Below are 61,168 nucleotides of genomic sequence, written 5' to 3'. Positions count from 1 at the left end.
TTATAATACTGAAAATGGGAACGTAGTAAGCTTTATCTTTAACAGTGACATTATTGATTGAGGCCCCATCCTGCAAATGCACTTCCTCTCTTTCACCCAGCACAATCTCTATGGGATTTATAAACAAATTATGTTGAGTTATTGAATTCTTTATTTTGTAATCGGTGTTAAGAGAAGAAATGCATTGCCTTGATTTATTGATTTCGTCTAGTACAATGGACAAAGTAGGGGTATGATAGGCATTTTCAATTTGCTCTAATTTGTTGTGTATGTTGGCAAGTGTAGATTGCAGGTAATTATCAAAAATTGCAAGCACTTCAGTCACGCAATTAAATGTCACCGAGCTTTTACTAACTAAACACAGTATTAATTTCATAGCCTCATTGCTATAACACTTATCTGATTCAATGTCACTCGGATGCGGCATTTCTTGCATTTCATGGTCTCCATTATCCCCTTCGGGGACGTAGCCGTCAAGGTTATCGCAGTCATTAGCTACGGGAGCAATATTGCTATATTGTCTGCTATGCTTTTTATCCATATGTTTCACAAACGCATCCAAGGAAGAGTAAATAGAATGACATCTCTGTTGGCAACACCGTATTGGGAAAGACACTGGATAATCAAGCGTACGAATATGCATTCGCATATGTCTCCCAACATCTAAACGCGAACCAACTTCCACATTTTTCTTACACACGGGGCAGTTAAACATGATGATAAACAATAACTCTATTATAACTTAACTTGTAAACGTTAGAATGACGTGGGTAGCCAAGTATAACTGACTTATTGCCCATGTAGCCTACCCTTAACAAACATGCGACCACGAATTTTTTTGCAATCCAAGGCCGTGGTCTGGTGGTACTTATTCTTTTATTTCTTTGTTATGGATGCCACCCCCCCACCCCCTTTCAAGGAAACTCATAAGCGTCTCTACCTCCAAACAAATCCCGAGATAACTTGTCGGATTTGACTCTTGGTTAAAGAAAACCACGACTGTGGTGGTTTTGGCGCTAAAAATTGCGGAAAATCCGAGAAATATGTCGGTAAAATTAGGAAAAAATATACCGAGATACAATCTCGAAATATTTTTCAGACATATTTCTTAGAGAGTAGTCTCGAATTTGCTAACTGGCTCATTGAACTTGGAAATTCAGCTCATTCAAGAACTGCAGGTCTGGGACCAGATGCGATAGAGATACCTTAGGACTTTCTTCTTAATGAACATTCAGAACAGTCATTGGTGTATCATGTTTTTGGTAACCCCGAAAATCTACTGCATTCAGAAACAGGAGAACAAATTAGCAATCGGGCTATTTTGTGTCCTAAAAACGACGACTGCTTAAAGATCAACAATTACATCATAAGACAGATGCCAGGACACCGACGAAGGTATGCCAGCATGAACTCAATTGATTCAGAAGACCCAGAGGAAATTGCAAACTTCCCAACCGAGTTTCTTGACACCTTAAAGGTATCAGGGATACCACCGCACATTTTGGAACTAAAAGTGGGTGCAATAATCATCCTTCTTAAAAACATCGATTCGCGCCAAGGGCTGTGCAATGGAACGCGTTTGATAATCAAAAGTCTAACGGACAACCTCATTCATGCAACCATAGCAGCAGGAAAAAATAAAGGCCACAATGTCTTCATCCCACGAATGAATATGACCCCCAGTGATTGCGATCTTCTGTTCAAGCTCATAAGAAACCAATTCCCTGTGCTTTTAGCTTTTGCTATTACCATCAATAAGTCACAAGGACAGACGTTCGACAAAGTTGGTATCCATCTTCCTGAACCAGTATTCAGCCACAGACAATTATATGTAGCATTTTCCCGTGCCACTTCTCGCGCAGGAGTAAAGGTCCAATGGATGGTAGGACCAAAGCAAGGGAAAATGCTAAAAGACGAAAGGGTTTTTACACAGAACATTGTGTTTAAAGAAGCTTTGTCTTAAAGTTATCATAACAACATTTTAACTTTATGACATAAAACGAGGAACTAACTTCCGCCTCAGTCTACGGACTAAAAAGGAGCACGGGCATGGCCTCGGGGGCAGTTCCCGACGGCGCTCAACCGTGAATACTCTTTTTTAAATTATAAACAAATTAAAAGATGGCAACTAAATTATTATCTATTCTAAGTTTTAGGACGAACGACATCGATAAACTGAGATCCACCTGTTACCGGATGTAACTGGCTCTAAGATCAGGAAAAATTATTTTTCGTATATCGCGCCAGTACGTTCTGTCTTACGAGTGGTACGAGAAGCAGTGGCTACGAAATACGCTAGCGCCACCTATCCCCCGGCCCTGGACGGGCCCAAAGTTACTAGTGTAAGAATAATACAAGGAGCTAAAACACTTCATCAAAAAAAAACGGAGCTCTTTAAAAACAAGTCTGCTCTCCACGAAGTCTAGCAGACGTACCAATAATATTCAACTGTGGTACGGGAGACCCGAGTTCAAATCCAGATATAGCCTAATGTTTTTTCAAGATTACAAGTCCAATACATGTCATATTTACAGCCAAATGAAAGCCCGTTCGGATATCCTTAGAATGTCCGACGGCGCTGTTGAGGACGGTCAGTCTTTTGATTTCTGGCTAACCTCATTTTTTAAACGTTTTGCTTCCATATGATATCGGATTTCTATATATTCAAACATTTAAAAAGGGACCATTTGGCCCCTTTTTGCGCTATCTATTTGGTGAATTTCATCAAAAAATATTGAAAAGGAAAAAAATTCTAAACGAATCAAATTTTTTTCATTTAATCGATCAAGCGCAGTATTGGACCCAAGCGACAAAACGCAAAAAAATTTGATTCATTTAGAATTTTTTTCCTTTTCAATATTTTTTGATGAAATTCACCAAATAGATAGCGTTTTTAAATACCTATCGATTGCCGTAAAACTTACGAAAATTCGCTGAAAACTTAGAACGTAATTAATTATTTTATTTTATGACATTTTAGGGGAGGGGGGGGGAGGGCCAAAAACAGACATTTTTGGGTACGTTGTTTGGTTACTAATATACACCAAAATAAACAGAAAATATATTATTAAGATTCTTTATTATCTCTAGCATGTTTTGATGTTATATTTTACTTCGATTTTTATAGTTTAAGAACCACAAATTCCAATAAAATGTACCCCCCTTGGCCCCTTCCCGGCATCCATTGCGGCGGCCATTTTGATGACGCGCGTAATTCAAATTTGAATTCTAACTTCTCATTATTATTATTCCAACGTTTTAAATTACCAAGAATGCATGTAAACACAAGTACATTTTAAATAAAAACTCAATGTGTTTTAAAGAGTAAGCAGCAAGTGTTTTATTCATAAACAACATAAAGCAAATTCAATGAGTGAAGAGTGACACGAACAAATTGTTTGATTATTTGATTATTTAATTACATTTTTACATTGAAAAATACCTAATTAGCTTTAATGGTTTATTCTTAGTTATTGATTCTAGGCTTAGAAGGTTGCTTTTTAATTGACTATTCAATTGTTGGTTGGTGCCCCGGTCAACCTAGTGGGATTCCGATACCTGGAAAAGGGAAAATAAAAGAGTGATGTCAGGGCTATAACATTAAAATTTTGTGAGATAAGTTACCTGTTTGATAATTGTGTTAATTTTTTTACAATGCCACAATAGATTACCTTCTTAATAAAAAAGTGTACTTCCCAACGTGGATGGAAAACGCAGCCAACACACTGAATGCAAATTTAAAGCTTTGGCTGAGTAACACTGTAAAAATTTTATGCATTTCACTAATCCTAAATAAAATTCGTTAAATGGTAAGAAATTCATTAATATTACCTATCAAATAATAATATATTCTTACTTCTGTTCTAATGTAAAATTTGTTTCGTGGTTCAAAAAAAAATGAAATACAGCAATTTTTTTCATTAAAAAAGTTTATTCTTTTTAAACATATATATAGATTTTAAAAATACAAACACAAATACAACTAACTTTAAAACCAAATCAAAAGAAAAAAACAAAAACAATAAACGTAAATAATGACAACATAGCTAAACAATCAAACAAAATTGGAACGCCCGCCACGGAGACTATGTTGAACGGAAACAAATCGGAATAAGCCGTACGCATAGTGATCGGAAACAATTCCGTTCCCCACCACTTGGAGGATCCGTTTTTGACCGACAATCTAAACGGATCTGTTTCCGTGGACAGATGAAGACTGTGTTGTTCAAGCAGACAAAAAAACTTCTAAAGAGATTTCGAAGTTCAGAATTAGGATATTTACGATATTTGCTTTTCGATTTTGTCTGTAGTATACCGACAATACCGGTTAATTGTACATAAATCTACACACGAATTTAGACGCTGCCAGGCTTGTATCTTAATTCAAAATGCTTGAGCCCATTGTAATCAGAATCTCAAGCTTTGAATTTTCCGAATCACTAAGCTCATTTATTTTGTCCTATAGGGAATCCTTGATAATTCATTCATCCATAATAAAGATATTGGATTTAGCTGGGGCTATGGTAACAACTTGGTTGTATTTCCTACTGAGTTTTCCAAATCCATCACAATGGGTATGACTGACACATCTTACACACTTTCTTTGTTGACTTCCCATGTTTTTTCAATAGCAGGTATGCCTGGTTCTAGGAAGAACTTGTTTATGATTTCGTGGGAGCGAACCTTGTACAATCCCTTTGTTCGTAAACTTGTTAATGAATCTTGTGGTGCATTTATTGCCATCCAAGCTAGAGTTGGAAAAGAAACTCAAATAAGTGTATCTGAGCTTATTCAGTCCAGCCATCAGTATCGCTGCATTATAAATGCTTGCATTGAAGATTTGAATCAAGCTGCTGATCTTGCGGAAACTAATGAAGCTACCCAAGCAATTCAAGAAATGAGTGAAATATTTTATAAAGCTGAATTGGTATGGAACTTGTGTGAAATTATGTATCTTGAAAATCCACTTGGAATTCTGCCACACCTTCTGGAATGGGTCCGCATTCATTTTCCAAATGCTCTTGAAGAAACTGGAACAGTTTTAGCATCTCCAACCCCAGAATTTCATGAAAGCTTTTGGAAAGCTCTTTATGGATTGGTGTTCCAGTTGCGTATAGACAGTGCTATTAAATTATTAAGAATTCATTCTGGTTTCCAAACTGATGCTTTCCAAAGTGCCTTTGAATTGCTGAAGAAGATGCCAGTTTTCAGTGTAAGAACACTGATTTTATTTAGAGTTACATTAAATTTAAATCTAAAATACAAATGGAGATTTTTTTTATTTTTTAAAGGTGAATTCGCCTGTTTCGGCTCCTGAATTTACTTTTAGATGGAATCATTGGAAGGAAGAGTGTGAAGCTCGAATTCAAGCGGGCGATTTCTTTGATTCGCAAGATTTACAGCTCCTTATGGAGGTATGTGGGTTGAAATGTTCATAGGATTCTGGACCACCGTGTCTTCTTCATAGGGCATTGTTTTACGTTGTTACTTCTAATTTCTAAACCATTACGGTGTTTTCTCTTCAAGATACTTTGTGGTAAAGAAGAAGCATTTGAAAAGGTTGCCGATTTTTTCGAAACCTGGTACCAGCGAATGATAACTCAGTTGACGTTCACACAGCCCACCATAAACGCTGCATCACTGGGCGATCAAGCAGATCCATTTTTGGCCGCTTTTACTGGATTTGATGATTTGTCGTCACTAGATGCAACCCTTTTAGCAGTTCTCCGACGCGACACGCGTAAAGTGAGTACCGCTACACAGCAACTTAATTTGTACTTAAACTTTACCCGTTACACTCCGTGCAGTTTCCCCAACATTGACAGTTTTTATTGTTACCAAACAAATGTTACTCCGCTATCCCCCCTCCCCTACCCAAAAAACAACACAAGCAAACAAAAAACAAAACAAACAAAAGAAAATAACAACAAAATAATAATAATAATAAATAACTAAATAATCTTATTTTATTTTATACGGGCAGGTAATAGGGGAAATGCAAGGTGTTTTGGACAACTCGTGGTTTACCGCCCATCTTGCCGATTTATTATACCATGCGGGGGCGCTTCAGTCGTTTGAAGACATTAATTCTCTACAACTGAGAGAAACTTTGCTTCGGGACTATGCAATTTGTCTTTTCAGCCACCAATCCTTGTGGTCCGTTGGCGTCCTCTATCTCGACCATTGTCCGACTGTCGGTTCAGCAACACTCGAACACTTGCTTACGCGTCTTCCATGTCAATCGGAATTAAAGGCCTCAAAACTGATAGCTCTTGCGGAACGACGAAAATTAACGTCAGTTGTAACCTCAGTTTGTCGCGTTGTGGGATGGCATGCCTTGAAAAACGGACGACTCGGTGCTGCCGTCGCTTGGGCTGTGCGGGCGCAAGATGCACCTCTAGCTACTTATGCGGCTGATGCCGTTCTAGAACGTTACCTCCAGGATTCCGACTTCACTTCAACGGACTTGCTAGACTCACTGGGGGCTGGACTTCTGGCAAGCGATCGCTTGGCGTTCTTGGGAAAATATAGAGAATTTCATCGACTTTACAGTGCAAATGATTTCCACTCAGCAGCCAACCTTTTGATCTCTTTGATTTCTTCACGTATCGCACCAAAATAGTAAGTCTTTCGCAACTATCACATATTGGTTTACCATGAAAACTTGCTTTATTTTCGAATTTTTGTTCAGCTTTTGGACAGTGTTGCTTATGGACGCGTTACCATTACTGGAAACCAATCCACCAGTTTTTACGTCAGATCAGACTTACGAATTAATGCAAAGTCTACAAGAGTTAACGTCTTCTTTCCAAGACGACGCCGAGCCCATCCCTCATCCTAATTGCCAACTCAATTCAGATAAAACTATGTTAATAACTCTGGCATTAAGTCGTAATTTGGCGAAATGTTTTGTACAACAAACAGGTTGTGATTAATGCAACCGATGTACGTATTTTGCCGCCATCCGTGTATAAGTTTGATTACACAAATTTCGTATCTTTATACCTTATGCTCACTTGCTATCTTGTTGTCATCGGTACACTCTTCTGTTAGGAACTCGAGAACCATCTTTCCTAAAATAATATGGTAGAAACAAATTGTTTTAGCGAAAGCTTCAGTAAACAATGGGGAGTCAACCTAGGCATTCTAAGTCGCATGATGAGTTCTAGAATGAAATGCGCCCGTTCGTTACGTAAGGTTACCCTATAAACTGAAAAGAATAAACAATGCCAATTAGATGAAGCTGAAAACCGGTCATTGGAAATGTGAAGCAGAATATAGAAGCTTTATTATATAAAACGAAATGCTGCGAGCGAAAATATACTGAAACGATTGTGATGGTTTCACCTTCTTACGTTTACTTCGTTTGTTGAAATAGAAATGTTTTGATAGAACATTCTCGCCCCTCAGATGTGTGTGTCACTCACATAGTTTCTGAGCTTCATAGCCTCTGAGCTTCTGAGTCATCGAAAAAGAAACAACAATTACTCACGAAATTTGAATCGCTGTCTTTGGCTTTTCATGGCCAGTCTGCTATGACTATGCCGCACCAAGCCTTCGCTTTATTCAGCCATTTTCTGTGAACCAGTATATTGCTTGCATGTTGTCCATTCACGCTGCATAACATTAAAACAGCAATTATGAGGAATGAAACCGAAATTATCGAAGATGAACCCAGGTGCTGAGAACTCCAATCCTCATCTCGATCAACTTCAATCAGATGTTGAGTCGAAGAAGTAACTAATTAAAATACTGCAGAAAAAATCTTTTGCCAAAAAAAAAATCATTAAAAAACCCGCACTGATTTAAGAGAAACACTCGGCGTTTTCGCGATCAAATTAATTATTTTGTATGTCCATAAACTGATATCTGCTGATATCTATACAGAGCTGTCATCGATTTTGTTTTCAGGCCACTCTTGCTTTTTTAACGCTTGCTGCCCCTTCGACACCCTATTGGACTAAAAATAAAACTAGTGCTACTGAAAATAACTGCAACAAACAACTAAATAAAATAGAAAATCCCATCGTAAAAATGAGAACCTTAACTGAGCGTTACATTTTTTCGACAACTATGAATAAATGTTATGCTAAGAAAAGGAAATGAAGTTACTTTTTAGGTTTTTACCTATCATTCTCTATTATGGAGCGAAGAACAGCTTGGGTACAGTTAAACTATTTACCTATAACAACGTACAATGTAAACAACATGCAAACTATAATAGTTTACATTTTAAGAAACAATTTGAATGACTGAAAAAATGAGTTGATCATACAGTGCAGCCTATAGTTGAACCATCCAGCCTAGGTAACATTTTTTTCTAAAAATATAGCTATTCGTGGCAACCTTACTCATTCACATTGTCGCAGTTCGCAGATGGGAATCAATTAACCTCTAAAATGTACAGTATACAGGCAATTTTATTTTTCCGGTTTATTATTTTAATAATAAACGAACACAACAAACATAGGACGAAGTTTTAAAACATACAGTGAATTTTAACCAATGTAGTCCACTACGCAAAATAAAGAATTCATCTAGGGACAATAGATTATTTCATCAAGCAAATTCCCTTGGGTTATGGAATGTGCAATCCACTCTGGTCGAACTAATTTAAACTTGACTTCTTGCTGACGATTTATCGATTTCCACATAGAGGCTCGATGAGGGTAAGCGACTGGATCACATACAACATGAGTGACCGAATGGTCCATGTGATTCAAAACCTGAGCGCCATAGATGCGGAGGTCAAGCGAAATGATCCGCAGTTCTCGGGAAATTATTAGGCTATTGAAATCTGATATCGTTTCCCAGACATCGACATAAACAATGCAGGTTCGGAAAATGCCGTACTTGTGTAACTTTCCAAATATTTCGTATTCAAGATCAGCTATCTCATATACACTTAAAGGCACCGGGTTTTCCTAACACACGAAAAATTAAAAACTACTTAAGTGAACGAAAAAAAATATATATACGTATATATATATAAATAATAATACAAAACTAGCCATACCAAATCTTTGACCTGCTGAAGAATCGGACCAACATCTTCAACTGAAGTGGCTTCTCTCAGGCTATTGCCAAATCGATCGAAGTTTTGGGCCAGTATTTCTTTTGTAGCTTGCGTGACGACCAGTAAATCTTGAGGACGGAAGGGAATCAGGCGATTCAAGTTTAAACAGCGCAGTAGCCATGCGGGACAGACAATATCCCATTTTGGTCGTGCTTTAAGGCTTTTAACTCGTATATCGTCTTTTGCAGCAATAATGCAAAATGTAGAATGTGCTAAGAAAAGTATTTGGTATAAAAAAAATCTACAGCAAAAAAAAAAAAGTACAAAAAGAAATCACTTGGATGCTGGACAACAACACCACCACCTGACACCACACTTCGTTCTAGTTCTTGTTTCGTAAAGGAACTAGAGCCGTTTAAAACGCAAATCTCTTTGTCGGAAAAACAGTTTGATGACCTTTTGACATCAGATATATCTGCTGCTTGGAAGGGAGTAGCAACTCCTGCAATCACGCTTGCTGTTTTAATGCGTTTGCCACTAGGTATATCGTCTGTAATCGGGTCAATAAACAAAATAATTGACAAGAAAACAAGTTTTAAAACAACCATACTCATCAACAACGCATAAACTAAACTTTACCTTGAAAACTGCAATGGCGCGTGACAAGCTTTCCCGAAGCCATTTTTCTCATTTCGTTTATTTCACTTAAAGTCATACAGGAATACCAAGCTCGGTCTTCACGTACGCGCTCCACTCTGGGAAATCGTAACGTAGATCCGGCTTTGTAAGAGTTGCTCGAAATAATTTCCGACGCTTTGATCTACGTATATGGTGCGCCCGAATAACTCGACAAAACATATTCTTAATAACATAAACACAAACTAACCTCTAATATTGCTGAAGACGAAGGATTGATCCAAACATCTGGTTTTTCTCTGCTACAGTGAATTTTTGGTGGAGGGGCATTTTTGTCCCACTTTTGCCAATGGGGGTTCAATTTTTCGAGTAAACTACGAAGTTGTTTATCTGAAAAACCCGAGCCAACACGAGCGAAAGAATAGAATTCCAGTTGTTCTTTCTCTTTTTCTAAGGATGGGACGGCCACACCTACTAAAAACATCGCGATCAAATTTCTTCGTCTTCCCTGTCCATGGTAGCCACCCAATATGATCAAATCTAATGTAGCATAAGATTGGAAAACTTTTTGAATTTGAAACTAATGCTATTAATTTTTCATTTCTTTCTTTTTTGTGACCGGTACCTAAATGATCCATCATTTCGTTAACGTACTCGGGTTTGACCTTTAAAGAAATAATACATTTTTATCACTAAACAGAAAGCTCAAATGATCAACAGTTTACCTTGAACCATCCTCCTTTGCGTTCATTAGGCTTGTAGATTGAGTCTGGATTTTTCAGGACGATTCCTTCTTCGCGTTGATCAATTGCGTCATTAAGCAAGTTAGTGACTTCCATCTTTGTCGTAACAAGCTTGCGATTCGGAAACTGAATAACACTTTCTTTAATTTTAACTGCAGATTCCAGTAGCTTTAGTCGTTCCTAAGAGAATTCATAGAATGAGTTTCTTCCGGAAGACTGTTCTTTGAAGAAAAAAAAACCTTGTATGGTAGATTAGATAGGACTTCGCCATTCAATAATAGAATATCAAAAGCGACGAAACATGGAATCAGTTCGCCAGTAGAAGATATGGACTTGACGTCTATGTTTTCGCCCTTAGACACTATAAAGGAACCTTTGACGTTCCAAGCTACCATTTCACCATCTATAATGCAACTGGTCACAGTTTCACGGAAGCATTCCTCTAGACGAGGGCTAAGATTTCCCGATGACGAGTTGGTTCCGAAGTTTGACGTGTAGTCAAAGCCACGCCGTGAATAATACCCATACCTGTTGAAGTGGATATGAGTTCTCAAATTTCTTTTAGAACATTGGTGTTAAAACCTCTTTCCGCTTTTATGAATTTGCATTCTTTCTCCGTCAATTTTCGTCTCTACGTAGAATGGCTTGTTCCCCATTTTCGCGAAAATTTTAGACATTTCAAGTCTATCTGCTAACATTGGGCGAAAAGGATTAAAGAGGGAAATTTCTATTTCGGAAGATCGACTTAATGGGTTAAGTAGTGTTATGCACACTTTCTCAAGATCATTTGAGACATCATATAATTCCTTTGCATCTGGATGATAAGCTGACAACACAATCTTGTCACTCAGCCCTGTAAGTTTAACATCTCTTAGGATTATTCTGATTAACCATTTTTGTTCCAATGCAGACAATTTCATCAAGAGAGGCTGCAGAAGCTTTTCTGTGTTTTCCAACTTCTTTGACATGTAGGTTTTTGATAAATTTTCTAGATATTGGTTGATTTCAGAAACACTCAATGAACTAACATCTGAGCTACAGCGAGTCCTTAAAATGTTGTAGCAGGTGTCTGCAAAATCTTTGGCCAGAGTTTGTGTAGTTTTTGGTACCCTAAACATAAAAGCATAAACATAAAATTATACACCATTTTGGTACAATGAATCTTTGTTTGTAATACTTATATGTCAGCAACCTAATTGCATCTGGTCCATCCTTAGGAAGGCAAAATATTTTTATGTATAATTTTGCTAATGAAGCCTCTTTAATTCCATAAGATGCTCTCGAGCGATCGAGGTGGGGGAGAAGAAGACGCATCACGGAATATGTAGTGAGGTTTGGGTCGTCTAGAATTCTTTGCCTACACTCCCTTAGGAGCTTCTTGAGACGATCTAACTTCTCACTTCTCTTGCTTAAACAAATTTCTTCACATGCGCTACAAAATTCCCGAAATAGCATGTTGTGGCTGTTTACAATCAATACTGGAAATTCATGACAAAGTAAACATTTTAAAGCTAGTTTATTTGTAGAAAGGGGTATGTTCTGATTTGAAAAAAAATTTACGGCAACTCCAGGTAGGTAGATAGGTAGGTAGGTATATCCGTATATGTTTTACGTGCGACTATAGCGGCTGCTTCGACAACTCCAGTGTTTGTTATTGTGCGCACGGGTGTTACTAAACTATGGACTTGGACAGTCCAAAATGGACTACTAAAATATGGACTTCGATCCAAACTATATCCATATATCTCTCATAACCACCATTCCAAAACCGATGCGAATTTGATTGTAATAGTGAAATGGAATGGTAAAATATTACTTAGTGGACACAAATCTTTTTCAAAGAGGTGATTTTTTTACACTTACTGGAATTCTTTAACTAAAAGTTACGGATTCTAAGATACTCTTAATTAAAAAATACAAGGAAACCCTGTTTTTTGCTTAAAAGTTTTCGAAGCAGTAGCAGTAGCGAGCGCCAGATGGTGTCGTCGTAACCCTTGTTTTTCCTCTGATTAGTTGTTGCCAGGTAACGCGTCACCGCCATAGGAGGTATTCGAGTTTACAGGCCTTAAGCATTAAGTAGGCCTTGATGTTTATAGAGCAGTAAAACATCCTACGTTGCACGTTCTCCACAAATGCGAAAATCTCATTTGTGTCCAAGTTGGTCTGCTGAGGCTGCAGCGTCTTATCAGAGTAATAGAATACTGGTGTAGCCACGCTTATGGCGGGCCCTCCCATTGCCTTTTTGGCCTGAAAGTCTTTCTGTCCCATAACGAAAGCGCCACAGCGGCTGTGTTGTGAACTTGTGATGTATTACGTTTTCGCTATGTTTTCGCTCATTTTCGTCGTCTGTACTTCAGAAAGTAAACAAAAAGTGGCTTAATTAATTAGTGTGAAAAAAGTAAGAGCATGAAGAGATTTCTTAACAACCCTTAAAACTCAATTCATAGGTGGCGTTACGGTTATGGGACACTTAAATCGATATCTTGCCTCATTTTCTCACAATCGATACGCGAAATTGGCAACAACTTTTGGGAAAAAATCCGAGAGAGGGAGTTAACATGGCCGTGGCTACACCAGTATTCTATTACTCTGGTCTTATGGAGATTGGAGAAACCAACTTCTTCAAAAATCGTGAAAAATCGTGAATCGGTTTACTACTCGAGTAACTGTTTTTAGGCGATAATTTTGTAAAATTGGACAGTTCTTATCAAGAGCTATCCATTTCTATATATTTCTATATATCATGTGTCCAGAGTTGGGAGTAGCTCACTGATTTGAGAGCGCGCTCAGAAAAAAAAAGTGAGCGCGCTCGCGCTCGTCGCTCACGTACAAAAAATGCCATATGAAATCTGTATATTTCCGTCTTCATTTTGGCATTACAACTGCATTACAACTTACTTAGAAGATGAATCCTACGGGTTCTTACTGTAATTCCCGGTTTTTTTCAAAAAAACTAATTTGTCAAGTAATTTCCAAAGTATGCATTTGGAAATATTCCGTCATCCAATTAGTTTTAAATATTGACCGCTAGATGGCGTTGCAGTCATTGAGCTTCCACTCAGGAGGTCTTCGTTCGCTCTCCCGCTCACGTTTTTCCAGTTTGAGCGACTTCGCTCGTCGCTCAGAGCGCGCTTTCGAAAAGAGCGCGCTCCCCCCAACTCTGCATGTGTCGTATCTCTTTTTCTCTGCGTCAGCCATGTTCCATAAAAAAAAGTCCTAGTTCTGAACCAACCCGCTTCAACGCCATCTCTGGAGCTTGCCACGCGTAGCTCTATGAAACAAAGAGTACTCCAGTCGTCCAGTGTCTTTACCACTTCTCTTTGTGTATACTTTCTAATGTAATGTGCCGTACCGGAGGAGTGGCTAGCAGACGAAAAATTGTAACTTATTGGCCGCCTCTTTAGTTCTTGTTTCTGACATTGACGGACAAGGTATTTATTAACGCGTAATGGCCGAAAATTTAATGAAAGTTCCGGTAAAAGGAATTCTAAAGAATTCCACAAGTTTTGAAGGCTCAACCTCCAGCAAAGGGTAAAACGTACCTCTTTCGCTATAACTTTGTAAAATTACCAGTGTGTTCTGTGTTTCGGATTTTCCTGCTACCATGATGCCAAAAATGTCTTAATTGAATTTTTACATGCAGGTCTACCAATCGAGGTGCAAAATGGGATGAAATGAATATTCTAGCTACACACCATCCACCTGATAAAGATTACGGTCACATGAAAATTGAAGAGCCTAAAACACCATTTAGTTATCATGGAGAAGATTCTGGTGATGAGGAAGATAACCACGAGCTAGATAGTAAACTTCTCACAGAAAGGCAAATTTACATTTCATCAAGTATGGCTAGAAACTTAATTTTTTCAACAAAAATGACAGGTTGATGGCTGGTAATGAGGAAATTCCAGCTCAGAAAAATGAAAGCTCTGTTAGTGAAGATGAAGAAGAGGAAACTCCAAATGATAAAGGTAGTCCAAAGAAGTTCAAAACAAACTTTTGTATTGCCTGTTAAAAAAATTCTTATTAGCTAAAAGGAGATCCTTTGAACATAAACGAAAATCACATTATAATGAGTTTATGGCTGTGAAATTGGCAAGACAGCTGATGCAGAAAGATGAAGAAGAAGTTGAAAACAATGAAGAAGAAAGATTAGCTGAAAAGGATATTCATGTTGAAGTAAAGGAACCAGTTGATGATGTAGAAGGTTCTTAAATAATTCTTAGTTTTCAAAAAGTTCACTGGTAGCCAATTTTTATCTTTGTAGGAATGGACATAATAGATCAGTCTCAGACTTCCAGTTGAATGCACTAAAACTCCTGACCAATTGATTTATTTGTAGCCATTTTTCCCATCATGCTAATTGAAAATTATTTCCTCTTGGTCAGACTGCTCATTTTTGTTAAATATTTAGGGGCTTCCCTAAAGGATTAAATTTAGGTAGGCAACTTTTGGTAAGAATCCCATCAGTTGAATTTTATTTAAATCTTTTTCTAGAATCTACAAGTTCATTACTTGAGCCACACTTTTTGCTCTAACTATTGGTTTGTCATAATTATGGTGGAATCTGTTTATTTGTTGATTTCTTAGTTAAAATACCTTTTCAATCATTTTCATGATTTCACAATGTCATTACAATAAATGATTTTGATTTGTATTGAAAATTCCACATTTATGGTTCGAAGACTTTTCGAGAAAGAACTTCAAGCTACGAATGAACATTGATGACAAGTACTTTTCAATAATTACATTGATTGCCGGAGAAATAGGACCCAGACAAATAGGACCCGGAGAAATAGGACCCAAAAATAGGCCATGGAGAAATAGGACCCGGTGAAATAGGACCTCTTTTTCTGTCTTTCATTTTAGGGTCTTATTTCTCCGCTAGATGGATCCTATTTCTCCCTCCTGTCATTAATGGCTAGAATGTTTCACAGCGTTATTTTCACAGCACTAATTTTTTTAAATATAATTAACTGAATTACCCTAACCTAACCTTCCCCGCGAAACCTTTATATTTTAAAAAATTAGTTTAGCAACGCTGTTGTAGAAACATAGGCAGCCATTAATGATAGGAGGGGGAAATAGGACCCATCTAGCGGAGAAATAGGACCCTAAAAAGAAAGTCAGAAAAAGGGGTCCTATTTCACCGGGTCCTATTTCTCCATGGCCTATTTTTGGGTCCTATTTCTCCGGGTCCTATTTGTCTGGGTCCTATTTCTCCGGCTACCCTTTTCAATAATTACATTACAATAATGCTTTTCGCGAAAGAAATTTTAAGCATCGAAACATTTTTTCATTATTAAACTAAAGAAATACAGAAATTACACACAATCAAACTGACTACAATCTCGTCCTTGAATAATACTTGATTTGGCAGCTTCATAGAACACCTTCCAGACTTCTGGTATTATTGGTTCTGCTGCACTATTAATAATGTTAACTTTTAAATTCAAATTTTCAATATTAAGGCAAATGAAACTGGCTTACATTACAGCTATATCCCTTCCCTGTAAAGGTGGTACTAATGACCCAACTAAGCATGCAGCTTTCAGGTCACATCCCTCACGACCTAATAAGGCTCCTAAAAAGACTACGCCGGTTGCAAGAAATGAGCTTACTTCGTCACCAATAAAACTTCTCAATCCAGATGTGAAATTGCTTCTCAGAGGCCCCGTCGTATTTGGTAACTTTAAATTTTCTCCTAATATGATAGTAAATTTCTTTAATTTAATATGTTTATCCCTAAAAACAAAGTTAGTCTTTACTCTGTTCAGAACCAGATAAATTAACAGGTATTGGAGGCATCAATTCATGTGTAAGTTTTTCTTTAACAGGAAATTGCAAACTCTGCTCAATGTCTACTTTAGGTTTATCTGTGTATACTGATGTGGTTTGGCTATCAGTAGTGAGATCCTCTTTGACTTCATCTGTTGACCATCTAAAAAACGAACTTTGAGGAGACTGGAAAGATGGGGTGAAAACGTGGCTCAACAAGAGTGAACAGAAAATCAAATAACCCCACATATTTTCTGAAACAAAAAAAAAAATGCATACACATTAAAGGGTGTTTATTTCTATTCCTAATTTCTACTACTAGAAATAATGTAACTTTTAGTAATGGGTAAATGAGTTCATCAAAATAGTAGTTAAATGAATAAGTAAAAACATGTATACTCACAACGTGCTAACGTTACAAGAGATTCGAGATGCTAACCAGACCTGGTGATAGTGATATTACTTATGAACGAACCAGTGACCTACTGAGTACTGACCTAACACGACTCGATTTAGTAAAACTGGAGATAGAAATGGCGGCACCTGGCAGTTCTTTTTTAAACGATCTAAACTATGAGACTAGTGAATTTTTTCTTAAATCTGCCATCTGGTGTTTAGGTTTTAGATATTTAATTATCTATACCTTTTGTCTTTTGTCCGAAAGCTTTACTTTTGGACCACCTCGTTTTCGCTCCTTTAACCATACTTCTTGGCCGGTCGTTGATTAAAATTTCCTGAGCATTACTTAGTGAATACGAAATAACGAGATATGTGACAAGTTTTTGGAGAAAATTTGTCACAAAAAGTTTATTTATTTACCGATTAAAATCCCTTGTTGGCTGAGCCATTTCTACTTCTTCGCTAGCAATGCGTCATGGGACTTACAGTAATACATTATATTCAATCAGCGTGCTCGTGTTCCCACATTAAATTCAAGTGCCGCTAATTTTACGTAACTTAGACAGATCCTTATTCCGTGAAATCGCATACAGCTATTACATTTAAAAACTGATGTTTATTAAACTTTCCTAACAGTAAAAATAAGGAAACGCTGAAATGTTTGAGACGGTAGATAATGGCTAATACATAAACGTCGATGTTGCATCTGTGATATTGAAGGACAACGTAATGTTATTTAGAGGTTAAAAATGCTGAAGAAAGATATAGGGCATGCCGATCCATAGCGATGTAAGCAATCTCCTTGTTTCCCATGATGATATGCCTTAACGTATTCGTCTTCGTAAGACTCATCAATTACTTCGCACGCAATGCATTCTTCTTGATCCATCTTATGGCTCCCTGTGGCGTCGCGGTTTCCTAAAATCCATTTGCCGAAATCAGCTACCTTAGGAGGCCTAGGAAAGAACGAGGTTAAAAAATCTACGTAGTTGCGGCATTGTCCGTAGTTTTTAAGAAAAAAGCTCACGTTAGCAAGAGACTCAACGTGTTTCCCAATAGATCGTTATGACCGATCGGTGCCTCAGATAATTCACAGATAGCCCGTTGAACGCAAGCCATGCCATCGATTCCAAAACTGGATGAAACAAATCTGTCTGTTACAGTATTTTCAATCATAATTTTCTAACAGTTTTTTACCTTGACAGAAGGGATTCCATACTCCTGTAGATAAACCGACGTTCATCGTTAGCGCGCTCTTGCTCCTGGCGATGAATCTGGTCAATTTGATTGCCGTCATCCTCGCGACTCTCGGTGTAAAAGGATGTTAGCTGATCGTAAGTTGGTATGAAGAAGCGAAAAGGTACTCTCATGTTATAAAACCCTGCCTGGGAGGCAAGTGCACGGACAGGCATTGAAAGATCGAAAGTAACCGTGATGCTCGTGTTGGCTGGAAGAAGAATCACCGATCGTTTTAGCCGACCGCCGGATTCTTTAATTCTACCTTCCTGATAACATTGATGAGGTGATGCTAAGAAAACAAACATACCTAACGATACCACTCGAAACAACATCATACTGCAATCCGAAATTAGAGGCCTTGGCTTGCAAACTGGACTAAAATAGAGTAGCAGATTCAATTTATACATTCGTGTATGAAAGGCGAAATGGTAGCCGTGGGAATTCTTTGGCCTAGGGTTTTAGTATATACGTAAGCATTTTTACCGCGGGCAGGTCAAACACCGGTTAGATTGTATAGAAACAGTATTGCGTTGTTGTCAGTCAATAGACTTGTAGTTCCTTTCGATTACTTGTAAACCACTTTAGCTGGCTGAGAAACGTATTATCGGGAACGGAAATGAACGGTTCTAGCTTATCTTATATCATGAATAGCTTCGGTTTTCATGGAATACTAGACAGGAACTACTGTAAAACTACAAGTCGAATAGTATTCCGTTTAGTAGCTCAATAATACCAGAACGTATAAACGGGGTCACGTAAGTTGTACTGTTCATTTCATAATCAAATTTAAAGGTGCAGTGTATTTCAAATTCCCGGACGTAAAAAGCACAGAGCAACAATCATAGTTTGTTTGGTTCATAGCTTACATCAGAAGGGGCAGCTCAAGAAAAAGGTAATAGCAAGAAAAACAAATAAAGGCAAACTGACTACCGCACCGTGACAGAACAACGGAAGACAAATAATTCACGGAGCACGCTCTTTTCTTTTCCAGATTCAGCAAGTATATTTTGGTTTCATGTTAATCCTTCACTGATAAGCTTTTCATTCCTATTTTCGATATCATCACTATCCACCTGCCATCACACACGAGCCTTGGAACTTTTGCGTTCTTCAGGTGGAGAAGGTGAACCAGATAGATCACAAGTCTCCAAGAGAGATGGAGCAAAACGGCCATGAAGAGAGGGTCCAACAGACAATGGGAAGTTCAAATGAATCCATCGCCGATAGTCAATCACGTCGTCTGTTACCCGGATTATTCTACCTAATATACTGAAAAACAAAATACGCTTGGAAATCTCATAATTTATGTTCATTTGCGTAAAGTTACCTTTGAATGTTTGGATTGTTGATATCATCTCGAAGTGGATGTACAGCCTGAGTGAGGGTGACATATGCATATTCGAAAGCTGTTTTAACGTGAAGTGCCCCATAAGAGCTTCTACCAATATCGTTGGAAGGATTTAAAGGATCTTCGATACATAAAAGTGATGGACGGTATCCATCTGACATGTGGATCTGAATCTAGACACGACATATGAACCATATCTAAATAGAAGCAAAAATCTTCAACATACCTCATCTTTGGGCACATAGGAACCACCATTTCGTATCCTGAGAGCCGTTTTAAGGTAGTTAAAATGCCGGCCGTACAATTCTAGAAATTCAATTAACAACACTCCAAGATTTGCGGTAGGTTGAGTTGCTTCAGGCCGGGGATGCAACTACACATAGAGGACTTATTTTTACTTTTATAAAATGATGTTTTATAACACACAGTACCTGAAGAAAACTAATTGTCATCAAAATGAGACTATATGAGCTTATTCCCCCAGTGAACACCTCATTGAGGTCACGTTGTAAAAGAAATTGCTTCAAGACGAACACGAGGCGCTGGAGTGTTGGATATGATCCTAAAAAATGGCTTTTTAAAATAATCTAAATTTAGTAAAATTATGTAAAGATGTCTCTACTTTTAAAGTGACGAATCAATTCGGCGCTTCGAACTCCATTACTCATATTAAAGCTAATATCAACTTTTACTTCCGTGGCGCGATCTGTTAATTTCACAATTGGCACCTGTAATCATGAATTTAGAGTGTTACCACGATGACAATCAAACGAAGAAGTTGCTAACAGCATGGTGAATACATTAACAGCACTATTTCGTAACAAGTATAATACGATATTATTTTAAAGTCACAGAACTTACAGAAGCTTTGTCTAGTACTTTCAAAGTATTCCGATCAGCGATCCCTTTTTCAAGTAGAACTTTTTCCAACGTACGAAGAGGAAGTACATCCCATTTCCCCAAGACAACAAGGTCTATATCACTAGAATCAAATTTCATTCAACTTTATGATACCAGGTATCTGTTTTTTGAACTGCCAGAATAAGAAAATAAATTATTTACCTTGTAGGAAGGTAAAGCCCAGTATGAAAGCTGCCAAAAATTTGAACACTTGCATGTGGCCAAATTTTCATAATCACATCTATGATTCTGTGAACTACCGCCAGTCTGACTTGATGCTCTTGAGGAGTTGGTGTCATATATTGGAAGAAATCTTCAATCTCTTCATGGAGTCTGTACACCACAGGTACCTTTACAAACACACTTAACACTAGCAGGATAACAAAGCTTTTACTCACCCCTGCACGCCTTTAGAGTAGTGTTTTCCGTGGAAAAGCCAAGGGCATCCATTATATTTTCCAATTAATCTACTTCTGTGCTTGCTAAGCCCGATTGCTGTGCTTGCTTTATTTGACCCATCTCTTTTTCTTTTTAAGCCTTTTGTGTAGTCATTGTCTTCTAGCAAAATATATGACTCACTACTGGTTGGAGGTCCTTCATTGGGTGAGTGATTCATTTGAGAGTTTAGATTTTCAAAGGAGTTTTGTTCTTTTTCCCACAATCTCTGCCAAAATTCATATGCTGGCCCGAACTGCTCCGGCTGCATTTTTATAATAATTAGCTAGACTACAAAACGATGCAAAACAAATTTCCCGAATTACCTGTATCCATCCAAAAGCTGGATCCATAAAAACGAGTATGTGTTTAGATAGTCTAAAAACTAATATTGGACGTATAAGTAGGAATGCACGTACTTTTTACAAAAATTTGTGATTAATCAAACAGTAAGTTATAGTGAGATAGCTTAAATTGAGCACACAACTCCTGAGTAAAAAAAACTGATTAATTTTCCTGTTAAAACTGTAGAGTTGACAGTGGAGCACTCTCGGGAAGCAAGGGCAGCACCGGGGCAGCAGACATAGAATTAATAAAATGCGGAATACGTGAATGGAGGAGGATAACGTATAGTGCTGCCGGGATGGAGTGATTCCAAGTTGCGCGGTTTAGTACAAACCAGACAACCACAGGCTGCAGCTCAGAGTACTAGACAAATTGCTTTGCAGAACCAGAGCTATAGAAACATGGTCACTACAGGCTGTTAGAATTCCCTACACCCGTTTTGGGGGTTATTTGTGGTTTTATTTTTCATCGTTTTATGGGCGGAGTTTTTATGGTGACTGGATTCAGAGTCATCTAGTAACAAAAAAATTTACAAATGCTAGGTACTCAATAATCAGATGTCGTGTGCTACTGTGCTCTCCTGTTTTTGATTTCCCGGCAAATTAGTGCTTATCGAAAGTTGCTGTGATTCGCCGTTGAAATTTTAAAACGTTTCCTCATTGGTGCTCTTCTTGTGGTACATATACACATTCACCAGAGGCTCTGATTCCTATTTCCAAAAAGGACATTACAAGAACTAACCCCAAAACTGGCGTATAGCGGGGAGCGACAACCCTTCTTTTGGGCATTATTTAAAAAAAAATTCTAGAGGAAACTAATAAGGGTTGAAACTTGGAACACTTTTTTTCTATTTCAGCTCCCATTGTCTTGTTTTCAAACTCTTTTAATCGATTCTAATCCACACAAAAAATGAAAAATTTAGCAAAAATTTAGCTATCTTGGAGAATTCATGTAAAACGCCCGTCTTCATTCGAATTTTAATTTGGAAAAAAACGAACAATTTGTGCTAATATGCCCCTACAACGGGGTAAGTAGCTCATCATTCGGGTGCGATGCAATAATGCCTCGTGTATTGTAAATGGAGTTTTATCTGTCGATATTCTGTCATTTCAAAGAACCGATAGCAAACAAAATCGTTTGCATTTAGTCAAATTTTTCCAAGTGTTCTCCTTGTTTAAGTAAAATATATTTGAAACGTTCTTCACAAAATATCTCACAGCAGGATGTGCGAAAATTTTTTTATTTTTTTAACCGTTGGTAAATTTTCGACGGAAATGTGAAACTTGCGACGAAAACAATAATGCACGCGTATGCGGAATCGGAAAATTTCTTGTTTTCAACTACTATCCACGAAATTTTAAAATGAGCTACTTGCCCCCAGGCCTTTGAGCCCCACTCTCCCCTAAACGTAGATGTCTCGCAACACCAGGAATGCTTTGCTGTAATTTTATATTGTTGGTATTATTATTTAGAATTGAACTCAAAGCATGTACGAAATACCGCAAACAGAATTATAGAAACCTGGTATAGTCAATGTCTTGTTAGCGCATGCTCTCGACTTTTAAACCAAAAAATGAAGCTAATATCGCGTATCAAACGGCCTACGCGTCGGACCGTTCAACAGAGTTCGACACGGGAATTCTCTTGGGCGCTCCAAGACTTTGCCCTTTTTTTTTCTATTAATTTTTCTATTGACTTTGTCCTCCTAACATGGAATGAACCACGGCTGTCGTTGTTGCGTTTATCAACTAGCCTATATTTAACTGTTTTTTCTTTAATTTTGAAAAATATGGCTATGATATTTCTTCTTGGGTGCTGGAGCGACAGTGGCATTAGAAATCTCTAAAAAAAAAATGTATATTGTTTAGTTTAAAAAACAAAATGTGAGGACGCAGCGCCGTAAGACGATATTTGAAGATGGGGAGAAAATCGTCGACGTGTAGATGCCGTCAGAAGGGTACTGTATAACATTACTGAATAATCAAATGCAAAGGGTAATTTGTGTTCAAAGTCATCCCAGCTAATAAACCGCCATCAGGCAGCACCGAACCGCTCACTACATCGTTTATGCTAGCAATCCAATTATATTACCTAAGGTCCTAAGCACTTGTTTATGTACTGTTTGGATATACAATTTCATCTGTGTCAACCGATGCGGTAGGTAGCCGATTGGTGGTGGATAATCTAATTTGTTGTTGGGTGGGGGAGGAAGAGGAAGGAAACAATTCTTGCAAAGAAAATACATATAGTAGGCTAAGTCTCTCGTTCCTCTTGGTTTGGTCGGCCTTTCTACGAGTCTTGCCTGATAGACCCCTGCACGCCCTTACTATCCTACGCCGTAGTTATCAAGCGTCTACAGGGCTCTACGTTTTGACCGACAAAGGACGGGAAGCCGTGTTTGGTTGTTCGGTTTGAAAAAGACTGTCTGCAAGCATATCGAAATATCGTTGAATGGCTATGGCTTGAATGGCGTTGAATGGCATATGGCCACAATGCATTCAATGTATAGCCTTTCCTTTTGTTCTGTTTGTTTGTTTGTTGTTCTTTGTTTTTTTATTTATTTATTTATTTTTTATTTTTTACTATACCCTGTTACTATTTATTTTTAATGAATTTAGCAAAGATTAGAAAGCAAACAATAGCTTAGGAAAAGTAAGTACCGGCGCTACGTCAAACCAAATTAGGTGTAACAGGACGAATTCCTTCAACGAAAATAAGTACCATTAGCAGAGAACATGGTCTTTACATGTTCGCCGCATGTTCGCCAATGCGGAAAAAAAGATTTAACTCTGCTTGACTATGTAGACTTCAGTATACTACTAGCGCGCATAAAATAATTTTTTTAACGAGAATTCTTAACTGAAGCTGGTACTTTACATAAACATGAACGAACGTGAAATAAAACCGCCACGCAAACATGAAGGTGGATGGCCTAATGATTGGCAAGATATAGTTGGGATGAATCGCTAACTACAAATTCCTAGTAGTAATCAAGGAAGTTCAAGAAATTACCATTAACCTTTCGCTGATCTATAAACTTGATCGATTAGAAACTGGGAAAGATATGATCGTCCTGCTTTATTTTTTTCTTGTCGAGAATTGTTGAGAAACAAGTTTTCGTTACCCACGAAAAATTCAGCTATATATCAGCTTCCCAATGGCGATTTCTGTTATGCACGTCTTATTGCATATTTAAAGGCCGCTCTTAGATGCTGCTGACTTCCAGAGTCTGTTTTGTCGATCGAGACGCAACTGAGTAGTCTTCATAATTTAGACTCACCTCCTTTGAGGATTATCGGTAAGACAGGCTGTTAGGACGCATTTCAGAATAATGCTCAATCAAAATTAACCACGACAATTCTTACATTTTGAACTCTGTTTCCCTACCAAATAAAGAAAACTGATACAATTTTTAGATTGTTGTAATGTTTTTTTGTAGTTTTCATTATCATTTAAAACATTGTTAGCATTAATGCTGGAAATAACGTTTCCTTCGTTTTGCGTGCCGGCAATAATAGCCTACCTGTTAAACTTGTTTTGCATTGGCACCTGAGATAGCACGAACTGGGGTTGTACGGAACGTTAACGTGTTGGACATGTTTTCACGTAAAACAAGTTGGTGATTAAATTTATCTAAACAAAACCATGGTAAATTACCACTGCAAATTGAGTCCCTCGTAATGAACATTTCCAATTGAACTGTGTCTAATCAAACGTATTACATGTAATCTAACATGATGAAAAGAGAAAAGCTAATTCTAAGTGCCTTGCTTGTAATTCAAGCATTTCTTTTAAAAGCGTCCGAAGTTAATGTTGCCTATGATTGTCTTTGCGATCGAACAAGTTGATTTTTTGTTTTGCTTTGCTAGGGCTTTTGTGGACGCGCATTCGACACTAAGCACGACATCGACCCTTTCACGGAAACGTGATCACATGACCGGTAGACCCGATCTGTTCAAGTGCCTAGCACTGGCCTAAATTGGCTCAGTGTAGTCGAAGCTCTTCAGTCGACTACATGTTGAGTAGATGCTCCTCGCGCGACGGACTACTACTCCCTGTGTTTTCGACAAGCTGAGAACAGTCTCGCTTTTATAGAACACAAAAACATTTAAAAAAGGATAAAAAAAAAAATCGGCCAGTGGCATTATTACTACGCTCTTATGTTTAACTGTTGATTCGACAACTTTTTGAGGAAAATCTAGAAAAGACACAAATTTGCTTCGAAGACAGTGCTTCAAGGATTGCGTCAGCGGTGCATTTTCAAGTGCATCGGATTTGGATTTCAAGATTAGTTGAATTGATCTTGACGGGAAAACGTTACAGCCGTCATGGTCTGTATTATTAGTTAAAATAAATGCAACGCAATGCTCGAAGAATCAAAAACTAACGCCATGGAAAACACAGTTAAACTGATGGCCACTGAATATGCGACGAAGAAAGAAAAATGCTATTTCAATGGACACGCATGGCTGTGGGCGTCGATAATCCTACTCGTACTTGGCCAAATAGCCTCTTTTATTTACCTTATGCACGCTCAACAGAACTCAATTGACTACTATTCAAGATTGAAATGTTTTTGTCAAGAAAGTGACGAAAGGTCCTTTGTTCCACCGGCGAACGTTTCGATCGGCGAGACAAATCAGGCAGCTCGTTATTTTGTTGCAACTGATGCCGAAGCTGAAGTCGTCTTTTCGAGGAAAAAACGAAGTTCTAGCAGTAAAGCAGGCAAGCCTCAAAAGCATGCAAACAAAGTAAGTTGGCATATACGTACAGTAGTTAACTAAGAAGTGATAAAAGATAACTAACAAAATAATAATAACAACACATTGAAATGCAGGGATTGTACCCAAAATCTGTGCATCGATGTACATTTATCTTTTAACGATCGGCGATGTTTAACGATTGTTTGCATTATTTCCTGTTTCATAGAAAAACGGTCGCAAGCCTCGCTCTGACAAACACCCCATGGCAACGACTTTACCTATGGGCCAGTCCTCAGCATACGGGCCTGTTACGATGTCACCTGGAGTTCAACATCAAGCCAATGTTGAATTTGTCAATCCCAAATTTCGCGATGAGTATCTTTCGAGAAGCGAGACGGGCAGCAGTCCAAACCACGCGGACAATCCATGGGTTTGGTTGAACGCGTACTCTCGCATTCCGGTTAGTTCAAAATTTTCCTTTTTCACCACTTTCTTTTTTGTTGTTGTGCTGGTATTCAACACCCAATAGCTGTAATAATATTACATATTAGGAAAGAAATCATTTAGATAGCTGTATGCCGAACGAGCGATTAGGATTTTAAAATATAAACGAGGAAACACGAAAAAGATACTGTGGAATCAGGATTCAGGCCGATTGTACCGATCGAAGGTTGCACGCTTCCATCTGTTAAAAAACGAATCTTTGTTTTTCCTATTAACTATTTGATTATAGACTACAGAATAGCAGTCAGATTAAAGGGCAAATAGTTCTACAAGTGGCCATTCTTAAGGAATCATGGCAGTCCTTAAAAAGATTGTTGGTTTCCATTTGATGGTAGTCTACATATAGTCGGCAAAATAAAAAGCGGATAAACAACAGGTTTCGCTACGACTGTACGGCAGGGAGTTGAAACGACGAAGAGAAAATTCCAATTAAGGCGAGGCTTATGCTTGGCAACCTTATTAGCTACTTACTATCCATTGATGGCCATCGGCCTACTTTCATAGTCAAAGTCAAATATAAGAAATGTGCATATTTAACTCGACTATTGACACACAATATATCCCCTTTTAGTTCGACAGCTTCTATCCACTCGAAAGCGATTTTGTAATCATTGATGTACACAACCAAATATTTTGAACAGCTTGCAAGCATCACATTATTCAGCTCATGAATGCCAAGTTGTCTATCAACGGTTTCGCTTCGAAGGGGCGAGTAACGCGGTGTTGTAAAGCCCCACCCATGTCAGGATTGAGAATTTATGCTTCCTCTTAGGAAAGTGATGGACATTCCAATTTTGTTTTGGTTTTATGAACTTAAGCGACGATGTAATGTTTACGAGTTGACTTGAAGAAGTTCGTGCCACCTCGTGATATTTGATGTCGAGCTTTTTCATAGAACAAATGTTTGAGTTTAGGGATGCTTGACGCTAACAAATACAAGCGTCAAGTGAACGAATGAATTTTTGGTATATCACTAGAAAGCAGCACTTCTTTCGGTCCACAGCCGAGAGGAGTAGACCCAAGTTGTTCCTCAATGTTTACAAAAGAATTTTTGGTTAACCGCCTGTTTTCTGGCATTTTCCATGGGACTTAGAAGATCATCAAATTTGTATAAGGCTGTGCAAATAAAGACGTGTACGAGCATTGATGGATGGAACCTCTTGACTATTACCTCCTCGTGTGGGACGTTGAGTCCTACTTTAACCGTAAGAAATTGGACAGACAGTAGCTGACAGTACAAGTACTTTGGCACGCATGCTTAGTTGATTATGCCGGAAAGGAGAAACAAAACAAATTAAACAAAAAATCAGGCAGAGAATGAATTCTGCTGAAATAGCTTGAGTTACCCGCCAACAGATTTGATGAATAGGGGTCTATGGACTTCCAAATCTAATCTTATGCTGTCTGTTTTTTTTCATCTCACAAAAAAAAAAAAAAAAAACAAAAACGTGTTCGTAAAGGTGACGTAACATTTCAAACGTATGTTGCTACCCGAATCTACATGTCATGGGAGATTGAGGAGGCTCGGAACCACGATACACAATCTTAATTGACTAATTTATATACGAAGGTATAAAAGTGACATACAACCTTCAGCGTTCTTATAGCTTTCTACTTTCCAGAGGTGTGTTGATAATCATCAGTTTTGCAGTAACGATATGTTCCGGATACGTATCTGAGAATAACTTTTTTTTTTTCGAGGCGCTTTTTAATATAATTTATAGACTAGCTGTACAATTGAAAATAGCATTGAATGCAACGTAGCTGAATCTTACGGCATTTTACTGAACCGATATTTATTACCTTGAGGTAGCAATATTCATAATTCAAATTGTTTTCAGCTATTCAGAAGCAAAAAGAAAGAGCTGGCGGTATTTTCGCCGCGTTGGTTATGATTATATGTTATATGTACTGTACGTATAAGAACGGGTTTGAAATAAATATCCCGCGTAGCTTAGCATCGATTACCACCCAAAGTTACCATGATCATTCATCATCGACGCCAGTAATGACTGATATCACCACTGAATTGTATAGGTAAAAATTAAACCCCTCTTGAAGATCAGATAAAAAGGTTCGGCTGGTGTGAAGGCAAGTCCACTTTCGATCTAATTAATTCAGTAACTGAAAATATCAAATTTTTTCGTCAGTTCGTCTGAGACTCTGGTTGTTATAAAAGAATTTTATGAATTTTTCTTCTTCGCCACATGACTGCCGCAAACGTTAAAAAAAAGAAAGAAAAAACATAAATAAAATAATAAAATAGATAAATAAAGAGAAAGGTAAAAGGCCTGGCGGCATGATGATTTCATTGATATGACGGCATTGAGCGATGTGCTGCTGGCGTGCGCGCAGCTGCTAAAAACCGTCTTGCGTGAGAATGGAAACAGATGGGCTGCAAAATTAAAGCTCAGTCACGTTAGAGATGCGGAAAAAGCCTCCATACCTCTGATAAAAAATTCTGGTCGTTTTCGTAGTCAATGGGGAAGTTCTCCAGCCATCGCTTGCCCATCCTTTGCTGGTCTGGGGATTGATTAAAACGAAGGGGTATGCTGCTGAAGTAAATTTGGGTGTGGTATGCTGACTGACTCGACAGAAAGGTTAACCAAAAAGGCAGGAGATTGTCCTCTCCTTTTTCGCCCCCCCCCCTTTTTTTATAGTAGAATGGACCACGGCGTTCAATCTTGTGCACCATACAAATGCTAATTTATATGGCTGGATATTTGATGTCAAGCTAAAGCGTTTACAAGCGTCCACAGGGAATGCACTTTGTATAGAATGCAGAAGAAATTCAATGGCAACTTAATCCGCAACATGTTCACGCCTTGTATGCAAATGTACTTCTTGGCGGTGCATTGGTTGAGGAATTTTTTATGGAGCTGTGGCTATCCTTTTTTCCTGTTCAACAGAACAAATTACCTATCACCAGGCAGAAATCAATAATCATTTGAATATAGAAACGAACATTTTTGAGAAACCGACGTGGCAGTCTTGTACATCATTAGTTAGCTGTAAGGAAACGAACTTGGGCTAAATCAACTGCATTTAGTATTTATTACCCTTAAGCATGCATTTTTTAAGTTGGTAAAAAAAACATCCGTTAAAGCTCTTTAGCAGTACAGTTATTCAAATTGATGTCCGCATCCTATTTTGGACATTGCCCAAGATTTCTGAAAGAACCCACATTTGCTTTTCTGATAAAGAGTCTGTTCCCTAGATTCTATTGAGACACGCTTGCTGATCATTTTCCTTTAGGTTAATGCAATTCAGGAGTTTTGTTCGGCCACAAAAGACTACTGCCCACCAGGTCTTGAAGGTCCCATCGGTCCTCAGGGATTGGTGGGAGAAAAAGGAGTTCGAGGTGAACGAGGCGATCGTGGACAACAAGGTGAGACTGGGCTGCGTGGCCCAGTAGGGCCCATTGGTCCCCAAGGTCCCAAAGGACCTAAAGGCGATATGGGGAAAACAGGACTTCCAGGCTTGAACGGTCGAGACGGAGTACCCGGCGAACCTGGATTGGATGGAGTTCCAGGGCGAAGTGGCACTCCCGGATTTGATGGAATTTCAGGCTTGGATGGTTTGCCTGGACAGCCTGGACTAAATGGCAAAGACGGAAATCCTGGAACAACGGGATTGCAAGGCGATCCTGGTCCAATCGGTCCCCAAGGTGCCACAGCTATATTTCCACGAAAAGCATGGAACACACTTACAAATTGGCACATTTAATTCAGGACTTACGGGACCACGAGGAAAACCCGGTCGATCTGGCATTCCGGGAGTGCCTGGCGTTCCAGGTGTCAACACATGGGTTGTCAACACGACTGACCCCAGACGAATTGTCTTGGTGCCGCCCAGTATTCTTGGGGTTGACATCATCGTAAGTCTTTTTGCAACGATATAAACGGCTATCCATTGGCTCGCTTCATGCATATCATAAGCAGCCAGTTCTGCGAGGGATGTGTTGTGAATAAGTCTGCGATTAGATGTTGACGTTCGTTATTCTTTAGGATGGACAAATTCAAGGCAATGCAACCAGGACGGTCGTAATTCAAGAGGGGAAAAATTTACGACTGAGGTGCGGTACTGCTGGTAATCCAAGGCCGGAGGTGTCCTGGATGAGAGCAGACGGATCTCTCACGCCGATGGGATCATGGCAAAGTATTGTAGCCTAAATCTGCAGTCTGATCAAGTTCATTGTAACTCGTTATTAATTTATTCAATACGGCGTGTCGTAAACGATGCAGCTAGTGACGTACTTGGACCAACATTTAACATAACTCAAGTTCATCGCGATCACATGGGAGTGTATGTTTGCGGTAAAGTCATTTCATGCTCATTATTTTACACGCCCACCAAAGATTTGCTATGATTTCTTGAACAGTGGCTGACAACGGGATCCCTCCGCCTTCTTACCGCACAATCAACGTGGAAGTTCATTGTACGTAAAACCAGGAAAAATGTTATAATCTATCAAGCATTCTCGATAGCGTTACTTATAACTAACTTTAGGCAATGACCCGAATCTAATTTCCAATTTATTTTCTCTATGCTGCACCTGCGTGCGCAGTTCCTCCGTTGATTCGAACTGAAAGTCCATCGGTCGGAGTTGCCAACGGAAGTTCGGTGGTTTTGGAATGTGTGGTGGAGGCATTCCCCGAGTCCCTTTGCTATTGGGAACGAGCCGACGGCAGATCGATCGACAGTGCACACAAGGCATTCCTGAGAGACCAAGGAAAATACAAAGTAATCCCTTCTTATTATTATTATTATTCCACGGAGCAAGTCGAATCCTCTTTGTCAATGTCGTTCAATATCTATGGGAATCGACTCGCTTCCGATTTAGTTTTAATTAAGAAAGAATTATTCCTAGTCAAGAAAATTGAACCAGGCCTTACTATTGTTTAATTTAAAAAAAAGAAAAATTAATTTGAATTATTGCCTTTTGTGAAAGTTGAAATTGAACTGCATTACATTTATTAAATTGCAAAGCACGAAAAGTGTGGGCATCATTGATGGCCAAATGCCAAACGAGTACAGCTTGAAATATTTTCTTTGATTTAGGCTCATCCCATTTGTTTTCTTGTTTCTTCCCGTTCAGGTTCAAATGACACTCAATCTTACTATCACAAATCCGAATACTGATTACGGTCGCTACCACTGCGTCAGCAAGAACGAAGTGGGCATAACTCGCGGTGAAATTGACGTATACGGTACGTATTATTTCCCGTCATTCTTTTCGCTTTTAACAATGACTATTGCCAGCTACCGTGAATGAACAAAGAAAAAGAAAGAACAGTCTATTTCCATCCAAAATATATTAAAAGCGTATGCTATACCACTGAGAGACGAAAATGATTATAATTTGTTTCTTTTATAGCAATGGATCCACGATATAGTCAGGCTGGTGGAACAAATGATCCGAAATTGTGGGGCACGCCGCCATCCGACATGGTGGATTTGGAGGTAGTAAATAAATCCACACACGGAATAATAGATCTTTCCTAATCACTACGAATGCTCAGGATGTGTGCCCTCCTCCACCGGATTGCCCGAAATGTTCTTCTGCTCCATCGGAAAAATGTCGGGAGAGCGGCTTAGGAATGTTTGACGTTCTAGGCCGTTTAGATATCAGACCTTTAGGCAATGAAACATATTCAGGATACGTTAATCGAACTCAGGGTATTTTCCTCTCTTCCCCATTCATTAAAGCGTGACACGGCAACGAAAAAGAGCATTACCAAAATGTTAAGTTAAACATATTATAATTAGATTGCGTCATGGTGGCAATTGGAAAGCCGGTGTACCATCGTTTTACGAACGCTACACACGGCAACTGGATGCGAGACTCGCTGCCACGTACGATGGCTGATGGCGATAAGTATTGGGCTACCAAATTCAACGAAACTTATGTTCTGTACGAATACATCAACAAAACAGCCTTCAAGAAAGATACCTCTGCTCGGAACTACACGTTGCCTTTTGCTCTAAAGGTAGAGCTATTTTTGAACAGATAATGTTTCGTTCCTCAAAATGCAGATATGACATCAATTGGGGCATTGAATGCAATATAACAACAACAAAAATGTGATATTTTCTTTTTCATTGTAAAGGGATACCTTCACGTTGTTTATAATGGGTCGCTTTACTACCACCAGCAAGAGGAATCGCGTGTCATTCGCTACGAACTAGCATCTGAACGTAACACGATGGTATACTTACCAAATGCGACTGTAACCGGCAACGTGTACCTCTATTCGCAAGTTCGTGCCCAAATCAGTTAGCGGTTTATCGCACCAATAGGTTCAATTATTCAAACATCGATTTGTTCTCTATTTTCCAGTCGCAAAGCTACTTGGATTTCTCCGTGGACGAAACAGGCTTATGGGTGATTTACGGTGCAAACTCCGGTGACGTGGCCACCAACAACACAGTTGTGGCTAAGCTCAATCCTTATTCTTTAGAGATTGAGTACATTTGGAATATTTCGCTAAATAATCAGGTACGCACGATAGCATTTTCATTAAACTAGTCTCACCAGTATCCGTTAACATGCGGCCACAGAGGGCTGGCGAAATGTTTATTGCGTGCGGTGTGCTTTACGCCTTGGATAGCGTCACTGAACGAACCACGAAAATTCGATTTGCTCTTGACTTGTACAGAAACAAACTGCTGGAAGTGGACGGTTTGACATTCACTAATCCCTTCCGCAAAACAAGTATGGTTGGCTACAATCACAGAAATAAGGTAATTTTCTATGAGAACTAATCATCTCCTCGTGTGAATTCTCGAGGGGGAAATATATATATTAAATTGTTTTTTTGTTTTTTTTTTAAACAGGAACTGTACACGTGGGACAATGGCAACCAGTTAACGTATCCGGTCAAGTTTACTGATATTGGTTATAACACCCCTGACAACGATCTTGCAAACGATCGAATTGAGGTCAGCGGGCCGGAGGCTCTCATTCAGGACGAGTGGGACAGTATCATTGAAATAACGTAGTGCACTGCGGTAACGGGGACCATCAAATAACTGTTTGCTTTTTGCTATACTATTCATAGAACATGTAGAAATAGAAGAGTAGGCAGTGGGGCGATACATGCGCTTTAAAAAAAAAGAAAACCGCACAAGAATGAATTTTGCTCCTTTACTTTCATACATCGTTATGCTAGGGCTTCATATGATTCATTGATATCTTCATACTGTCGTTAGATTCTTGTCTTTTCTTTTAAGTCGTCCTCCAATATCGCCATTTTTAATTTTTTTTTCCTGACTTTTGGTTATGGTGGTTAAACGAGCGCAACTGAGCAAAGAATTCCTTCGCTTAGCCCCAATCCCCCCCTAGACATAAATTTAGGTGCATCTTAATAATCATAATAGGCACATACAGCAGCTGTTGCTCAATTGAATAACAGGTCTGTCATATAGAACAATACAAAAAGCTTCGTTGCTCTAGATCGTTTTTTATGATTCTGCCCTTTTTTTCTCTCTCTCCTTTTCATTTGGGGTTCACGAGTGTTGTTCATTTTTTGTTTGTTCCCTTGCTGCGATGTAAATATCGAAATTTTTACCACTGCAGAAACCACATTGCGATCGACAGGGACTAGAACGTTATGCAATAGTAAATTGCAGCAACGTAGGGGTGGTACGAACGTATACAGCATCAGTATGAAAAGAAACTGATGACAATATGAAGCTAAAAGCAAAAGTGGTTAAATACAGTAGATTTTAAATGATTTGTTGCCTTTTCTCATACATTCTAATTTTGGAATTTGTTACCTTTTCTTGTCTCAGCATATTGAGAGTGACGCATCTAGACTTTCGAAAGCACGTTGTATTTTTTATTTTATTTTTTTTTGTTTTACTCATTTAAACAACAATCGATGAACCAATGCTAATAAAACAGGTGATCCAATCTACAGCAACTCGGAGCCAAGGTTCCGTCTACGTATTACCCACCTAATTACAACGCCTTTCGACAAGTACTAGGGTTGAACGAACACGGATTTATGGAATGTTATGTGAATAATAATGCTCAAAAACTTACGCCGAAATGTGAGATAATAGGAAGCGACTTTAGATAGGGATGAATGCGACTAGTTATGATGGGGGAAAAACATCCGCACTTTGCCGTCATAGACTAGGACACTAACGTACTGTATGACCGCACATTTTGCGAAAATCAGTAAATGGGTTTGCAATCACATCTAAAGACTGATCAATAAAACAGTTCCAAATGCCAAATACTCAACTACTGTAAGCTAGTAAAGCTCAGATGATGCGTGATACAATAATTAAATACTAGCTTTAATAGTAACGATAATAAGGATTAGAAAGTACGTAAAGGATCCAATAGAAAAACTGGGAGTAGACGTAGGGCGCCGAAGCGCGACCACGAATTCCGTCGATTACGGATTTAAGGACAACAATCGGGCATCAAAAGAAGGCTACAAACACAAAAATTTTAAACAACGTTTGACGATGTTTTGCTTCCACGAGACAACCGATGTACTATGCGATTTTGTTTCCCCTATTCGTCCAAAAAGCGTGAAACGTTTCAGTTGCCGTTACTTAGTTCCTTAAGGTCATTAAGGAAGCTCTCCGGAGTCAAAAGGTGAGTTGAACCTACGAGCAAATAAATCAAAGAAATTCCCAATTCAAAATACAATTAGTGATTTGCTTAAAAAAAATTATGGCAAAAGGTACTAACCGACAATGACCTCCCAGTTTTTGACGGCATTCGTAACTTCGTAAGCGGATCTCATTTCCGAATACGAGGCTCCACCCATTACAAAAACTATTATGCGAGGAACATTCCTCACATGCTGCTGGGATTTGTCTTTATGCCAGTACCGTGCACTGGTCAGAAAAAAAGAAACAAACAAGATACACATGATTTCTATGTGACAATTGAATACACGAAGTGGTTACCTTGGTGGGGCATTTCGAGAGACAGGGGCAGCAGGGCGTCCAGCCAGGAATGGGAAATGCCTTTGATCCAATTTGTCTTCTATAGCATCTTCTGCGATATCCTTTAGGATAGGAGTCCAGCGGGACATTTGATAAGTCTGTTCTGTAATGCGTTCCTTTCGAGTGATCTGATGGATTTTCTTTCGAGTGCCCTAGAAATCACAATTCGACAGTCAAAATTAAAATTGATACTTAAACTCAGTAGGAATTCTTATTTTACGTCGACTACAACGTTGAGACCCAACAAAGCCATGTTAATAATGATGCTACGCTCGTTAGGTGGAATCTGGGCGTGCTGAATCAGCTTGGTAAGATTTTCTTCCGAAATACCGTTCTTGGAAAGAATGTAAAGCAGAATGATTCGGATTTTATCAAAATTGCTGACTTTAGTGTCTAGAAGAATTGGCACAATGTTCCTCATGTGATCTTTGATTTTCTCTCCTTCGGCATCTGTACCCATGGCTAGATCCTAAAACGAAAACATAATTTAAGAAAGATTCAAACAGGGAATAATTGTTCTATATATATATATATCGAATCAATTAAATTGCAAGTACCTGCTCCACTTTGCATAACTTATCAACATTTCCTTGATAGCACTTCATACAATCTTCCGCAAGATGAAGATGGGTTCCATATTTGGACAACTCTTTCTGATATTGGGGCATCTTTTTAATCATTTGGGATAGATCTTTCATAGAAGACTTGTCGCCTGCTGGCATTCGCTTTGATTCCGTGAACTTTTTCATATTCTTCGTAACATTTCTATAAAAAAAGGTATTTTTTAAACCCTTACATTACCGACATCAACCAAACAGAAATATTTTACGTCGAGACGACCGCTATATGCTGATGACGCAATTCAACCCACAAATCGTCATTTTCATCAAGTAATACTTCCCTCTCCGGCCCACCAGCTGTACTTTCGTATCTGAGTCATAATAGAAAGTTAGTATGTTTTTTTTTTGTGTGCAAAAATTTATCGTGCTACGAACTTATAAACGTCGTTTTCAATTGGAAGCAAATCGTACGCCATAGCTTGCAAAGTCAACTCGTGAAGCAGCGGAGAAACACAATCGAATCCTCGATCAAGGATAATAAGCTGGGAACGTGCTTTTTCAGGACCTAAATAGATTCATGCGATTAAACTTGAATATCTCGTTTTGAAACACAGTGAGACCCACCTTCGCCCATGGTCGGCTCGTCAGCTTTATAGGCATCCAGTTTATGTTGGACCAGTTGCGCTAGCTCAGCGTTGCGATCATAGTCACTAGAAATAAAAAAAGATGTTGATAGCTAGAAAAAGAATTTATATCGAACAAAATGAATCTATCTAACACTCTGTAGCGAATAGTGGGATATTCGCCTAAAGTAGCACAAAGGGTTGCTATCTGTTCAGCAGTGCGTTCCATTTCCGCTGTACGACCTTGCGATTTCTGCGGATTAAAATAGTACTGAAACGCATCGCGGTTATCCAACGAAAAGACCTGCAACAAAAAGTAAGATTATGAAACGCCAATCACTTAGATGACGATAAAAAGAAATTACCTGCGACTCATAAGGGAGGAACGCAATGTTGATTTCCTTCAGAGTTTTTATAAACTTAGATACTGGATGTTTGCAAACTTCATTGAACAACTCCTCCGCACACGCTTGAAGAAAAAAAGGTTAGATTGCAACAAAGCCAATTCACAAAACGTATACCTTCAGTGAAGAAAACATGGGCACACTTGTATTTGGCACGGCTCGGCGAAAGGAAATCATTCATCAATCCTCTAACAGAACTATCACATGGAGTAATCAGATAGATAGCTTCCATGGCAGGCAAAGGCTCGCGTTTCTTGTTAAGATCTTCTACCACTAGAACGAAAATGTTGCTAAGACTCTTTAGTGTCTAACCAATACATAAATGTAAACAGGACACTTACATGTGATTCCTTCACTAGCTATTTCATGCATTTTGCAACATGCCGAAACCATTCTCATTGAAAGTTGATCCACCAAAAGAATACGCCAGTCTGTTCCTCCTCCAGTTCCTGAAGTCTTCCTATTGGACCGGATGACATCTTGCATAATCTCTGTATTGAATGGAAACAAAAGAATCTACTTTAGCCACATTAGCAAAAAACACAAAAAAAATCTTCGTCCAAACTCCAATTTCCAATAATCAGATTATGATAGCCTTTTGAAAACCTCTAAACCAATAAGAAAAACCCTAAATGGAAATGTAGAGAGGATTCAATATTCCTCAGACAAGGGTACGTGACGTCATCAGGTTCCCGATCGATAAGTCAGATTTTTGACAATTAACGCAAACGGAAGCAGTATTTTCAAGAGCACATTGAAAACCAAGACTTTATTGCACAGCTTACAGTTATCTATTTAGTTTATGATATTTTTAAAATGTTTTTCCTACACTTACTTTGTCCGACTGTTGTTTTCAGCATTTTCGTTAATGTTCTTCCCTTCAAGAGGACGACCTACTCGTTGTCCCTTCACGAAACACAAGGCAAAACACCACTCGGCCGATCTCTCACGAAAAATGATTAACGTTAAAACCCAGCAGCCAATAAACGCACTTCAGGATACTACTATTTGTGAATGTAAACTAAATTTGAGATGCGAGTATTCTTTGGGTTGATTTGGTAGGTCGACTCACCTTCAGTGGGTGCAGCGAATACCAAACGCTTGACTATTTAAGGCCGAACGCGTTCGCATAGTCTTTCACAAAAATAATAAGAATGGCGGGATAGATTTGGGCGTGGTGAATCGCGTCATGTACCCTAGCGTTCCCTAGCGACAAAAAACTCAACTTCGTTAAAAGACCGATGGTGCAATCCGAAGTAGAACTTCTTCCTTGTATCAGTATCTTTTTTTGTCGGGATGTACAAATTCCTATCAGGAGACTCCGCACATTAGCATAGCATCCCGAAGAATGGCTAAGAATTTGCTAAGTCATACTTCATGTAGCTATCAAGCTCTCGATCAAACCCACGTACAAAACCAATAACAAATGGTAGTCTAATCTTAAAAAAAAAAAATAGAAGTGCTTACATCATGTTGAGCAATAACGGCAAAGAAAATGAAACCACGAATTTTACTACTCTATGTCCTCTGAACAATAGGGGATCTAAATTGGTTTTGCAAGAAATTATGTTGAACGCCGAATCATAGCTGTCACACTACACCTGGAAAATCATTACATGTTAAGTCAATATTACCTGCCTCTATACTAAGCCTCAAAATAGCCTCGTTGTTGTTACGCTAGCGTAGTGAGAATATTTCGAAATTATACATGTCTACTTACGCAGGCAGCTTTAGCTCCTCCGCCATCAGCACCATGGACTATCATGATACGTACGTTTTTATCAATCTGAATCTTTTACTTTCAGACATAATAACTTGCATAAGCCATAATACTGGGAACAACGGAATGTATAGTCATAATCGGTTTGATGATGGCAATGGTGAAATTCTACGCAACGCATCCTTACAATAATGAATTGTTTATTTATTTTTGCAATTAATTTTTAAACGCCAAATATTAAACAAAATTCTTCATTTATTTCTCAATTTCATTTCAAATATATTTAAAAGAACAGCAAGTTTAGTCACAGAATCCACCAGAACGTTATCGACATGATTGGAACGTGAAATGGCATGTGTAGGGGTATACTTTATGAAGCTAGACTTGCCGTCCGATCAAAACATTTGATTTGATTTTCGATCAATCGGCCCAGGCCCGGGCCCGGCGATCAAAACATTGTCAAAAAATGGGAAGAGATCGATTTCTAAAGCTTCGATCTCAAAACTAATAATGAACACAACCATTTATTAACCATTAAGAATGATTTTTAAAACCATAATTTATTATATTTTTTTAATATTTTTATAAAACCCAATAAAAATAGACTCAAAACTTGCTCCAAAAATTAAGTCCCAAACTTACCACTCAAAAATTAAGTCCCAAAGTTTTAAATTGGGAGCGAGACTTTAGACCCCTTCGACATAAGACCACAGGGGGGTCTATTTTAGACCCCCACGTTGCGACGCAAGACCCCCAACATAAAAAAAATATTTGTATTTGTTAATTAATGGACAACGCAAAACCCCTAGCCCCCGACGCAAGGTCCCTGTGTCTTTTTTTTATTTAATGTAACCCTGACTTAAGACCCCGTGCCTTAAAATGTCTTCATATATTACCGACTTTAAGTCCCTGTCCCCCGACACAATGTCCCTGTATTTTTCGCCATTAAATATTATCCCGACTCAAGACCCCGTTTTCCAAAATGTGCCAACAATTCCTAACTTTATACCCCAGACACAAGTCCCCGTAATTTTTGCAAACGAAATATTTTCCCGACCAAAGTCCCCTTGCCTTATCATGTTATAGTAACATCTACTTGAAGCCCCGCTTTAAAACCCCAGAAATTTTAAATTTACCTAAAAAAATTTTCTTTTTCAAAACCATCTTTTCTGCCACACTTAAACAAAGCGGCATCATTTGTAGGGATTACCGACTCGAGAATAGATCGCACACTTCAGCTTTAAAATATCCTTTAAAAGGATCTTAAAACAATCATTAATACATCCAGGCATTTTTAGCAAAAGTTATTGAACAGAAAACGGATTACGGATAGCTAAATTTGTTTTTATTCGAATTTCATTTTATGGGTCAGATGAGGAAAGAAAACAGATCATACTGATGAATAAATAAAAGTAATTCAGGGAAATTAATTGAAAATTTGAGCGACTGGAGTACGGCAATAAAAGCAGGGATTGCGGGCAAATCTCTCAAGCTGCTCGGCACATTGGTGGCAGACCGTGTGCCCACAAGAAATAAAAATTTTATTCTTTGGATTGATGGTGCAAGTATCACAAATGTGCGCTGGCTGAGGATTGTGATGGTCAGCAGCAACAACAGGAGGGGCCACAATTACAGGCTCAACAACAGCAGGGGTAACAATTACGGGCTCAACAACCCCAAGAGCAGCGGCAGCCGCAACCGGAGTGCGACGTGGTCGACCTCGAGGTCTTGGAGCCGGAAGCTCTGCAGCAGCAAGCTCCGCAAAGGCTCCTCCCGGAATTTGCAACTGGCGTGGGCGGCCTCGGGGTCGACGTAGTGGCTCGTTACCCTCATTTAAATTTTCAATGAGGATTCGACCTGGGCGCCCACGGCGCCGAACCGTTCATCGACATTTTCAGCTGACAGCCGGCGTCTACGAACAGGTTGACGATGAACTGGAGCTGGCTCTTCAGCAACTATACCAGCCAGGCCCTCTAGATCGTCATTTTCTGGCGCTGGACGGGCCAGTACATCGGCCGTTCTATCAAGCTAGAAAAAAAAAGAACAAGGCTGTTATAACAGATTAGAACAAAGTAGTCTAGTTGAATTTAACCATTGCCAGAGAATAGAGTTACCTGATCGGGTTCGAAGAATTCTACCCGCCACATCGAAAAACTCATATATCTGAATTGCGCCGGATGTTAGCTGTTCCGTTAAGGTCTTGATGTTACGGTCGCGTCGCTTGTTTACCAAACGTTGTGGTCGACGAAATCTGCTGTGCTGCCCGAATTGCAATGAAGTCCTTCTCTGTATTTTCATTAAATTCTTGAATATGTTCTAGTGAATGAGGAAAAGAACGCATTTATAGTAAAATTAGAAAACAAATTGCAAACATGTGTAAAAATTTACGTATGAAAGACCAGAAATTTTGATGATGCGGACCGCAACGTGCGTTGAACAAGCGATTAAAGGATTAAACTTCATTGTTGGTTCGATGATCGTCGCCAGAGACGCAAAAACGTTCAGGGCCTTGGTTTGTGAACCAATATCCTCCCATATATTGGAAAATTCTCGGCAAGAAGAGCATTTTCGGTACGGTGTCTTATAGTCTGCAATGAGAAAAATGTTAAATTTTTCCATGGATTAAACCCAATTATATCACTATGTTTTGCCTGGAATCCTTCGTAGGCTCAATTCGACGGTAGCAATGCGAGGGCAATTAGCTTCTTCACGATACTCCTTATGACCCCGCCTGATCTATAGGCCCTTTGAAGTCCTTCTTTGCAGGCTCTACGATAAATATAGGTAAATTTAAAATTTCGGGGGTTTTAAAGCGGGGCTTCAAGTAGATGTTACTATAACATGATTAAGCATGGGGTCTTTGGTCGGGAAAATATTTCGTTTGCAAAAATTACGGGGACTTGTGTCTGGGGTATAAAGTTAGGAATTAATGGCACATTTTGGAAAACGGGGTCTTGAATCGGGATAATATTTAATGGCGAAAAATACAGGGACATTGTGTCGGGGGACAGGGACTTAAAGTCAGTAATATATGAAGACATTTTAAGGCACGGGGTCTTAAGAAGGGGTTACATTAAATAAAAAAAAGACACAGGGACCTTGCGTCGGGGGCTAGGGGTTTTGCGTTGTCCATTAATTAAAAAAATATAGATTTTTTTTATGTTGGGGGTCTTGCGTCTTAACGTAGGGGTTTACGGTCGACCCCCCTGGGGTCTTATGTCGAAGGGGTCTAAAGTCTACGTGCCTTTAAATTCAAAAAATGGGAAAAGATCGATTGAAAACACTTTATAAACAAATCGATCTTTTGCGTTCAACGATAATTTGGTAAATTTCATTGCGGCAAATGTTAACAATCGTATCGATCAAGACGATTGATGCTTTCCACTCACCGCCCATGAAACACGCCTCTTTTTCGCCTTATTTTCAAAACGCGCATTTTTCCGGGACAAAACAAAAAATATTTTGATAAATAATTTAGATAGAGATTTGATAAGCGGTCATCACCTGGAGATACTTTGAGTCATTACCAATGGATCCGTTTCCACTAACTGGTGTGAATCCAACTGAATGGGTGCCATCTTTCTCCTGTACACGTAAGTAAAATGGCGTATAATGGCTCGAAATAATTCAGATTTGAGTCCGTTTACCGATGTTTGAACTCGGTTTTGCAGTTTCAAACGTGAATTTCCCAGTGTTCTGTCGAATAAAACTTTCGAATAAATTTGCGAATAGAATAACGCAAAAATTCGATTTAATCGTTATTCGTCGAATAAAAATTTTCCTTATTCGTATTCGTTATTCTTACTCGTTGTAACTCCAAGTTGTATAATTTCGAATACAATTTCGAATTAGTAATTTTATTTTTGTTCGGAAAAAATCTCATTTTGATTGCTGTTTAGTGAAAATATTTTCTATTTTTAATGGCCTTAATTCCATTTTTATTCAAAAATTTATTCGTTATTCGAATAAAACGTCCTATTTTAATTTTTAAATATTTGTTTTTACAATTCTTAAAGGATTTGTTTCCATTCTCCTAAACTGATGAAGATTGCCTTTGATTATTTAAAACTTGATGTTAAAATGTTTTTGTATTACTATTTTGACAATGCCTGGTAATAAAACTGTGTTGTCCGTGTACAATGCAGTGTTGATTTCGTTAGCTATTTTTCTCCCCATGGCTTCCCCACATTTTATATCTGCTACAGAGAGGGAAATCCAATCTCTGGTTATCTCTGAGCTGAGTGCAATTATTGCAAGAAATTGTTTGTCGTATGTGGTACGGGCATGAAGATGGTTTTCGAATTGCTCGAATGAGTCTTAACCCACTAACTGTAAAAGCCCTCGTATTTTCGGTCTTGGTATAGAGTCTGTTTGCTCGACGATGTTGACTTGGTGTCCAAGAAGCTACTGATTGAATTTTTTATTGAAAACATTGGTAAAAAATGATTGAGAAAGTTTTTGCAGCGATTTCTAAAAAAATACAACTCGTATTAAATAGAATTTCCGACTTACTGTGTTGTACAAACCGTATAAAACCGCCGTATGAAACCGGAATTTTGGGTCGGGGTGATCGGGGCGAAAGATTGATTTTCCGCCCGGTGGGAGCGCCTCTTGCGGGTGTGTTGTTTCACTCTCCACGCAGAAACTCATTTTTCGACAGATGGCAGTCCCACCAGGCAGAAAATCACTCATACGCCCCGACCACCCTGACCCAAAACCCTCGCTTTTTTGTAAAGTATTCCCCGCAAGAAGATACCCCTTTTCTGAGAGGGAAAATAGCCATAGTGGAGGAACCAGGGCATAGTATACAGGATGGTAAACGAGCGCCTGCAACACAAACGGTAAGGCTTTGAGACCAAAAACCCCATGTAGACCGTAGTGCTCCCAGCGGCTTCTGCCTTAACTTTACTGTGGATCATGGTCCACCGATTTCATTTTGGAAACATTCACTGACATATTGAGTATTCGTCTGCTGTGGGAAAACAATAAAAAAAACACTGAGTATTTGTCTGCTGAAGGAAAACATTAAAAAAACTTGTAAATTTGTGATTATGCCTGAGATCTTTATTTCTTTCTGGATTGCAAATGATAGGACGGGATACTGAAATTAACGAGAATTATCAAATAAATCTAACGTGTTTTCCAAAAGCCTTACCCCTGGAATTTGTCTTTGACAATTCAGGATTACGGACTCGTTTACTTTCAAAGTGAAAACGGATTTGAATGTATTTGAAGACTAGATGAGGTAAAACATGTTGATGTTTTTCACAACTAATATTAATTAAATTTAACTTTGAAATCTTTGACAAAACACTTTTCATAGCTATTCCTAACGTAATAATGAATGTTAGATTGGAAATGGCCTGAGACAATTTTCTATACTTCTTTGAAAGTTTTGAACATGGCAATCGATGAATATTTCAGACCACCATAACTCCTCCTGGTGGTATGATCTGCTGTTAGGAATAAATTTTCTGGGATTAAATGTTGTTCGGTTTCAAGAAGAGACTTGCTGTCTTGGCATTTCAAGATATGCCGGCAGCAACTATACAACACGTATCCAACCATATCGTAGATTCCTTGGTTCTTTGTACCTCCAAACACCATAGCATCACGATTCAGATCAACATCCTTAATTTCTTCATCTTCTAATACGAACGCATCATTATGGATGTTTTCCAATGTTTCGTCTGACAGTATTTCGTTAACTTCTTCATTACAATTCTCTTCATTTATTCCTACTTCTGCAGGTTCGTCTTCGATATCTTCTACAAAACGTAGGCTCAGTTTTTCTAACAGTAAATCTCTAAGGGATTCTCTTGTGCTTCTGGAAGCTGCATTGTCTTCTTTAAATTTTTTCAACAGACAATCTTTATATTCAACTAACAAACAGTATTTTTCCTCTTTATCGGCATTCCCTCCATTTACGTCCATTGTAGACGAATTATACAACGAAAGTATGCGGAAGAGATGCAGTCAAGAAGTGCATGTTGGGTGGCCGTCAATTGCCAAGAAATGCCGAAGAACCGCTGTAATCAATACGGAAACATTTAAGAAACATTGTGATGTAATGAAATAACGGGAAAGCACCTCAACTGGATCTCGATTGAATTTCGCAGGGCATGTGGGGGGCTGGTGTGGTGTGGTAGCACGACACCAGCGGTAGTTCAGCGCTAGCCTGCAGGAGTTATTAGTTTACAACAAATTTTTTAAAAAAAGGAAAAAGCACAGTAATTCGCATACCTTAACAGGGCGGACTTTTTCTGGAAAAAAAATGGATCGCAAAAAAATAAATCCCGCAGGCTGCCGCCAAAATGAATGGAAATTACACTCTTGACTCAACTTTTCACGCTGAATCGAAATATGCAGTCAGAATCACCATAATATGTTCACACGCATGTGCAATCAACGACGAAAGAATTTCACTTTCACGCGCACTATTATCCGGCTGGCGAATGTTGTAATGAAAAAAAGCATAAATAACAATGGAAGAAATAAAGAATAATTAAGAAATAAACAATAATTGAAGCAAAAGCAAACATTGTTAGTATACTACACGTTTGTGTGAATCCGCAGAAATTTAGTCCAGAAATAATTTTTTAATTTGAGTGCGTTATTGCCATGGCATTGCAAAATAATTTTCAACAAGCTTAGAATTAGGGCTGTGGCCCGGGTCATGAAAACCCGGGTCAGATCCCGGGCCAAGGAAAAAAAAACCCGATAAAAGGAAACCCTTTAAGACATTTTTTTTTTCGGGACGGGTTTTGGTACGGTTCAAGGGGTTCTCGGGCTAACCCGAGATGTGGCGCCATCTAGTAGTAAGACAAAGAAGCTTTTAACTCTTACGCTAAGATACAGTCAACAAAGCAGAATAGCTTAAAAACATAGCAATCTACAGTAACGGTCAGGAATCGGGGTATCTCTATGCGTACTTGGGAATTTAGGTCCTCCCACCAAGTCACCAACCCACAGGCGCCTCGGGACGTTTGTCTCAATATAGTGCTGCGACTGGTGACCAATTTTCAAAACAATTTTTTCACTTTCCACAATTTCTACACCAGTTTTACACAATTCTATGCCAAACAAAATCACATATAGTTTTGAACTGCTGGAGACTATGCTAAAATGCTATGCTTTCCTACTTCAAGTTCTAGCTCATTGTAAAAAAATGTAAAGATATTGTGGATAGTGGAAAAAATCGTTTTGAAAATTGGCCACCATTCGCAGAAAACGTCCAAATGTACCTAAATCCTATCAATCAGGCGATGCTGCTTGCAAAAAAAGAAGTTTTCCAAATATAAACGTTGTAATGGTTGAGTCTGATGACGAAACTGAAAAGAAGAGAAGAAAAGTGCATTTGACCCGATAATTACGCGGGACATGACCCGACCCGGGTTGTTTTTTCTGACCCACGGGTCAAGCGGGACGGGACATTTTTTTTTGGATCGTCGACCCGGTTCAAAACCCTTTAAGGAAAAAAACCCGTTAATTTTAACCCTTTAAGAAAAAACCCGTCCCATTTGGTCCGGGCCACAGCCCTACTTAGAATGTGTATTATATTATGAAATTGCAAAAATGTTAATAAAATAAACTAACTAACTACAGCATAGCATTTACGTCTTATTACGTACTCCTGCAAAGAAAATTTGCAGCTCTGTAAGACTGGTCTGTCTACAAGACAATAAAAGGGGGTTTAAAGTTGTGACCGCTAGATGGACAAAGCATAAAAAAAAAGGGGGAACAAAACAAAAATTTTTTTGCGGATAAAACGGATTGCCATAGAAGGCAAACCGGTTGCCATGGCATGCGGACATTGGAGTTGGACCCCCCAACAGTGGCCCCGGAAGGTACCCCGACACGAGCCCCCCGACAGTAGCCCCCCGACACCATCCCCGACAGTAGCCCCCCCGACACCATCCCCCCGACAGTAGCCCCCCCGAAACCAGTCCCCCCCGACATTGGCCCCCACCGTTTTTGCAAGGGGGACTACAGTCGGCGAAGAGGGCGACACCAGCCCCCCCTGGAAATAGAAGCGGGGGGGCCTTTGTCGTGTAGGCATACGACACCAGGCCCCCCTCTCTTAAAATCATTCAAGTAAGGGGGGGCCAGTGTCGTAGTATCAACCGACACCAGCCCCCCCAGCTTCGATCTGTCGCAGTGGTAGTCGACACCAGTTCCCTTGTCAGTGCTTTAGTTGAACGTTGTATATTATCGAATGTTGCTGCTACTATTGTGTGTATTGTATTGTATTGTATTAGAAATGGGTGCTGTGCTGGTTGTGCAGCACTGGGCTTCTACGCAGAGAAGCCCTTTCGAACCGGCGTACGCAGGCGGCATTTGGGTTATTACATTTAAGTTGGGGGGTGGGGGGGAGGGAGGAGAGTAGTTTTAATTTGATACAGCGATGTTGTTTTGGTATTGCCTCTCGGTCATCTGGCGGACGTGGATTGTACTGGAGGCTGGAGTAGATGGGTGTTCGTTGGTACTGGGAGGTGCTCTGGCGGTAGCGTTGGGGTACTAGTACTAGTGCGACAGTCTCTTGGATTTGTTGAAGGCGTCACGACGGTGGTATTTGTGATACGGGAGATTCGCTTGGATTGAGTTAGGATAACGTCTATTTAGATGCATAATTACTTTTCCTCTTGCAGGCGATCTTGATTGAGTTGTTTGTTGCTGTGACGATGCTGTTTGGTGAGTGTTTTTGGTTCCAATTGTGAAAGTTTACTCCAGTCGTGTACCAACGTATCCGTGACGATCTTCCTTGGGCTTATTTCATCGTTGTGGCTCGTCGTTCTAGCTCGTTGTGGCTGTTTCTTGCTGTTGCTTACTGCCGGAATGGCCATGTGAGAGGCTGGTGGTATATATTTCTAATTTTTGTTTTGATGGAGTGCTAATTTCTTTCCTTTCTTAGGTTGGTCGATTGCTTTGACTTGAAGGGGGTGAAATATTGCTAGTGACTTGCTGTTCTGGCTCTGTGCGTTGCTACTCCTGTGAGTCCATTGAGGCTGGTGGTATATTGTTACAGGTTTTGGTTTGACAACATACTGATTTTATTTTTTTTCTTTATATAGTCCATTGCTTGCGTTGACAGTGGTAACGCCTTTCTGGGATGCATGGATCTGGTTCCCTTCCTGATGGCAGTAGTCGTGGTCACCTCAACTAGATGGTGAGTTTCCAGTGTTCAGCCGAATAAGGAAAAAATTTATTTGAATATGAATACGAATAAAATGAAAATTGAATCGAATAAAGAATAAGAATAAAGAATAAGAATAAAGAATAAAAATAAAAAATGAAGAATAAAGAATAAAGAATAAAAATATAAAATTTATTTTTATTCGTATTTCAAATAAATTTTCGAATAAATTTTCGAATAAAATAAATTCTAATGATTTTCTTAATTTAAGGATGATGTTTCGATTTTTGAATCATAAAATTAAAAACAATTAAAAGTAAATAATTAAGCAAGTGATTTCTTTATTTTGGTGACACAGCCAGTCCAATCAAATCAAACAAAAAAAACTTCAAAATCAACGGAATCCAGATTCATGGAACAGTAGAAAACGGAAACGGAAAAAATATTGAAACAAGTCCAAATCGAATTAAACACTTTTGTGGATTTTCAAGATTAACAGCGTTTCAAAGAATTCGTCAGATAGACGATTTAGTCTTGCAGTTAAAATAAGCGGACCTGCACTAAACAAGCGTTCAACAGGAGCGCTTGACGGAAGTGCTGTGTTGAATCGAAGACAAAGAGCTTTGATCCGTGGATATTTGTGAAGTGACTCCAAATTAATATCCGGGTCAACCATAAACAAATCTAATTCGTTCATATATGGGGTAGCTTTTGATGGGATATAAAGAAGATCATCTGTTTTAGTTTGGGCCCTGACATTTGTAGTTGAATCTAAAGGGCATAATTCTTCAAGTTTTTGCTCCAAAAGACGACGAACATCAGAGGCCAATTCCTCGTCTTCTTTAGGAATCCAATTGAGTTTGAAGCGTGGGTGGAGGGCAGTTGCAAGCATGAAAGACTCCTTTTTTAAAATGGGATCAAACCTATATTTTAGTCGTAAAAAAAAAGTTTAATGAAAGTTTTATCTTTATGGCAGCGGAAAAGTAAAGCTAGAACTTATGTCAGTAATGTGGCAAAGTGTTTACCTCCGGTTTATATGATTCATAAGTCCACGTCGAATGTTTGCACCATAGCCATTGGGAGCGATATCTGTCACGTTTGCTATAGCTGATTTAATCTTTGTTATGCAAGGGATCACGCATCCCAGATAGGTGTTCCTTTCTCCTTGCATCACATCAAGATAAATAGCTATGGGACCCATTACAGCTAGATACTCTTTCAAGAGTATGCGATCACCGACGTTCAGAGGTACGAGCTTCAGTTTCTTGAAAACTCCGTCAAGTTTTACTTGATCTTGCTCCATTATGAAGATAACGGAATCGTACTCCGAGTTCCAGCGAGTAACTACAGGAGTTTTTAGTTGGCAACCTGTAATTTGTGATACGTGAGAAAACAAACTATTAGTATAAGCAAATTGTTTTTAGAAATAGCTTTAATATTAGAGAATGCCTACCCAAGTCATTGTAAATAATTTCGGACGATTGAATGCTTCTATTACTCAAGTTCCATATTTTTCTAAGTTTTCCAAAAGCTTATTCATGACTACTTTTGAAAGTAACTGGTCGAATAGCGTCAAAAACTTATTCCACGGTTGCTACTAAGTCTAACGAATGCGAGGTGCATGGGATGTCCTCACATAGTTTAGCAGGAATATCATAGTCATATGTTGCTGCTACCACAACTTCTTTCAGAATTTCGGCTACTGATAGCTCTCGCATTTCATTTTCAATGAAGTCCTCATCCAATTCAATATCCAAATCTAAATAAACCATATCGTCATCGACCTCCGTTTCGGTGTCGTCAACTTCCATCATTGATTCGTTGGTTTTAGAAGGATTGTCTAGCATTTGAGATACAAAAATACAAATTAATTATTATGGCATATAGTATTTCGGTGCTTTAATGGAATATTCACTTTCACTTGTTGATTGCTTCACTTTCTTAGCCTTGATTTTCCCAGATTTATTCCCTGCCTTTTCTTGCCGTTTAGCTTTCGCAGCTTCCATGGAATCCAGTCGACGAGCATTCTCTCTTTGTTCTGCACAATCCTGCATCGATCTCACTGCCTTTCTTATATTGGCACCGTTATCTGTAACAATACAGACCACTTTTCCACCAATTTTGAATTTGTTGATCTGTTCTTCAATAAGTCCAGATATAAGATCATACGTGTGGCTTCCTATTTATTAAAATGTTAGTTTTGGGCATAGTTCAATTATAACATTTAGTTTCTGACCATTGATTCTCTTGCAACAAAGCGCCGCCGATTTCTTCTCCAGAGTTTTTTCATGTAACCAATGGGATGTCATCCCAATCCAGCTACGGTGAGTCGTTGACCACATATCCGCAGTAAGACAGACGTTGGCAACCGAGCTCATGGCCGCAGTTACTTCTTCTTCAAATACTTTTCGCTCATTTTCAATCATTCTTCTCAACTTTTTGGCCCCCATAACACTGGCTTTGGAATTTAGACCAATGATCATGGCCATAAAAGCTGTGTCGTCGACGGTACTCACCGGTCTGGCATTACTAATGACATAATTCATTATCAAGACATCTATTTTCTTTTGAAGAAATGCTGGCAAACGTGATGGTGTTTTGGCCGACTTAAATTCAAGCTTTGATTGTCTTGTTCTTTCTCGCTTTAGTCTTCCAGCTATCTTTTTAGCAGGAACAGGATTTGAGGGATCTAGATTTCGCTTCAGTTCTTTGTCTTTTATGTAACCAGTATGAAGTGTAGGGTGTGCCTGAATATAATCATAATTAGATCAGTAAATAAGATGCCATAATCTAGGAGGTATGTTACCTTTTTAAGATGATTAATCCAATTAGTCGTAGAAGAAATCCTACCAGAAACAGTTTTGTTGCACTTCTTGCATTGCCCTTTAATATTTTCATGTGGCATTGGACGTGTTTTCTTCAGTTGAGCTCCAAAAGTAAAGTATGACAAACTTAAACTGTTGTACCATTTGTTTCCATCTGATTCATCTTCGGATACAGCTGTAGCACTTGGCGCAGTAGAGTTTGGTAAAATTGCTTCTTCAGACTCGGGATAGTTATCTAGAGCTGAACTTTCATCTGAATCATCCTCTGGAGATATACCTTTGGCAACCTCTGAATCATACTCAGAACTATTTCCAGCTTGTCTTGGTGTTGAAACTGATGCCATGATGACAAGCAATCAGCCAATTACACTTCCAGTCAAATGACTCCACGTTCCTGAACAGCTCACACCTGTCTTACACTCACACGAGTCACACCTATTCAAAATTCAAGTAGCCCTATTGTATTAGCATTCAATTATAAAAATAAATGGCATTATTTGATAATTTTATTACCGAAATGCCTAATTCCAGTTGCAAGATTTGATACACTTTAATACGTAAACGTAACAGCTTAGTTTTATACTTTAAGTTCTTCCAGAAGTAGTATCACTAATTCAAGAGTGTGCTAGTAGCAGACAATTATTGGCCTCATGACATTTTCAATGGCTAAACGGAAAAAATAACTCCAAACAAAAGAGCAACGGCTAGCGGAAACAAAGATTTTTAAACTTAGAGGAACTTTATTTTTTATTCGATTTTTCCATTTAAATTTTGGATAATCGAATAAAAAATAAAAATAAAATACAGGTAAAAAATATTCGAGAATAAAGAATAAGAATAAATCGAATAAAAATTTATTCGAAATAAAGAATAAGATTTTATTCGTATTCTTATTCAGAATACGTTTTTTATTCGAAAGAACTTTATTCGGCAGAACACTGTGAGTTTCAGAATCCCTTTTTTTTTTTTTTTTTTCGTTGTTGTTGTTGTTGTTTGTATGCTTTAGGCTAGATTGGTTCGTGGACCTAGATTGAGTTGATGACTCCTGATTGCACCAGGAAATTAGCGAGTAGGTTGCGGATTTTGAATTGTGTTCTGGGGTCTATTGCGAGATTTAGACCAAGGATCGTGTCCTCCTCGAACGGGAGGTGGTTTCCCGATAGAAATAAGCGTAGTCTCGTTCTGTGGTTTTCGTGTTTTGGACACGTGAGCAGAAGGTGTTGACTGTTTTCTGTTGCTTCAAACCCGTGTCGGCAGCTGGGGTCGGATTCTTGATCGATTCTGTACCTGAACGAGTTCAGATAGTGGTGGCCAGCTCTAAGTCTATGCAGGCATGTTGATATTTTCCTGTTGTTGTGTTGGTGCCATTTGATGACGCCTAACCTTGTTCTTACTTGGATGCATTTTTTCTGGCACTGTCGTAGGGTGGAGAGAAGGTCGTCTCTCCAGTTAGCTTTGGTGAGGGATATTATTTCCTCGGCTGAAAGATTGTTTGCGATCTTGTTTCCATTTTGTTTGGTGCATTCTGTTGCGGCCAGTCTGTCTGCCTTTTCATTCCCCTCTATCCATGTATGGCTCGGAATCCATACTATGGAGGTCGCTGTTCCGCTCGATTTGAGGCTAGCTATCGTCTCACGTGCGTCGCTCACCGCCTCGTTGTTGGTCTGGGTTGCTGACATTATGGTTTTTATTGCTGAGCTGGAATCGCTGAAAATCATCACTTCGAGGGGGTGATCGTCTAGGTTGTAGATATGTTTTAGCGCTTGGGCGATTGCGATTAGCTCTGCCGAGAAGACACTGGTGCCTGCGGTTAGCGTCCAGGCGTTTTCAAAATTCAAAGTCGGGGAGTAGACAGCGCAGGCCGTTGTCGTCGGGTCCGTGTCCATCGATTTGGAGCCATCAGTGTAGACCCTTATTGTGGATTCCGGAATTCCCTGGTTGAGGGCGGCGAATGTAGTTACTGTTTTAGCTCTGCATGTTAATGCCGTCTTTTTGCTCAAGGGAAACCAAGCGGTTCTGCCAGGTGGAGGTCTACTGGGAGGTGGGTGTTTGTACTCGGATGGTACCTCGGATTGGGGTGGGAATAAGGTGATCCCTTTGCTTTCCAAGTGCCCTCTGATTATGGCCGGGGTGGGCTTCTGGGCTTCCACTTTTTTGTTTTTGTTTTTTTTTTTTTTGGGGTTTTTTTTTTTTTTTTTTTTTTTTTTTTTTTTTACCTTTTTTTTTTTTTTGGGGGCAAATTTTTTTTTTTTTGTGGGGTTTTTTTTTTTTCTCCCCATATAAAATCTCGATCGGCGTAGACTGTCTTGTCCCCAGGATGGTTCTTAGAATCGTTCTGCCAATGACGCACGATTTTTTTCTTATATTTCCGTAGTCCGTGACGCTGCGGACCAGGCTATTGCATACATAGGGTCTTGTTTTTTTACACGGTTAGCCACGTAGTTGATGTGCGGCTTAGCTTGGAGTCGCACCAGGTATTTCCGTCTCTTTTAGGCTCTTGTGAACACCATCATCGCGCATTTTTCGGGAGCGAATGTGAATTTCCACTTCTGACCCCACCGGTAAACGCGGTCGAGCACCGGTTGAAGTGTTAATTCTGCATCCTTTGGGCGTCTGGCTTGGGTGTATAGTGTGACATCATCCGCGTAGAGTAGGATTCTTGTCTCAGGCGTGGATGAAGGAAAGTCGATCAGCATGATGTTGAATAGGATTGGGTTGAGGGCAGCCCCTTGGGGTACTCCATTTTCCACAGACCTGGTTTGGGACGTATTGTTTCCTATTCTGACGCACATACTCCTCCCGGACAGGAATTCTTGGATCCAGCCTAGGAAGGGTCCTGAGACCCCAATCTTTGCCATCTTGTAGATCAGTCCCTGTATCCAAACTGTGTCATAGGCCTTTTTAATGTCCAGGAACGTTGCTACAGTGCATTGTTTCATGTTGAAGCTGAGCTTGACGTCGCTATCTAGTTGGGCAATGTGGTCCGCCGTGCTACACCCTCTCCTGAATCCTGCCTGGGTGACATTGATGGCGCACTTGGTCTCCAGATACCAGTGAAGTCGGTTGGATAGGATTTTTTCAAAGGTCTTGCCCAGGCATGAAGTTAGTGACACTGGTCTGTAGGAGTTCGGGTCTTCAGTTGGTTTACCTTGTTTGACGAGGGGAATCACTACTGCTGTTTTCCATTGTGCTGGAACAAACTTGTTTGATAGTAGTGTATTAAAGAGGTGTAGGAGGTGGGCTTTGTTGGCACTGCTTAGGTTCTGTAGTATCTTATTTTGAATGAGGTCCTTGTCCAGGCCTGTTGCGTTGCTTCTGGATTTCGGTATGGCTCTCTCGACCTCCTCTGGTGTAATCTGGTCGTTGAGTATGTTGGGGCTTTGTGAGTTGATCGTGTTGCTGATCGTGGCCTCGAAGATCCTATTAGTGGGGATATTCTTCGGGTGGATATTGTTGAAGTTCTCTAGGAACAGCTAGGATTTCTCCTGGAGGGTGCTGTACACGGTATCGTTTAGAATGATAGCGCAGCCATCCGCGAATGAATCTGAGCCCTTGCCTGCCATGTTTTTGACGAATGCCCACATCTTCGGCTTGTCGTTGGGGCCCAGGCTGGAGACAAAGGTGTTCCACGCTTCTTTTTTCGCTTTTATTATTGATCTTCTTTTCTCTGCTTCGGCTTTTTTCCATTTTTCGCGTTTGCTGAGGGATAGGGGGGATTCTCTCCATTCTCTGAAGGCTCTTCGGGCGGCTTTTACGAAATTCTTGCATGCTTCATTCCACCATGGTCGCGCTGGGTCCTTGCATGCCTCCGGTTGCCTTGTTGGGTCAGTTTTTTTGAAGTATTTAGCGTTGCTTTCCTCGAGGCTATCCATGAGCGTTTTAAAAGCCGTTTCTGGGTCAGTAATTGTGGTGAAATTATGTTTAGCGAGGAGCCCGTCCATATGTTGGTTCCATGGGGGCCACTTGTCCTCGTCTATTATACATGTTACGGGGCGGTTTGAACTTCGGCTGGGCGCGGCGTTAATGGTGGTGATTATCGGTAGGTGGTCGCTGCCCATATAGGGTCCTGGGATGGTTGTTGCGGACGTGACTAGCGCTGGTGATGTGAACGTCAAGTCGATCGTTGTCGATTTTCCAGTGGCGGGGTCTATGCGGGTGTTGAGGTTAACTGGGGTTATCAGGCATGCGTTGTCGCTGTTTGCTAGCGCTTCGTTGATGGATCTTCCTGCTTTATTTTCGTTGGTATCGGTTTCCCATAAGGAGTGATGGCCGTTGAAGTCTCCACCGATCACGAAGTCATTGGTCCTGTTCAGTAGGTCTTCTATATCTTCCATCTTGCAGTCACCTTTGGGGACGTACGTTGATATGAAGTCAATTTGTTTTTTGTTTGTGCAGATAACGCTGGCATCGATAGCTTCAACGGTGTCCCGTGTGTGTAGATGAATAGGTGTGAAGTGCAGTGTTTTACGGATAAGGATGGCCACACCTCCCCCCAATCTGTTGAGGCGGTCCTTCTTGAGGATGTGGTGGTGTTTAAACTTAGGAGCAAATCCACTGTTCCAGTGGGTTTCGCTTAGTAGGGCAACTTCTGGGTTAACCAAGGACAAAAAATTTCGAAACTCTTCTAGTTTTGCTTTTATCAGGCCTCTGACATTCCATTGTAGGCATTTGAAGTTCGGATTGGTTAAACTAGTCATATTGGCTGCAGCTGTGGTCCATGTCTTCTGTCAGTGAATTTTCCCATGGTGAGAGCGGATCGCTGAGCATGCGGCTCTCTTGTCGCCGTGGAAGTGGGTGACCTGATGGGCGGCTTGCTGTTGAGAGAAAGGCTTCTGGATGTACCGCAGTTATAGGATGGGTCAGAGACGTTGGTTGGGGATGTACCGTCATGCTGGCTAACATTAGTTCTAGCTTGTCGAACCTGAGCGATTGGTTGTTTGCATTTAATGACTGACTTTTTTTCCAGGGTGTCAAAGCGTTGATTAAAGTTTGCTATTTTCTCTTTTGTTTCTAGCAGGTCTTCGGCCAGGTCCTCAATCTCCTTGCTCATCTGTGGGATTGTTGACTCTTTGAGCTGCTTCATTTCCTCCTGAACCGCCTCTAATTGGGCCTTAAGCTGGCTGATCTCTGGTGTCCGAGCGATTTCTTGGTGCGTTGGTGGACCCGATCGGTGGGCTGATATGCTCGTAAGGTTAGAAACCCTCTTGCGTGCCTCCCCTACTGGGATGCCTTCCAAATACGCCATTTTCAGAATCTTTTTCATTTCCAGGTATGCCGGACAGTCGTAGTGGCTGGAATCGTGAGATGGGCTGGGGCAGTTAACGCACCTTGTGACGCAGTCCTGCTCCAGAGGGTGTTGTCTCCCGCATTTTCTGTAGCAACTTTGCGTGGCGTTGCATCTCGCTGCTGTATGGCCTAGTCGCCAGCATTTAAGGCATCTATATTGGTTGGGGACCGATATCTGGACTTGGAAGCTTAGGGATGCTATCTTCACTCTGGGTGGTAGGGGCGTTGAGAAAGTGAGGAGTACAGTTTCCGATGGCATTTCTGGGTTTCCCCGCATTGGCAGTCTTTTTACGTGGGTTACGTTTTGGTCAGTTAGGGCGTCTTGCAGGTCTTCGATTGTATCACTCGTTGGCACGCCGAAGATAACACCTACTCTGTTGGTTGTTGAGCTGAGGGGAAGCGAGCAGATCACTGGTCTATTCATCAGTTCTTTGAGGCTGAGTAGGCTGGTTTGTTGGTCCTCGTTGTGGGCATAGACTGCTAAGTCACCACCGGTAAGGACTGTAGAGTCCTTGGGATCGCCGGCATGTTGGATGATGTAGTCTTGTAGCCTTTTTCATTCGGCTATGGAGATGTTTTTGAAGCTCGATTTACCATCCGCTAGTTTGATAATCACTGGTGGAAGGTTGATTTCATCGTTGCACGGTTTTTTACGGGGTGGGCTGCGGTTATTCATAAGATTGGAGCGATACATGATGGATTCAACACGTGGTTCGGTTCTGATGTAATAGGCACTTGGGGGGGTAGGGACAACGAGCTGTGACGCTAGTGAGGTAGACAGGTTGTGGCCGGAAGGCTGATGATTTGCCTGGGGCCTACTGTAGGTAACGGGTGTCACTGTGAGACGGTGTGGCACGTCCTCTCGCTACAAAGGCTCAGTGCGAACTCTACTATTGTGTGTAGGTTTGTGTTAATTTTTAGCTATTTGTTTGTAAATAGTTAGCAAGATTCATTAATTTTTGTTTGGGTTGTGTGTGTTTGTTCAGTTGGCAGTGGATGGCAGTGCTAGGAAGCACCTATTTGAAGTGGAAGGAATGTTGCACATATCCACATGCAGCCTCAACAGCAATATGTAAGAATTACTTTGTGACAAATATTGATTTACTTAAATTTAGTGTTCATTTAGAAGGATAACAGTGGTTTAGTTTAGTTAGCATTCATTTGACAAGCATTTGTAGGATAGTCCTCATTACTGAAGTTGAATCTGAAATGAAATTCATGAAGGAACTGCAGCGAGGAATTCAAAGTTTGGTGAAACGGAGATAATGTAATGGACTATTCACTATGTGATTCATCATGTGATTCACATCAGTGTTCTCGTATTGATGAAATGCTGGAAATAAGGTATATGGTGAGATGTGTGAATGAGGACTCCAAAACCGTTTCTAAGAAAGATGTTAATACACTATTTAAGATGTTAATTTTTTTTAAAAAAGGTACGCCAATTTAATGATTGAATTGAAGTCAGGTTACTGAACGAATTTCGATTTCCCGTTCTTTGATTTTTGCCGGTTGTTTAGCGGCTACCTACAGCTGTACTCTCTGCCCAGTCTCATCTCTGCACCAACACTGTTCCAGGCATTTTGTAAGGATTAAACATATCCCTATTGAGTCCTTTTGGGCGTGGATATGGTTGCATTATTATCGCCGAGCTAAACGCAATACTCCATCTCCAATTTCTCATTGACTGTTTACAGATTCATCAATGTTTCAACGTTCCATATTGAATTGGTAGAGCCTTTAGGATGGAGGCCTATATTTAGAGAGAGGTATTAAAACTAGCTCAATTGAAAAGAATTATTATAACTTTAAGCTTTCTTTTAGTATTACGACGGATGGCTGAGCGTAACTGGAGCCATCCTTAGTGTAGTCGTCGTGTGTTTGAGAAATTGGCCAACCACGCTCTTCACGTTTGGCTACATGTTTTCTTATTCGCATTTTTTATCATCTATTCCAAACCCGGTACGTAAGATTTATGCCAGCATTTTTTTAAAGTAACAGTTTCAAACAATTTTTCCTTTCAACATCTCAAATGAGAACAGGATATCATCGACGGGAGCTCAGACTTACAAAGCAGCGCTAAACAGCGTACGAAAACTGATGCACAGTGAAGAAAGAGTGCAAAAAACTATTGACCCTAAATTCCACTGTTTGAGGTGCTTTATTTTTGCCACATTTTCTTCGACTGGTGAATTCAACCATATTTTTGCAGTTTGGAACGTAATAAAAATAGAAGTGAATCAATGGGATTCAGACAAAATGTTTTCTCTTATTAATTCTGGGTTCTTCATAATTACTCGCGATTCCCTCTGTTTTTCGTCGTCCTGTTGCCAAGGGAAAAAGTCGGGGTTATAAAGGAAACCAAAAAGCGCATGCCTTTTCGTCTGTGCCAGTACGTCGTACTTAATGCTTCACCGACTAATAAGTCTATAATGTTAACTGTTAATTTCTTCTCCTAAGCTTGTTTCCGTAATGCTTCACTCTAATGCATTCAAAGCTCGTTACAACCATCCATAGAAGAAGGATTTGTTTTTTCTTTTTCTTTTCTTACGCTATTTTTGTGGTCGTTTAATCAGGAAGCAACATGCATACAAGATTTGTACCCCAACCCGAAAGATTTCTTTGGGACATTGTACCGACGGCTGACTGGTAAAACTGGTGACAGAAAATCGAGGAAGCCCTGTTCTCAATGACACTTGATCGTCGCGAAGTAAGTTCATGATCACCAGATGCGGGCAAAACAACGATTTTTTTTTCTCTACGACAGCCAAGCTGGAACCAAAACCCAAGCGGCACATGTAACTACTCTCAACATAACAAATATCATGTAATGTCTGGGCTATTTTAACTGTGAATCATCAGGCACAAACATTAAATGAAGAAATTTGAAACCGCCATATGTCCCATTCTATAACTGTTTAGGGGGTGTGCATAGCTACCCGTTACACAACCACAAAAAGCAAAAAACATTTTGTATCTCGTGGGGAATGAACCTAACAAACAGCTTAACTAAACAATGTTGAAAAATCTATGCCAACCAGAGAAGCGGAACCCAGTTTTACTTTAATAGGTACATCATGCACACAATGATTTATTTTTTTCTGCCAAGAAAACTTTCAGCGTAAGGTTGTACCTTCAATAAACTCTCCATTTCCATTTCATAACGTGATTGATGCTAGCACCACCACCTAAAATTGCAATTTAGATCAAAGTTTCATAGGAAACAATTATAATGTATGGAAATATGAAATACGGAAATAATTTACTTCTACATGGTGATATTGGACAGGAATTGAAAAAGTTTTAGACTTAACTTTTTTCCCGTGGGAAGAATATTGATTCATTCGCCCTAAAGGGCGATTTGCTCATACTTGTGTAAGGTCAGTCAAGGCTTGGGATAAGTCAAGGTCATTTGGGTTAATCCTCGTGAGAAAGTGATCCAAAAATCAAAAAATGAAGTCAGTTGAGTGCTTATCTCTGTGTTGAAAAGTTGAGTGACAATGGCGGAAGCCAATGCAGCACGCAGGGTTCGTGTGTCCGTCGTTCCCGGAACTAGAAAGAACTCTTTCAGGTACAATACGCAGTGTGGCTTCATCTTCTACAAAAAAGAGTTAAGGTTAGTAAAATAATTTTTTTTAAAAGATAGTTGATAAACCTAATATTACTATGTTAGACGGGAAACACTAATATTAGAGTACATGAACCGAAAAACTGGTGGGTGCCATTGCAAAATATCCATGAGAAATGGAATTTACACTCAAACAGGAGTGCATAATCATGAGCCTCCATTTCGCGAACAGCATCGAGCAGCTGCGGTTCAGGAATGCTTGGCGATAGCTCGCACGCCGAGAATGGGGAGACAAGGACCTAAAAAGATCTTGGAGTTAGCTAGAAGTGTCCATCCAGAAGCAAGAATCGCTCTTAACCCAGCGCTGGAGAGAAGAATTCAACGTGAAAAGAGGGCTAACCAGCCTCCTCCACCTACGACGACTCAGGAAATGTTGGAGTCTATGGAGACTCATCCTGAATTCGGGTAAGAAAATAGATAAATAATTTAGAAACCGCATAATATTTAGACGTACCATATTAGACAAACCATACGTGGCGCACAATTTTTCCATGGAACGGCTCACTCTGACGAGGCTGATGAGGTTCCAGGCGTGGCTTTTGTTTTTTTATTCCCGATCCTCCTTAGCCAGCTTGGGGAGTCCACCGTACTGCACCTGGATGGCACGTTCAGGACAGTACCGGGGCTATTTTACCAGTTATTGACTGTCCATGTGGGATGCTTCAATAAGGTAACAATATATATAAGGTAGTCGGTTGATAAATACTAATTTGTCTTACCTGTTTCAGGCATTTCCGCTGGCGTTTGTCTTGATGACAAGAAAAACGCGCAACCTGTACAATGCCGTTATTCGACTCATTATTCAGGCGTATGAAGCGCGCTTCCCCCATGCACCCATCACAATTGTAGAAGTTATTTCTGACTTCGAGCTTGCTCTGATGGGTGCTGTGCCGGAATTTATCTTGCGTGCGGAACCAAGGGGATGCTGGTTCCATTATGGGCAGGCCATAATTAAAAAAGCAGGAAAACTAAATCTCAACACTAGCTACCGGAGCGGTGGTGTCGTTGCCCACATCATTCAAGAAATGATAGGTATTGCTCTCCTGCCGCCTCATAAAATCTATGAGGGATTTCAGGTATTTATTATTATTATTTCTTTTTTAATACTATTTACTTGTAATACTTACATTATTTAGGACATAAGACGCTCACATAGGCGCCGTTTATCACGTGAATCTGGCGAGGTACGGCGGGCAATCGCCTCCCTATACACATACTGGACGGGCTATTGGTTGGGTACCGTGACCCCAGAAAAATTTAGCTGTTTCGGAAGGGAACAGAGAACCAATAATTTCGTCGAGGCATGGCACAGGTGGTTCAATAAACGCTGTGTCCATGCTCACCTAAATGTTTGGGATTTTATTGGTAAGAATTTTATTATCTTTTTAATGTAAATTGAATTACCAATTATTTTTGTTTATTAGACGAAATGAAGGAAGCGGAAGAATCGAAGTCTCGGGATTTCGAGGCGGCAGAAATGGGGAAGTTATTGGCCGAGGATCCACAAAGGACCAGCGAAAGAGAAATAGAAAAATTGCCCGGAATGCAGAGCGCTTTGAGGACGGTCAATTGACAATCCGGGAATTCTTGGAGACCACTCGAAAAACCTTCAACATACAGGTAAAATTTGTAGAGTAAAATTTACAAGTAAATTGACGTCATAAAAATTATGGCATTTGTTTCCATTCAGATACGTGCCGATGAAGAGGCCAACGAAAACGGAGAACAGCTAGACGAAGGTGTGCTGTCTGATGACAGTTTGCCTCAGGTGCCACAACGAAGACAAAGATTTCCGGCCGGAGTACGCGTGCCGTACAATCATCAAAGGGCAATGGAGAGAAACGAGAGAGCTGAAGCGCGCCGCAATCGTGGGGAATCGCGCCCTGAAACTCCTCCTGGTCGCCCTGAATCTCCACCTGCACGCCCTGAGTCTCCACCCTCGCGCCGTGAATCTCCACTTTCGCGCCGTGAAT

At 39.7% G+C, this 61,168-nt stretch overlaps 12 protein-coding genes and 3 long non-coding RNA genes across 20 annotated transcripts; 6 read left to right on the top strand and 9 right to left on the bottom strand.

Annotated features, from left to right (window-relative positions):
* Positions 1 to 4,023: 4,023 nt before the first annotated feature.
* Positions 4,024 to 7,002, top strand: LOC116927715 (nuclear pore complex protein Nup85). 2 transcript variants are annotated; one of them, XM_032934755.2, is made up of 7 exons: positions 4,024 to 4,403; positions 4,466 to 4,574; positions 4,635 to 5,212; positions 5,292 to 5,414; positions 5,527 to 5,745; positions 5,984 to 6,621; positions 6,692 to 7,002. In XM_032934755.2, the coding sequence occupies exons 1-7, from the start codon at positions 4,389 to 4,391 to the stop codon at positions 6,933 to 6,935; spliced, it is 1,926 nt and encodes a 641-aa protein (XP_032790646.1). In that variant the 5' UTR covers positions 4,024 to 4,388; the 3' UTR covers positions 6,936 to 7,002. The 2 variants fall into 2 exon arrangements, with proteins under 2 accessions (XP_032790646.1, XP_032790645.1); XM_032934754.2 differs by having other exon boundaries at positions 4,632 to 5,212.
* On the bottom strand, positions 6,957 to 8,062 carry LOC116927803. The gene is made up of 3 exons (XR_004396783.2): positions 7,348 to 8,062; positions 7,138 to 7,210; positions 6,957 to 7,073 (listed from the first exon to the last, which is right to left on the bottom strand). It is a non-coding gene; the product is annotated as an uncharacterized LOC116927803 (long non-coding RNA).
* A 340-nt stretch (positions 8,063 to 8,402) lies between these two features.
* Positions 8,403 to 12,110, bottom strand: LOC116927708 (DNA ligase 4). 2 transcript variants are annotated; one of them, XM_032934743.2, is made up of 11 exons: positions 11,956 to 12,110; positions 11,573 to 11,873; positions 10,978 to 11,505; positions 10,635 to 10,923; positions 10,378 to 10,575; positions 10,278 to 10,317; positions 9,903 to 10,216; positions 9,656 to 9,836; positions 9,354 to 9,566; positions 9,017 to 9,288; positions 8,403 to 8,924 (listed from the first exon to the last, which is right to left on the bottom strand). In XM_032934743.2, the coding sequence occupies exons 2-11, from the start codon at positions 11,848 to 11,850 to the stop codon at positions 8,538 to 8,540; spliced, it is 2,700 nt and encodes an 899-aa protein (XP_032790634.2). In that variant the 5' UTR covers positions 11,851 to 11,873; positions 11,956 to 12,110; the 3' UTR covers positions 8,403 to 8,537. The 2 variants fall into 2 exon arrangements, with proteins under 2 accessions (XP_032790634.2, XP_032790635.2); XM_032934744.2 differs by having other exon boundaries at positions 9,903 to 10,192; positions 11,573 to 12,064.
* A 1,581-nt stretch (positions 12,111 to 13,691) lies between these two features.
* LOC116927768 (protein phosphatase inhibitor 2) lies at positions 13,692 to 15,052 on the top strand. 2 transcript variants are annotated; one of them, XR_004396758.2, is made up of 6 exons: positions 13,692 to 13,926; positions 14,039 to 14,218; positions 14,278 to 14,366; positions 14,426 to 14,602; positions 14,663 to 14,835; positions 14,893 to 15,052. XR_004396758.2 is itself a non-coding variant. In XM_032934825.2 (5 exons), exons 1-5 carry the CDS (start codon positions 13,844 to 13,846, stop codon positions 14,698 to 14,700), a joined length of 567 nt encoding a protein of 188 aa, XP_032790716.1. In that variant the 5' UTR covers positions 13,692 to 13,843; the 3' UTR covers positions 14,701 to 15,052. The 2 variants fall into 2 exon arrangements, 1 of the variants encoding a protein (XP_032790716.1); XM_032934825.2 differs by having other exon boundaries at positions 14,663 to 15,052.
* Positions 15,053 to 15,669: 617 nt separating this feature from the next.
* On the bottom strand, positions 15,670 to 16,718 carry LOC116927767. Its single transcript, XM_032934824.2, has 4 exons — positions 16,577 to 16,718; positions 16,164 to 16,427; positions 15,886 to 16,099; positions 15,670 to 15,817 (listed from the first exon to the last, which is right to left on the bottom strand). The coding sequence occupies exons 2-4, from the start codon at positions 16,420 to 16,422 to the stop codon at positions 15,778 to 15,780; spliced, it is 513 nt and encodes a 170-aa protein (XP_032790715.1). The 5' UTR covers positions 16,423 to 16,427; positions 16,577 to 16,718; the 3' UTR covers positions 15,670 to 15,777.
* LOC116927747 lies at positions 16,577 to 18,299 on the bottom strand. The gene is made up of 3 exons (XM_045177399.1): positions 17,770 to 18,299; positions 17,600 to 17,707; positions 16,577 to 17,528 (listed from the first exon to the last, which is right to left on the bottom strand). The coding sequence occupies exons 1-3, from the start codon at positions 18,216 to 18,218 to the stop codon at positions 17,309 to 17,311; spliced, it is 777 nt and encodes a 258-aa protein (XP_045033334.1). The 5' UTR covers positions 18,219 to 18,299; the 3' UTR covers positions 16,577 to 17,308.
* Positions 18,300 to 18,591: 292 nt separating this feature from the next.
* Positions 18,592 to 21,246, bottom strand: LOC116927730 (terminal nucleotidyltransferase 4B). Of its 2 annotated transcripts, XM_045177398.1 has the most exons (10): positions 20,914 to 21,246; positions 20,821 to 20,837; positions 20,458 to 20,759; positions 20,222 to 20,392; positions 20,021 to 20,141; positions 19,782 to 19,887; positions 19,591 to 19,721; positions 19,386 to 19,532; positions 19,139 to 19,332; positions 18,592 to 19,080 (listed from the first exon to the last, which is right to left on the bottom strand). In XM_045177398.1, the coding sequence occupies exons 3-10, from the start codon at positions 20,673 to 20,675 to the stop codon at positions 18,891 to 18,893; spliced, it is 1,278 nt and encodes a 425-aa protein (XP_045033333.1). In that variant the 5' UTR covers positions 20,676 to 20,759; positions 20,821 to 20,837; positions 20,914 to 21,246; the 3' UTR covers positions 18,592 to 18,890. The 2 variants fall into 2 exon arrangements, with proteins under 2 accessions (XP_045033333.1, XP_032790666.2); XM_032934775.2 differs by having other exon boundaries at positions 20,821 to 21,246.
* Positions 21,247 to 24,812: 3,566 nt separating this feature from the next.
* Positions 24,813 to 33,501, top strand: LOC116927704. Its single transcript, XM_032934740.2, has 16 exons — positions 24,813 to 25,590; positions 25,769 to 26,002; positions 29,302 to 29,713; positions 29,778 to 29,923; positions 30,054 to 30,204; positions 30,291 to 30,362; positions 30,428 to 30,484; positions 30,614 to 30,789; positions 31,145 to 31,256; positions 31,424 to 31,509; positions 31,569 to 31,725; positions 31,816 to 32,036; positions 32,157 to 32,306; positions 32,387 to 32,545; positions 32,608 to 32,790; positions 32,884 to 33,501. The coding sequence occupies exons 1-16, from the start codon at positions 25,204 to 25,206 to the stop codon at positions 33,046 to 33,048; spliced, it is 2,868 nt and encodes a 955-aa protein (XP_032790631.2). The 5' UTR covers positions 24,813 to 25,203; the 3' UTR covers positions 33,049 to 33,501.
* Positions 33,502 to 33,862: 361 nt separating this feature from the next.
* On the bottom strand, positions 33,863 to 37,712 carry LOC116927722 (protein ROP). Its single transcript, XM_032934764.2, has 13 exons — positions 37,439 to 37,712; positions 36,945 to 37,094; positions 36,721 to 36,876; positions 36,565 to 36,668; positions 36,355 to 36,503; positions 36,201 to 36,286; positions 36,012 to 36,141; positions 35,846 to 35,947; positions 35,574 to 35,781; positions 35,237 to 35,485; positions 34,978 to 35,168; positions 34,757 to 34,905; positions 33,863 to 34,671 (listed from the first exon to the last, which is right to left on the bottom strand). Exons 1-13 carry the CDS (start codon positions 37,461 to 37,463, stop codon positions 34,604 to 34,606), a joined length of 1,767 nt encoding a protein of 588 aa, XP_032790655.1. The 5' UTR covers positions 37,464 to 37,712; the 3' UTR covers positions 33,863 to 34,603.
* Positions 37,713 to 46,763: 9,051 nt separating this feature from the next.
* Positions 46,764 to 47,590, top strand: LOC116927796. 2 transcript variants are annotated; one of them, XR_004396773.2, is made up of 3 exons: positions 46,764 to 47,180; positions 47,235 to 47,313; positions 47,395 to 47,590. It is a non-coding gene; the product is annotated as an uncharacterized LOC116927796 (long non-coding RNA). The 2 variants fall into 2 exon arrangements; XR_004396771.2 differs by having other exon boundaries at positions 47,235 to 47,334.
* Positions 47,591 to 47,780: 190 nt separating this feature from the next.
* LOC123474320 lies at positions 47,781 to 48,819 on the bottom strand. Its single transcript, XM_045176265.1, has 2 exons — positions 48,482 to 48,819; positions 47,781 to 48,379 (listed from the first exon to the last, which is right to left on the bottom strand). The coding sequence occupies exons 1-2, from the start codon at positions 48,757 to 48,759 to the stop codon at positions 47,923 to 47,925; spliced, it is 735 nt and encodes a 244-aa protein (XP_045032200.1). The 5' UTR covers positions 48,760 to 48,819; the 3' UTR covers positions 47,781 to 47,922.
* A 2,419-nt stretch (positions 48,820 to 51,238) lies between these two features.
* LOC123474319 lies at positions 51,239 to 52,382 on the bottom strand. The gene has a single exon (XM_045176264.1). The coding sequence runs from the start codon at positions 52,165 to 52,167 to the stop codon at positions 51,307 to 51,309; it is 861 nt and encodes a 286-aa protein (XP_045032199.1). The 5' UTR covers positions 52,168 to 52,382; the 3' UTR covers positions 51,239 to 51,306.
* Positions 52,383 to 53,754: 1,372 nt separating this feature from the next.
* Positions 53,755 to 54,978, bottom strand: LOC116927486. The gene has a single exon (XM_045176165.1). It carries the CDS (start codon positions 54,976 to 54,978, stop codon positions 53,755 to 53,757), a length of 1,224 nt encoding a protein of 407 aa, XP_045032100.1.
* A 2,222-nt stretch (positions 54,979 to 57,200) lies between these two features.
* Positions 57,201 to 57,802, top strand: LOC116927806. Its single transcript, XR_006648939.1, has 3 exons — positions 57,201 to 57,336; positions 57,392 to 57,529; positions 57,610 to 57,802. It is a non-coding gene; the product is annotated as an uncharacterized LOC116927806 (long non-coding RNA).
* Positions 57,803 to 59,067: 1,265 nt separating this feature from the next.
* On the top strand, positions 59,068 to 59,886 carry LOC123474674. Its single transcript, XM_045177073.1, has 4 exons — positions 59,068 to 59,183; positions 59,241 to 59,407; positions 59,498 to 59,600; positions 59,658 to 59,886. The coding sequence occupies exons 1-4, from the start codon at positions 59,068 to 59,070 to the stop codon at positions 59,884 to 59,886; spliced, it is 615 nt and encodes a 204-aa protein (XP_045033008.1).
* The last annotated feature ends 1,282 nt before the right edge of the window (positions 59,887 to 61,168 follow it).

Source organism: Daphnia magna, linkage group LG7, assembly GCF_020631705.1.
Source record: "Daphnia magna isolate NIES linkage group LG7, ASM2063170v1.1, whole genome shotgun sequence".
Lineage (NCBI taxonomy): Eukaryota > Metazoa > Arthropoda > Branchiopoda > Diplostraca > Daphniidae > Daphnia > Daphnia magna.
Note: the sequence above shows the minus strand (reverse complement) of the source record. Positions and strands in the feature narration are given on the sequence as shown.

What these genes read in the sequence shown, in the direction of transcription:
- LOC116927715 (XM_032934754.2), top strand. An exon ending in AGAAGATGCCAGTTTTCAGT is followed by an intron (nt 5,213 to 5,291) that starts GTAAGAACACTG and finishes TATTTTTTAAAG; the next exon opens with GTGAATTCGCCTGTTTCGGC. An exon ending in ATTTACAGCTCCTTATGGAG is followed by an intron (nt 5,415 to 5,526) that starts GTATGTGGGTTG and finishes TTTCTCTTCAAG; the next exon opens with ATACTTTGTGGTAAAGAAGA.
- LOC116927708 (XM_032934743.2), bottom strand. Translation starts at nt 11,850, where the DNA reads ATGCTATTTCGGGAATTTTGTAGCGCATGTGAAGAAATTTGTTTAAGC. An exon ending in CGAAATGATGGATCATTTAG is followed by an intron (nt 10,217 to 10,277) that starts GTACCGGTCACA and finishes AAATTCAAAAAG; the next exon opens with TTTTCCAATCTTATGCTACA. An exon ending in CGTCTTCAGCAATATTAGAG is followed by an intron (nt 9,837 to 9,902) that starts GTTAGTTTGTGT and finishes CCATATACGTAG; the next exon opens with ATCAAAGCGTCGGAAATTAT.
- LOC116927768 (XM_032934825.2), top strand. Translation starts at nt 13,844, where the DNA reads ATGGCCGAAAATTTAATGAAAGTTCCGGTAAAAGGAATTCTAAAGAAT. An exon ending in AGTAAACTTCTCACAGAAAG is followed by an intron (nt 14,219 to 14,277) that starts GCAAATTTACAT and finishes CAAAAATGACAG; the next exon opens with GTTGATGGCTGGTAATGAGG. An exon ending in ACCAGTTGATGATGTAGAAG is followed by an intron (nt 14,603 to 14,662) that starts GTTCTTAAATAA and finishes TTATCTTTGTAG; the next exon opens with GAATGGACATAATAGATCAG.
- LOC116927767 (XM_032934824.2), bottom strand. Translation starts at nt 16,422, where the DNA reads ATGTGGGGTTATTTGATTTTCTGTTCACTCTTGTTGAGCCACGTTTTC. An exon ending in TTTATCTGGTTCTGAACAGA is followed by an intron (nt 16,100 to 16,163) that starts GTAAAGACTAAC and finishes CTATCATATTAG; the next exon opens with GAGAAAATTTAAAGTTACCA. An exon ending in GGAAGGGATATAGCTGTAAT is followed by an intron (nt 15,818 to 15,885) that starts GTAAGCCAGTTT and finishes TTAATAGTGCAG; the next exon opens with CAGAACCAATAATACCAGAA.
- LOC116927747 (XM_045177399.1), bottom strand. Translation starts at nt 18,218, where the DNA reads ATGTATAAATTGAATCTGCTACTCTATTTTAGTCCAGTTTGCAAGCCA. An exon ending in ATGGAATCCCTTCTGTCAAG is followed by an intron (nt 17,708 to 17,769) that starts GTAAAAAACTGT and finishes TGTTTCATCCAG; the next exon opens with TTTTGGAATCGATGGCATGG. An exon ending in ACGTTGAGTCTCTTGCTAAC is followed by an intron (nt 17,529 to 17,599) that starts GTGAGCTTTTTT and finishes GTTCTTTCCTAG; the next exon opens with GCCTCCTAAGGTAGCTGATT.
- LOC116927730 (XM_032934775.2), bottom strand. Translation starts at nt 20,847, where the DNA reads ATGGATCCAGCTTTTGGATGGATACAG. An exon ending in TACTCTAAAGGCGTGCAGGG is followed by an intron (nt 20,393 to 20,457) that starts GTGAGTAAAAGC and finishes TGTGGTGTACAG; the next exon opens with ACTCCATGAAGAGATTGAAG. An exon ending in TGACAATTAGTTTTCTTCAG is followed by an intron (nt 19,533 to 19,590) that starts GTACTGTGTGTT and finishes CTCTATGTGTAG; the next exon opens with TTGCATCCCCGGCCTGAAGC.
- LOC116927704 (XM_032934740.2), top strand. Translation starts at nt 25,204, where the DNA reads ATGCTCGAAGAATCAAAAACTAACGCCATGGAAAACACAGTTAAACTG. An exon ending in TTCTTGGGGTTGACATCATC is followed by an intron (nt 29,924 to 30,053) that starts GTAAGTCTTTTT and finishes GTTATTCTTTAG; the next exon opens with GATGGACAAATTCAAGGCAA. An exon ending in GAGACCAAGGAAAATACAAA is followed by an intron (nt 30,790 to 31,144) that starts GTAATCCCTTCT and finishes CTTCCCGTTCAG; the next exon opens with GTTCAAATGACACTCAATCT.
- LOC116927722 (XM_032934764.2), bottom strand. Translation starts at nt 37,463, where the DNA reads ATGCTGAAAACAACAGTCGGACAAA. An exon ending in TCCTCCCTTATGAGTCGCAG is followed by an intron (nt 36,504 to 36,564) that starts GTAATTTCTTTT and finishes TTTTTGTTGCAG; the next exon opens with GTCTTTTCGTTGGATAACCG. An exon ending in CATATAGCGGTCGTCTCGAC is followed by an intron (nt 35,782 to 35,845) that starts GTAAAATATTTC and finishes CTTTTTTTATAG; the next exon opens with AAATGTTACGAAGAATATGA.
- LOC123474320 (XM_045176265.1), bottom strand. Translation starts at nt 48,759, where the DNA reads ATGGAGCAAGATCAAGTAAAACTTGACGGAGTTTTCAAGAAACTGAAG. An exon ending in ATGAATCATATAAACCGGAG is followed by an intron (nt 48,380 to 48,481) that starts GTAAACACTTTG and finishes ACTAAAATATAG; the next exon opens with GTTTGATCCCATTTTAAAAA.
- LOC123474319 (XM_045176264.1), bottom strand. Translation starts at nt 52,167, where the DNA reads ATGGACACGGACCCGACGACAACGGCCTGCGCTGTCTACTCCCCGACT.
- LOC116927486 (XM_045176165.1), bottom strand. Translation starts at nt 54,978, where the DNA reads ATGACTAGTTTAACCAATCCGAACTTCAAATGCCTACAATGGAATGTC.
- LOC123474674 (XM_045177073.1), top strand. Translation starts at nt 59,068, where the DNA reads ATGGCGGAAGCCAATGCAGCACGCAGGGTTCGTGTGTCCGTCGTTCCC. An exon ending in GGAATGCTTGGCGATAGCTC is followed by an intron (nt 59,408 to 59,497) that starts GCACGCCGAGAA and finishes CTCTTAACCCAG; the next exon opens with CGCTGGAGAGAAGAATTCAA. An exon ending in GAGACTCATCCTGAATTCGG is followed by an intron (nt 59,601 to 59,657) that starts GTAAGAAAATAG and finishes GTACCATATTAG; the next exon opens with ACAAACCATACGTGGCGCAC.